This window comes from Silene latifolia, unplaced genomic scaffold (genome assembly GCF_048544455.1).
Source record: "Silene latifolia isolate original U9 population unplaced genomic scaffold, ASM4854445v1 scaffold_298, whole genome shotgun sequence".
NCBI lineage: Eukaryota > Viridiplantae > Streptophyta > Magnoliopsida > Caryophyllales > Caryophyllaceae > Silene > Silene latifolia.
Genome location: NW_027413235.1, coordinates 39,756 through 111,844, shown reverse-complemented (window position 1 = coordinate 111,844; position 72,089 = coordinate 39,756). Strand labels below are relative to the sequence as shown.

Below are 72,089 nucleotides of genomic sequence, written 5' to 3'. Positions count from 1 at the left end.
GATTTGAGTTGTCATTATATGACTGCTATTATGTACCTAGTCTTTCGAAAAACATTATTTCAGTTTCTGCACTTGACAAACTTGGTTTTTCATTTGTAATAGAGAATAATACTTGCATTTTCTCTTTACACGATATGATTTATGGCAAGGCAGTCTCCATGAACGGAATTTATGTTTTAGATCAGACCACCGAAATATTACACGTAATGAATAAAAAGTTAAAGGTTGGTGACAAAGATCAAACGTATCTATGGCACTGCCGTATGGGACACATTAATGAGAAACGCGTAAAACAGCTCATTAAAAATGGAGCTATCTCGGCCTTTGATTTTCAATCATTTGGCACGTGTGAATCATGTCTCATCGGTAAGATGACTCGTATTTCCTTCAAAGGTGTTGGAATGCGCGCTGCTGACCTATTAGGACTCATACACACGGATGTATGTGGACCTATGTCAATCACCGCACGAGAAGGCTATAGGTATTTCATCACTTTCACGGACGATTTAAGTAGATATGGCTATGTCTACTTAATGAAGCACAAAAGTGAATCCTTTGAGAAATTCAAGGAATACCAGAATAGGGTACAGAACCTATTGGGTAGAAAGATTAAAACACTACGTTCAGATCGTGGTGGCGAGTACCTTTCTCACGAGTTTGATCAACACCTAAAGGACTGTGGGATTGCCCTACAGCTAACTCCACCTGGAACACCTCAGCTGAATGGTGTGTCCGAACGGAGAAATCGAACACTACTTGATATGGTTCGATCCATGATGAGTCACACCGTGTTGCCTGACTCATTGTGGGGTTATGCTCTTCTGTCACCGCTTTGCTCTAATACTTAACCGAAGTCCGTCTAAAGTCATTGACAAGACTCCATATGAACTATGGAAGGGAACGGTCCCTAACTTGTCCTTTATACGGGTTTGGGGCTGCGAGGCTTATGTCAAGTGGAGACACGAGGATAAGCTCGGCCCGCGATCGGTCAAGACATACTTTATAGGTTATCCTAAAGGAACACTTGGTCATTACTTTTATTCGCCAACCGAACAACGTGTTTTTGTTGCGGCTAGTGCGACATTCTTAGAGAAGGAATTTCTCGAGAATGCAAAGAGTGATAGAACCTTCGACCTGTCGGAGATTCCAGAACCACATACCGAGCAACCATTGGAGGAACCAATTCCTTCAATCCCGGCTGCGGTGAATATTCCTGAGGAACCTAGGAGGTCGGGCAGAGTCTCTATTCCTCCAGACAGATACATTGGTATGGTCGAGGAACATGACATAGATGACGTTCTACTCTTAACGAGTAGTGAACCCGCAACCTATAAAGGTGCCATGACTAGTTCTGACTCAAAGCTATGGCTTGAGGCCATGCAATCCGAGATGGACTTTATGTATGAGAACAACGTATGGGATCTTGTTGACTTACCTGCTAAGGTTCGTCCCCTTCAATGCAAATGGCTTTACAAGATAAAGCATTCTGTGGAAGGTCAACAAGATATCTATAAAGCACGACTAGTTGCTAAAGGTTTCACCCAAGTGCCAGGTTTACACTACGATGAAATTTTCGCACCCGTAGTCATGCTGCGTTCCATTCGGATTATCTTAGCGATTGCCGCTTTTCATGACTATGAAATTTGGCAAATGGATGTGAAAACCAGCTTCTTAAACGGCTTTTTGGAGGAAGAGTTGTACATGGTACAACCCGAAGGTTTTATCGATCCACAACATCCTAAGAAAGTGTGCAAGCTTAAGCGTTCCATTTATGGACTTAAGCAAGCATCTCGGAGTTGGAATCATCGCTTCGACCAAGTGATTAAAGAAAATGGATTTACTCGATCGGTCGAGGAACCATGTCTTTATATCAAGTCGAGTGGGAGCAAGATTGTCTTCCTAATATTGTATGTCGATGACATACTCCTGATTGGGAATAACATACCTCTCTTAACTTCGGTGAAAGTATGGTTGAAAAACCATTTCCAGATGAAAGATCTGGGTGAGGCGCAAAGAATTCTAGGCATCCGTATCTATCGAGATAGATCACGACGGATGTTATCTCTCGATCGAGTCTTACATAGACAAAGTCCTAGAGAGATTCAGCATGACTAACTCCAAGAAAGGGTTTCTTCCTATGGCTCCGGGGTGCATTTGAGCAAGTCTCGGTCACCGAGACACCGGAAGAGAAAGAGCGCATGACACGGATTCCTTATGCTTCGGCTATAGGATCAATCATGTATGCCATGATATGCACACGTCCGGACGTGGCATATGCATTGAGTATGACAAGTCGATTCCAACAGCATCCAGGTGAATCACATTGGCTGGCTGTCAAGAACATTCTTAAGTACCTACGGAGGACTAAAGATTGGGCATTGACTTATGGAGGCCCTCAAAAGCTATGCGCAACCTAAGTTCGTGAGATGCTAGCTTCCAAACGGATCGAGATGACTCGAAATCTCGATCGGATTCGTTTTTACTCTCAATGGCGCCGCAGATCACCGGAAGAGTTCCAAACAAATCTGTTAAGAGATTCTACGACTGAGTCCGAGTACTATGCCGCGTCTGAAGTTACAAAGGAAGCGATATGGATGCGTCAATTCTTACATGGACTATCTGTAGTGCCTAGTTCGAATGACCCGATCACCATCTATTGCGACAATAGTGGTGCCATCTTCCAAGCTAAGGAGCCAAAGTCTAGCAACAAGTCTAGACATGTACAACGGAAAGCTCATCTAATCCGGGATTACGTGGAGCAAAAGGAAGTAGTGATAGAAAAGATTGCTACAGATGATAACATAGCAGATCCTCTCACTAAACCATTACGACAAGATAAGCATGAAGGGCACGTTAATTCCATGGGAATTAAACGTGTTCCTAAGTTGTAGTACTCTTTTATGGATTAGATTCATTTTTCTTGTACTCTATACGACATCATCGTTTTGATATTTATATATTTTGTTTTTCATGTGGAATTGTACGACAATTTTTGAACACCACAAAGTGAACTGAACGAACATTATATTTTTCAGTCCTTAATTGCCCACATGAGCTGATAACTCTGGCAATTATTTTGTGACGTTGGTTGATGGTGGGTTCAACGAGCCATAAGTCAACCGGTTGACTGACCAATCACAGAGGCGAGTTATACGGATATCTCGCAGGACACAATTGTGACATCGACGTGGAGTCCTAAATGTTTTATAACATTCGGTGCCCGGTCGTGGATAGGACTTCCATGGTGATCCTAAGAGTCGATTCTTTTGACTATCGACTGTCTCTTGAGACTAAGGCAGATTTTGGGTGACTTTGGTTTCTTTCTCACGGTCATCCGTAACAGGGGGCCAAGTAGATTTTTTCTGGGTCATTTCATGCTGTGCTTAGATCGGATGGAGTCGAGTTGAAGGAAATATTCAGCCTTTATCAGGTACTCGATTTTTCTCAGGGCCACTCGAGGAGCTGTAACTGAAATGCATGGCCATGCTCGGATACGGATTCGTTTTATCAGTTAAGTTACTCTCTAATCGGGGAAACCACTCTTGATCCAGATCGATTGTAAAATACGACCTTTGCGGATCCAGATCTGCAAATTGTTTTACATTGAGTGGGATCGATTATGGACACATTTATTCGAAATTTGGGTTGTACTCAACGAAAGTATTCACGACGATTTCCGGATGTGTTTCGGGCTAGAGATGAATATTAATGTAAATATCATCGACCAAGAGTTCTAAAAGTAGAATCGATTAAAAGGTTAATCCACCGAGTTATGTTAATAAAGGGTATTTCGGCACACCGTGCCCTAAGTTGATATGAATTTGGATCTTGGAATCATTTATCTAGTTGGGTAGAGGTCACTAGAAAAATGCATAAAACTTGTTTAAATTATACATTTTTACGAGTATTATTATTAAAACGACTTTTGTTTTACTCCTTATATCTTGTTTTGTAGACCACTTCTTTTCTCATAACAAATGGCAACACCAACCCCTAACGCCACGCCTCTCGCTAATACTTCATGGCTCCGATCCTTCATGGATCGATGTAAACTTGAAAAGAATGGGTCAAATTCCTCCGATTGGGATGCCCAACTCAAATTGGCCGCCCAAGGTGACGACAAGCTTCGTTACCTTACCGAGGCCTCTCCACCCGAACCTACTACTAGGTCGACCGCCGCCACTAGGGAAGCATATGAGGCTTACCAAAAGGAGTCCGCCGCAATGAAAAATGTCTTGATATTTGCGATGGAGGCGGATCTCCAAAGGAGAGCCTTTAAAGTGGGCAATGCTAATGAGATTTACTCCAAACTTGTGACAATGTTTTCACAAACTCCGCGGATCGTCCAATATGAGGCGGCCGCGGCATTCTTTGATCTCGACTTCAAAGAGGGCCAAAAGGTTAGCCCTCATGTGCTCAAACTTATGGAGCTTGTCGAGACCTTGAAAATTCAAAAGGTTGAAATCCCCAAAGAACTCATTGTAGATAGGATTCTACACTCCTTGTCCAAAGTCAAAGCATATGTTCAATTACGGGTGAATTTTAACATGCAAGACAAGGATGTGTCTCTTGAAGAATTGCACAAGTTACTTGTGCAAGCCGAAAGGGACATGGGGTTAAATGTGAACCCACCCAAGGATGTGCTTAACATAAGCACAAAGAGTAAGGGGAAGTTCAAAAAGAATGGGAGGAAGGGTAAAAAGCAAGCTCCCACATTCACCAAAGCTAGGACTTGTGAAGCTAGCACTTCAAAAATCAAGAAGGGTCCTCTTGATAAATGCCATTATTGTAATGGTATGGGACATTGGAAAAGAAATTGTTCCAAATACCTTGGTGATATTAAGGCTGGAAAGATCACTCCAGTAGGTAAATGACTATCCTTTCTTTTATGTTTCTAATTCAACTATGGTATTATGATACAAAGTTGTGATAATGTATCCCCCTTTTTATTGTAAATAGGGCCTCCACCAAGCAAAGACAAGGGAAAGGAAAAGCAAGCATAAGATACCATCAAGAAGCTAGGAATAGCTTTCATGAAGCTTCGCTTTTTTATTGTCTTATTCATGTTTTTGAATTTTAGAACCTTAAGTTTCCGTGTTCGACATGGAAAGGTATTTTGGATAATGGGTTGTATTTTGGATAATGGTGATTTGGTTTGCAACCCAAGTCACCCGTTTTATCATTTTATCCTTTTGTTCTAAAAATTCATGTTTAAATGCTTACTCTTAGAAACATATAACTTAAAGTGATCTAATAGACAAATATAATGACGGGTTTCATTATATGTCCACATGCTTAAGGCTTGTGTATGATCATTTATAAAGCGATTTTGAGTCTATGAACTCTCTTAAAGGAATGTCAATCACCAAGTACACTTACGAAATCTATAACTATTAGTCAATCTATGAGATAGTTCTCCTTATAACTTCACCATCATTATTTGTGTCTCATATGCTATCTTTGAATCTATAGTGTATTTATTCTAAAGATAGAGTGGGAGAAAAATGAGGACACAACACACAAGACAAGATAAATTTGTGTACTTGTGTAAATGAGATCTACGCAAGAGAGAATGATTTGAATGAAGGTATATCTATTCACATAGTATACCCAATAGATGAAGATCTATGGTCTCAAATAAGTTCTATATGACTATAGAGACCAAGTGAAGTAATCATAAGAGCATATTCTTAAGATAACTACACGAGGAGACCAAAAGAAAGTTTTGGAACAAAATGACTAATGTAAAGTCTTAACAAGAGTTTTGACTAAGTTTATGAAAATTTTGACCAATAGTTTCAACCTTGAGATTTACTTAAGAGCCTAAATGAATCAATGTAACATCCTAGTAATAAGCGATATTTATGACTAGATGTTGCAAGGATTGATATACCGATATCTTCAATAGCCAAAGTTTTAAACCACGCAGATGTCATTACTTAACCTCATTATGAAAATGAATTGGTTAAACCTAGGGCTGAGCACAAAAAACCGAACCGCATTTTTAAACCGAAACCGGACCGAAACCCGAATAATGGAGACCGAAAAATTCGGGTTTTTTCCGGTGCGGGGCCCGAACCGAATTTTTAAGCATAAATGAGGTGCGGGTGCGGGTCTAAATAAAATCAAACCGGAGACCGCTTTTAAAACCGGATTGACGTTTTTCTCAAAAATATAATTTCATCTATGAATTAAACACACCTAAGCCAAGACTTAAGCCCAAAACATCAAAACGCTATTTCTTTATGAAGTAATTTTAGATGTGTGACTCTTTAATTGTAGTTTTGAACATCATTTACATGTCTATGACTCTTTGAACTTTAATATGTATGACTTTTTTATGAAATAATTTTAACATTTGACAACCAATGTCTTCAAAAGTCAAATTGGCAGCATGTTTATTGTGCCATTCAAGAGCATTCAACCAAAAACTGGGTTCGAAAACCGGTTCGGGTAACCGGTTTTCAAATCCGGTTTGAAAATTTCACAAAAACCGGTTACCCGGATTAAAAGAGGTGCGGGTGAGGTTTAAGAAATTTAAGGTTTTTAAAACCGGGGACCGAACCGGTTTGCAAAACCGGGCCGGGTAACCGGTTTTGCTCAACCCTAGTTAAACCTCCTTCTAAAAGGGATATTTTGAAGGATGTGTATTAGATATTACTCATATTTAATAAACGACATTGCCACACATCATTGTGACATGAGTGTGTTAGAGATTTAAAATCTCTTTCCATAAGGTTAAAATGAGACCTCTTCGAAATAGGAATTTTGAAAGGATATGATGGGAACATATATGGTTTCATCTTAATAACTTTGCAAAGCAACATACATTCCAAATTTTGAAATATGTTCAATTGAGTAATCAATTTCGAAACATGTGGAATTAAGTGGGAGCATTAGAAATTATCATGTGAAGACATGAAATTTAGTGGGAGTTATCATCCTTTGAATGTTTACAACTCATTACTCATTAGGAATGACGAGCTAATATCTTCTTTCACAAAGAAGTATTTGAGTTTTCAATTCTGGATGAATTTGGACTATGATGAATCCAATTACGACAAGAAATATTGGATTAGTATTAAGAGATACACATCATATCAACATACACATAGGTTATTCATGTAGATGAAAATGGAATTGCCATTAGCAGTCATGGTCGTTCATTGAACCTATGAACGGTTGATCTCATGATTATTAGTAACTAATGTTTCCGCCATTAGGATAATCATGCACATGTCCAATGGTGAATCATATGCATAAGAGCATGATGATTCATTGGTAAGCCATTATAGAAACGTCATGAATTCTCGAGTAGAATCCGATGAGCGATTTCGGTGTTTGACGGAATGCTCTATTGTGTGTCAAGAGGTTACACATATTATAGAAAATCCGAGCACATGCAAGGATTTATGAGAATCCTAAACCTCTTCAAGCTAGAAAGAGAAATAAGAAGTTTTGGAAAGATACATAGTTAGAGAATAAGTTGCTCAAAACTAATTTTTCCTAATATACTAGGATTTGTGAGAAGTGCTAGATCAATTATCTTGACAAATTGTTGCAAGACACTGCAAAACATATACCTAGTGCATTGTGTGTGAATGGAGCACTTGATCAGTACAAGTTATATCATTCACCACAAATTCATTCGTTATGTGATAATCGATAAGGAAGTTCTTTCAAGATAAAGAACCAAAACCAAGGTCAGGAACCTTGATGTGTACTTGGTAAGGTTCATGCTATGAGAGAGAACATGAATGTAAAGGAAAATGCAAGTATAAGAAGTTTGAACACATGGACACATGGCATGTTAAACTTCTATTGCAATCAATAAGTGTTTACACTTACGATATGCATCACAAGGTTGTAATATGGTATTGACTACCCGAGTGTGATGTCGACATTTGTCGTTTGAGTTATTATTAACTCACTTTATACTTTGTTACATCCAAACGGGTTGCGGAGACAATTGAACCCCGTTAAAGTGAACATGGATTAACATTGTATTTGCCCATAGTTACTTACATGAGGTGACGTCTCGAAGTGACTAGAGTGTGATGCGATTGATGGCAAGTTCAAGTGCCATAGAGTCATGTGAGATGACTAGTCGATCACATAGGCAGACTGTTGGGAACATTTTGTCGGGCCTAATGACCGCTTATAGAGTTCTGGCAAATTTATATAACCTGGTCGTGGGGAGAGCTGCTATAGTATTCAAATGAGTCGATTCTTTTGACTAAAGGCTATTCGCCTAAGATGGCACAGTTTCAGATTAACCTTGATTTGTGTTACTACGACCTTCGTAAATGGGGTCAAATGGGCATATTTTGGGTTATGATGGCTGTGGCTAGTTGAAGGGAATGAGTGCGATAGGAATTGTCCACCCCTAGTCAGGGTTATAACAATATCTCAGGGCCACTCGAGGAGTAATGAACTGGAAATGCGTGGCCACGCTCGGAAGGTATCTATAATAGATAAATCCGGTCAATCAGTTATTCTCCAGATCGAGGAAACCACTCTCGATATGATCACTTGCAAGTACGACCTGAAAGACACCTTGCATTGAGTGAGAGATAGTAATAGGACAAGAGAATTGGTGACGCACACTTGTCGAGGACAAGTGGGAGATTGTTGGAATATGTGTCCTCCGACAATAATGCGATCACGATCGTGATCATGATGATCACATGTTTAAGTCTCATTATAAAGAATACAATTGGGAAGTAATATTTTACTGTCAACTGATCAACATATATCGGTAATGATTGGCTGACTAGAGTTTGACATTACTGTCGTGCGACGGTGGTGATCAGTTGATCCCCTAGGTCATACCTATAGGGCAACACTCTTAATTGATCATTTAATTAATCGTATAACGTTACGAGTGAATTAAATTACTTGAAAATTGACGGACGATTTTGGAAGTAAAATTTACGTATCACATTGAAATTTGGTTAAATGAGATACGGTCTGACTAATCGAATTGTAATATTACTCAGATGAAATTATTGTTTAAGGAAACAATTAAATTTGAATGAATTATTATAAATACAATTTATTGTGATTTATAATTGGAGAAATATTTTGGTACAAGTAATTATGAATTACTAAGTCGATTTTTGTATATGACGTATTTTTATTAATACGTTGATTTTTAATATGTTAAAAATACATAACAAATTTATGTTACATATGACATGTGACATATTGACAAATTTGACAAAAATAAAATGGGTTCCATTTTATGGAGGTGCTGAAATAAGGAGGAGGTTTAGGCTAATATTGTGTTTGTTTAAATTAATGGAAAACATAATCATTCACTAATAGCCTAGCCATGCAACCCTAGTTTGCATTGTGAAGACAAACAAAGGCATGCATTGGCTCCCCTACCCTCCTCCTACCCGGTTTTCTTGACAAAGAAAGGCAAGGGTTTTTGCCTTATATTTTTGATAAAACAATACATAATGTTGTTGTTTTTACTACACTTATTCATTCATTCTAACTCATCTAAAATAAGAATTTTAGAAAGATAAAAATAATTTCCTCTTCTCTTCTCTCTAAACCGGTTTTTAGAGACAAAAACCAAATTATTTTTTTTGGGTCAATTTTCTACAAAATTAATATTATCTAGTATTCATAGTATTAATTTTAATTAAGAGTAAGCTTTGGGTATAAATCCTTGGGAGAGATCCTACACTTGGGTCTTTGTTCATCCAAAAGGGAAAGCTCAAGAACAAGAGAGAAAGGTGATCTCTCTTGTGCCCATTTGAACCGAAAATCCAATGTAAGAATGGATGTTTCTTCCTTATTTTGTTTATTTGTTTGCATGCATAAGATCATTAGTTAATTTTATGACAAATTAAATTAAAACATATATGAATATGTAAGTATATAGATCTACTTTTCCTTCACTATGACCAAGTGAGGGAAGCCCTTCACATCACAAAAGCACCCGTAAATGAACCCCTTGACAAGAAAAAAAAGAGTGAATTTTGGAACAACATCATGGGAGTTGTGAGGCACGGGAATTCTAAAAATACATCCCTTCCCCACCCCATTTTGAGAATTGTGAGCCGACACATCAATACCAACTTTTTGGTCATGACCGAGCCTCCCAAGATGAACTACCTACAATTGCAATGCCTTTGGTCCATGACCCCGGAGGGAAAGGGAATACCGGATTGGGCGGACTTATTTGTGAAGGGTTGCCTTGAATTGCAAAAAGAACCAAAGGGAACCATTTTTATTGGGGGCATGATCGAAAAAATTGTGGCCAAAACGGGTGTATCATTTCCGGCCAATGCGTGTCCACTTGAGGGTGACCATCTCATGGACTACAAGTATTTGACGAAAGCAAATATGCTTGAAGTTGTGGACAAGACCGCCCCCTTTGTAATTTGGTGTATGGGTGGCAAGAACCCAAGGCCTTACATGTACTTACCCCGTCCCCCCAACTCACCCTTAGGTTGGGGGAGTGCCCAAGACTTTTACATGCCTCCGGATGACGAGTTTGTGGACCTTTGGGTTGATAGAGCCTATGTAGTTGAACCCGACAATGAGGGAGGTGGAGAGCAACAACAATGGGGGGGAGCTCTAACTTATGGTGACATGCCACATGTTGATGCACCTTTTGATGAACCAATGCCAAATGCTCCTTATGATGAACCTCACTTTACTCCACCTCCAATGCCACAAGCACCACAACAGTACAACAACCCTTCATGGCACCACAATTCAACTACCAAGATTTTCAAACTTGGCAATCGGATGTCACAAACCGTTTAACAAACCTTGAGTCCACCTTCTCCCAAATTCAACTCACGGAGAATGCCCATGCTCGGTGGGGAATCACCGAGAACCGCTACCACCACTACCAAGAGGACATGCAAGAGGTGCGTTATGTCCAAAACGCAACTTTTGATATGGTGGCGGCCATGAATGCCCAACACATGCAAAATTTCCCCACCCAATACCAAGGCTATGGTGAGACTCAAATGAATGAAGCAAGAGCCGAGATGACAAGGTTTAGAAGAAGAAGAAGGGGAGGACCTCCGGGGACAAAGTGAAAAATGAAGTGTGGGGTGGACATGAGTTGGTAACATCATGTATATATTGTAATATATTCATTTTCATGCATCGTATTTCATTTCAAAAAAAAAGGAAAAAGAAAAGAAGAAGAAGAAAAACCCGGACAGGATGAAAAACCCGGATAGGATGAAAACCCGAAAGGGCATCCTAGGCAAAAGTGGGAAAGTGGCCGAGGCCGTAGTGAAAATCCGAAATGGCACTCCGGGCAAAATGAAAAAAAAAAAGAGTGTGAGCCACGAGAGTAGAGATGAGGAAAAGAGCTAAACCGAAAACCCGAAAGGGCGGTTTAGGCAAAATGAGAGAATTAGGAAAAATTTAAAAATTTTGTTGACTCTTTGAAGCCTTGAAATCATGTCACATACATGACTACTTCCATTTGGCGGTGGTGACATAAGTGGTGGAGCTCTAGAAGGCCGGAAGGGTAGGATAAAAGTGTATCAAGGCTAAGTGGGGGGTGTTGGAGGCCGAATCTTTAATTAGCGCTTGATATACTTGGTGAATGAAGTAGTGAGTTGAGTTGTTTGAATGAATGAACTGTGAAGTATTGTTGAGGAATTGTGTTATTGTTGATATTGTTGCCATTTGAGGATTGTGGTAATGTAATCATGGAGGAAATTGAGGTTGCCTAATTGAGATGCTAGGAGATGCTTTGACGACTAGGGTGACCTTGTGTTTGAATAGAGTGGAGTGATAAGGGGGAGAAATAAGGAGAGTTTTTTGTGAGTGTTGAAGAATTGGTGGTGAAGAATAGGTGGACTCGGATCATCTTAGAAAAGGGATGGCATAAGCAGGACGAGTAAGGGAAGAGAGACAAGCTTTGGAGGATTTTGGGTCACTTACTCACTTGTTGGAGTTTTGAAGGAAAGTGACCATGTTTTTTAGAAGAGGGATGATATAAGGAGGGAGTGTGAGCTAAGTGAGGAGAATTAGGAGCATGCCCATACGGTTTCCTTAGCCTCGCGGTGATTAGCTTTACTTTAGTTTGCTCGGGACGAGCAAAGTGCTAAGTGTGGGGTGTTTGATGAGCTCCTATTTCTACATACAATTGGCATCAATTGGAGCTCATTTGGTAGCATTTGGTAACGGTTTTAGGCAATTCTGGCATTATTTGACCAATTCCGAGTGCTTTATCATTTAGCAAGGTTTTCTAGTGAAGGATGAGGTGCCAAGAGACAAGAGAAGCATCAAAGGAAGGATGAAGAACAAGCATTGAAGAAACATCATGAATAAGCCTTCCAAGGATCAAGCAAGCAACGATTGAAAAACGCACTCCAGCAGACAATTCGCACGGTGCGAGTTTCTTGCACCCATTTATCGCACCGTGCGAGTTTTCTGGGTTCTACTCCGTTTTGTATTACGGGCTTTTCCCATGTTAAGTCCACGTTATTAGGTTATGTTAGACTATATATAGTGTGTTTTCCTCTAGGTTAACACATCTTATACTTACTTTAATTAATCAAGTTGTAATTTTGGGAATTATTCATCTTTTTGATTGGGTTTAGATCTACTATGGAGAACTAATCTCCTCATCTTAATCCGGCTCAAAGGTGTAATCTTTGGTTTTAAGACTACTTAATATTTCCTTAATTTTCATTATCATTGTTAATCCTTTGTGTTTATTGTTTGAATTTTGGAAACCTTGTTTAAATTGAGTAATTAAATGTGATTTCCTTGTTGCTTAATTAATCAAATTCCTTAATTTATTGTTGTTGGGATTATTAAGTATGATTTCCTTTTAATCTCATCTTTGCAACACCTTGTTATTATGCTAATGAATGTGATTTCTTCTTGGCTTAATTAGCAAGTAAAGGATTAACTTATAATTAGGCATTAATCGTGGTTTCATTGTGTCTAATTACCCTTATTGAATCTCTAGTGCTTTTATCTTCTTATTAATTTAACCAATGTATGTGATTTCTACTTGGTAGGATTGATAAGTTGGGTTATTTGATTAAGTGTGATTTCCTTGTCATTTGACCATTATTAAGGAGATTTAGGAGAATAATCTCCACAATAAGGTGATAATATTAATTAGAAGGATTGATTGAGTGATTTTATCAACTAAAGTGCCTCACTTTAATGAGTCGGATTAAGTCTCCCTTAAATTTGATAAATTTCCATCTTAAAACTTGATTGCTGGATTACTTGTTGCTCACTCTTGTTTGAATATTGTTTTGTTTTGTTACTTTTGAAAACCAAACCAAAAACCCCCCTTTTTTCCATACTTGTTTGTAGTTTAATTTGTCACAATTGTTCTAGTTGCTCTTTTAAATTCACCTTTGCAAAACCCCCCTTCTCTTGGGTTCGATCCCATTGCTTGCTACTCTACTAGTTTAGAATTAGTATTAATTAGTACGTATTGTGGTATATAAATTGTTAATTTGGCCGTCTTAAATAGCGACGTTTTAGGCGTGCCAAAGGGGCACATAGTAGTGCCATGTGACATCATAACAACAATAAGCTATACACTCCTCGGCTACAAGTTTGATCCCAAAACTACTCTGCACCCTATAACTTAATTATGTCAACCTTCATGAGATAACATTGGCTACAATCATTTCTTGTTGTGCAAATCTTGGAGCTCTTGACTTGGACAGCAATTATTTTTCTACATTTTCAGAGAGGGGCATTTGATAGATGTGTACATAGGTTCCTCGTTGATAGATATGTATGACAAGTGTGGGAGGCTCGATAGGTCTCGTGTTTTCAATTTAAGGTAAATGAACTTTTTGGTAAGGGTTCTATCATGCAAGGGCTTGCGAACCATGGATATGGAATATCTGCTTCAGTAAATATTTGAAACTATGCTAAAGACAAATATTAAGAACTCAAGAAAGATTAGTTGAAAAAAATCAAGAACTTTTGCATTGCCTAATTTATGATTTTCAGATTGATCCTCAGGTAGAACACCACGGATGCATAGTTGATCTATAATGCAAATCTATGTTTCTGGAAGATGCAGCGAAAATTGTTCAAAGTACGGAAACTAAACCAAATTCAGTTATCTGTGATGCATAGTTGCAAGCTTTCTTATAACTTTGTGAAAGCTGAACTCGCTGTTAGCAATCTAAGGCAAACAGGAGCAAGAGGTCAAAAGATTAGGGAACTCAGGTTAGATATGATCTCCTAGATCAAGTCGGATTGAAAATGAAGTCCATCAGTTTGTTGCTGCATGCTGATAAATCTCAATCTGCTTTTACTAAGATTCACATTTCGCTTGATAATTTATTTGGGAGAAGGAGCACAGATGAGAGACACTAGAACAAGGGCGGAATCATAGAGTAAATCCTTTGTACCCTCACTACATTCATTAATACAACCTATTCTCAAAGGTATCGAAAGTCCATCACACTGAAGATAAAAAAAAAAACGGAGAAAGCCAGCACCTACATACCTCTGGTAGATTCCATTTATCAATCGCTGTCAACATGGAAAACAAAATAAAATCGTCATAACACAGGGAAGAAACTGAGAAAAAGACTTGAGATATTCTGATTAAATCTAATTGAAGCCTCCCGGCACGTTAAAGAGCTCAAACAAACAGTACATGCGCATCATATTTTAATCAACTACGCCTTCAGTTATATTTGATGTTTTTAATTCAAAGGACAAAATCAAATTAAATAGTTAATAGGCTCACCTCACAAACTAAGTGTAGGTGTGCCAAAATCTAAGATTGCACCGAAGACATTTTAAACAACGTTTGTAGACGGCGGAGAACCAAGACAAACACACAATGAAAGACCAGACAAGAACAAAAGTGGAAAAAAAAAAAACAGATTATAAGCTAGCAATCCTAAGTAAATAAAATGGTACAACTCAAAAGAGGATCCTAAGAATGCAACAAAGTAAAATTGTCACTCACCACGATAATCTACTGATCCGAATTCAAGAAATTCACTATCAGTATTATAACACTGTTCTTCCCCGTATTTGTCCGTAACAATATTGTCTCTATAAAAAGTAATGCCCTCTTCCTGCATTTGTAAAACATATCACCACGCAGCAAACGGTGGACATAAGTTAGCAAATCTTAACAAAGGATGCCAAGTGTCGCTTGCGAAGAAAAAATGCAACAATAACTCTCACTCAAAACCAGGCTCCAACTATCCTCTAAACAACTGGGCGTGCAAAACAACACATCAGTGTTTAATAAGCTTTAGAGAGACTGGCCTGAACTATTCTGTCTACTTAATCACAGAGGACATGCAACGGGCGAGGACTAATAGTCTGATAACTCATCAGGCACACGTTAAGGAAAACTGCAAATACTCAACCAACATCAAAATAACAGTAGCAGACTAGCAGGCATCAAAACCCGATAATGAGTGTTAAAGATGACTGATTACACATCATCAATAGCCTCAATCCTATAGGATGGAAGTGTTAAGGGCATATCAAAGAGATAAAATCTACGAGGTCGAGCACTATCACTAACCAATAAAATTTACTGTCAGGGAACCTAGACAACAATAAACGGTAGTACAGAAACGTTATTATAAAGGCATAATGGACAATAAATACTGAGCCTCCAAAACTGAGCAAAAGGGTAGAAAAAATCCCAAATACCTCCTCATGGTCAGAATCAGAGTAATCAGAGGAGCCTGCAAAACATAAATAAGCAGAATAAGTTAGGCTAAGGCTATGTGCACAGAGAACACTATCACAGCAAATCCATATCGGAAATGTGAAGGTTAAAAAAAAAAAAAAGAGCTCCAGGTAAAAGATGGTCTGAGGGAGCAGATACAATCAAGATTAGTGACGAAAATTAGCTTAAAAAAATTCCATAGTTAAATTAAACTCAACTTCAAGCTACGACTTGAAACTATCTCAACCAATACCCCATTTTTAAATTAAAATTCCATAGAAGAAAAAATTTCTTTCATCCCAATCATTTTTTTAATTTCGATTAAAATACCTCATAACAAGGTATAAAAAAAAGGTAAATAATTGATACTGAGTGGAGTAATTCATAGGACTGCTGAGTTGAACTTTATTCTCTTTTGTGGATTACAAAAATCAAATGTACACAATTATTACAATAACACATAACGAAGCCAACATTGAACAATGTACTTCTACAAAAATTTCCAAAACAATGTGATTACAACAGGACACTTATAAATCAAATTGTTTGCGTTAAGAATGTGGTAATATTTCAGCATGAGCAGATTGTTTGGTTTTTAATTATGTTATTCTGAATCGGCTGCAATTGTTGGACTAACAATCTGCGTCGCAATTCCATAAGAGAAGACAAGCATATTAACGGAGTTCACCTTTATCGCTCAATAAAGCATCCAACGGGGCATCATTGAGGCGTTGCTTCTCATGTGAAACCGGGTTTTCATCTTCTAAGGCTGCAACAAATTATACAAGACATGGCATGTCAAACAAGCATTTAACTCATCGCGGAAACAAAAAAAATAATGTGAATACTGTAACTAAAAAGAAAAATAATCCACTAAACCCTTATCGCTCAGGGGAGCATCCAACTGTGGATCACCGAGGCGTCGCTTCTTATGTGAAACCGGGTTTTCATCATCTGAGGCTACAATCAATGAATTATACAATAAATGGTATGTCAAATAACTAAACAAGCATTTAACTAACTAATCAAACAAATAAAAACAATGTATGAATTGTACTCTGCAACTTACAAGAGGGATAATCCACTAAACCTGTAGCCGAACCCTTAGCATCAGGTAAACTATTCTCCTCATATTTGGCACTCGCCATAATATTCTTCAACATATACAGAAATAAAAACAATAGTATAAATAAATTAAACTTATTAACGTCGACGAAATGCAAAGAAGCTGTACGTTATCACTATCATGTGCAAATAGCTAATCGCCATGCAATCGGAATAATTCGAATGTGAAACCTTGATTGACGACTTTTACACGAAAAATTTATTGGGAAAACATAAATTTTACGAGATTATACCAAGAAATATGGATCCCCCACACAATTTTATAAGATAAAACACAATAATTATGATATTGACGAAGAAAATAAAAGCCCTAATTATCAAAAAGGGTGAATTTCTAAAAGAGAAACTAGAATAACGTACCCGTATTTGTAAATGTTGTAAGAGTCGTAAGTCGTAACAGAGAAAATCAATTGAAAAGGGCGAAATTAAAACAAACAAATTAATTGCACAAGTACCTTTGGATTGAAGAGGGAGAGTTGATTTTTTATTTCTTTAGAATTATGCACGTGTTATTCTAGTGTTTAAAACTTTGCACGAAATACCAAAATTCTTTAAACCGCAAAGTTTTAAATCTTAATAACACGTGTTTATAAATACAGGAAATGACGATTCTTTTTCAAATAGTTTCATCTTTCTGAAACCAACGATTTGAAAAAAAAAAAACAATTGTTGCATTCGGATCTCATGGATAGAAGTTATTGTATGTCACAGTTTTTTGACAGAACAAACTTTGATTGACCATATATCTCTTTGTCACGAGTTCCAAACTCGACAATCTTTGTTTTTTCAAATCGTAGTTCTCGGAAAGATGACCAATTTGAAAAAAAATAATCCTCATTTTTTAAACTCATCAGGACGAGTTATGGCCACTTAAAGTTTTCCGGTTCAAAAAATTGGGTATTTCGTGCAAAATATCAAAATTTCGGGGGTACGACGTGAATTTTCCGGAAGAATTTTGCGGGCAAAGTAAGTGAGCCCCTTAATGTTAGCCAATTGTAAGATTAAGTCCTACAAATTAGAATTGTAGTAATTAGGTCCCATAAATTTTACCAAGAGTGAAATCAAATCCAATTTTCATTTTGAACATAAATTGTAAATTAAATAATTTTATATCTAAGTTCGTCATAAACCAAAAAATTATTACAATTTTAAAAATTTGTAACTAATTCATAAATATAATTTTTAGAATAAATTTATTAATTTGTTCTAATTTTAATACAAACTATATAATACATTATATATAAAACTTATGTAAAATAAACCGCATAAATTTTTTGTAAATTTATAATAAGCACTATTATGTATTAATAAATTGTGTAAATTAATATAAAATGAATGTATTTATTTTGACTCTTGTGATTTCGGCTGAAAAATAAGAAATTGGGTTAAATTTCACTTTTGGTCAAACTTATAAGCCTGATTATACATTTAAAATTTAAAGGAGTTAATTTCATAATTGATCAAGGAAAGAGAGTTAATCACCATTTTCTAAAGTGCTTGTTACATTTAACATACTAATGTTTGGTACAAAGGTGGGCAAACAGCTTACATGGAAAAGGTTGGTTTTTTTACTTTAGGTTGTCTCATTTATTTGTAAATGGTTTAACCTTGCTCTGTCGTTTATTGAAGTGGTGATTTTCTTCCAAACAAGTTTGAAGATGATATTATTCTAGTAAGGTGGTGTTTTCTGATAAATTTATTAAAGAGTCTATTATTTCCTATGTTCATCTCATGCTCAAATATTTAACTGTTCTCTCTATAATACAACATTGCTTAATTGAGCTAACATTGTTCCCCCACATATACATAGTTACTTACTGATGTGATCTCCCTTTCTTATTCTCATTTGACATTTAAGATGTCATTGTTCATGTTACTGTGAAAATGTATACTACAAAAGGCCTTGTTTCTTGTGCAACTGTTCTGCTAGAAGTCCCTTTATACAGTATCAAGGTTATATATTTATTTGTATAGGAGTCGGAACCCCAAAAAATTGGAATGAATTAATAAGTACAAAATGTCAGTTGGTTCATTTGCCTAAGAAGAAATTCGAGCGAGATTAGTTGTAAGATATTTATCCAAAAGACTAGGCCTTGGTATATTTGGTTTATGTTACTACTCCCTCCGTCTCATTCATTTGTTTACCTTTTCTATTCTTTGTTGTGGATATTTTAATGAAAGGTAAACAAATGATTGGGACGGAGGGAGCAATTTGTATCCTTAAAACAATCAAAAGTATAGATAACTTGTTTGATGGTATATTTTGCTAGTGTGGTATGTGGTATTTTCAATGATTATTTTTCTTCCACATTTTAAATTGTTCAATTAGCTACATGAAACTGAAATTAGTAGAGCATAAGTTGGTAAGCTCTAATGCGTACAACTTTTTTCCATATGAAAGAAGTCAATACTATTTTGTAATGTACATGTTGGAGAATGAACTTGACTAACACTACTACACAACCCTTGTATTTATGACGCTTTTTCAAGCATTTTTTGACGCTTTAAAGCGTCAATATTTTGTTTATTGACGCTTTTAAAAAGCGTCAATATTTGGGGTGTCGTTATTTTTTGACGCTTTTTTTAGTCAACAAATATGACGCTTTTAAGCGTCTTTATGGACTATTGACGCTTTTAATTGTCAACAAAGTTGACCCTTTTAAGCGTCTTCAGTGACTTTTGACGTTTTTTTTTGTCAATAAATTTGACGCTTTTAAACGTCTTAGTGGACTATTGACGCTTTTAATTGTCAACAATTTTGACGCTTGTAAGCGTCTTCATTGATTATTGACTCTTTTATTTGTCGACAAATTTGACACTTTTAAGCGTCTTCAGCGACTATTGATGCTTTGATGTGTCAGTCGATGAGACAAAATTAGGCGTCAACTGTTTATAAATTGACACTTCTTTATATCACGGTATAATTTTGGCTTTTTGATTACCTGATAAAATCATAAAAGTAATTAAATCGCATCACATTGAAAACAGTATCACCATCATTATTAATGCTGAAATTTTGCATTCAAAATACAATTATAGGAATTACAAGTATAATTAGTGTTCAGTCTAAAATACTAGATCCCAAAGGGGCTCTGCAAATTAAATGAGATACAAGTCGACATAAGAAGTTCATCTAGTCCATCTTTCCGTCGGATCCGAAGTTTCCCTCATCTCATGGCTGATCTACTAATGCGTTCGCCAACCTATTAAATGTAGAAAAAATAATTAATATTAACTATTCTTTATCGTCGCAAAACTTGGTGAATCAAAGAAGTTGATAACTGAGAAGTTATAAAAAACAGAAAAATAAATAGAACAAGAAGCTAGTATACTTGTTTATTACTTGCACTACTACAGATACAGCCTATAACAACGGGTAAAAACCGTTGTAAAATAAAAAAGCGGACGTTGTTAAAGCGGCCGTTGTAGAAGGTATTTACAACGGTTTGCTTATTTAGTGAAACCGTTGTCTAAAGTATTCACCACGGTTAAAAGCCGTTGTTGTTGGGTGTTCTCCGTTGTGGAAAGTGTTTCAAAATTTTGGAGGGAATAATATAACAACGGTTGTCTTATGTATAACCGTTGTTGTAACTTTCCCTCCAAAATTGTGAAGTCTTTTGACAACGGGTTTATGGCACATACCCGTTGTTGAAATTTTTTGTAACAACGGTTCTTTGTTTAATACCCGTTGTTGTAATTTTATTACCAAAATTGTGAAGACTTTTAACAACGGTTCTTTGATTAAAACCCGTTGTTGAATATTATGCTTGGGTATTTGTGAATGTCATTCACAACGGTGTTAGTTTTATTAACCGTTGTGAAAGGTATTCACAACATTTTTTTTTAGTAACCGTTTTTATTACTTAACTCCTATTGTTTTGAAAAAATAAATTTGTTTCATGCCATTCAAAACCTCGCATATGTCGCAAAAGACTATATACCAAAGACCAAGATAAATCACAAAATTGGTTCATCAACTCAATAGATTCAATTCAACCACAACAAGAAATGCATCATATATATATATATACTTACAAGGAGTTGAATTTACATGAACTAATCATTCCCTAACTTCAACAAAAAATTTACTAATAAGTTGATCTAAACTCCGAGTATCATGCATTTCTAATATATTCTAAGACGTAGTTGCCCCACATGTCTCTTACCTCGTCTATATCTACACTTGAGTACTCGCTCAATCAGACGGGTTGATTGCATACTGCGGCAAAAACAAAGAGAAGACATTATGGTATATATAGCAGAAAGCAAGACAACATTAGCAACATCATGGTATATATAGCAAAAGAAAGACAACATTAGCTCTAATTTAAAAAAAAGTAATAAACACATGTTTAAATTATTACTAACCTTTTCTAGAATAACGAGATATCTTCGCCTAATAATCTCCAACATGAACCGACAAGCGTAGTATCCACATTGTATGCTATCCGGCAAGTAGGGGCATATTATTACATAAAAAAAACAGACGAGAGAAGGCTCACATCATAATCTTGAACTTTAGGTATTGTATTAGTATTAAACATAGATTTTGCACTTAATGTTATTGTATTTGAGCACGTACCCCTCGTTATCGTAATAAAATCGGGGCCAACATCGAATCTTCCGTGGGTTGATCCAAATTTCGTTTGCTCTTTTCTTCTTAAAGGCCCTTTTTTTTAAAAAATAAAAAAGGAGGCGTAAAACTAATTTTTTTAGGGGCAAAAATATGAAAGAGATTTTTTCTATAAATAAAAAATGAAAATGTTATTATAAATAAATCGATTATAAACTTACATATTAATCAAGTTCTTAAAAGTCTCGCTTGATTGATGATGTAAAGAGTCCAACCAGAAAACTTTATTCCTTGTCGGCATGATGGCCGCTAGCACCCAATGAGTCCTACATCAAGAGACATCATCATTATTAACAAGTACATATATTAGGTATGAAAATGCAATTGTAGGGGAAACGTAATATTAATTTGTTTATTACCCTTTTTCATTATAAGCGCCAAAAATCAGCTTCTTGGTTGTCGCCATTTGCGGAGCAATATAATCTACCCGTTGTTCGAACGAGAAATCCGAATAAATAAAGATAAAACATAGGGGCACAGAACTGTATAGATCGGATGGAATATTCTTCTCCGGGATCACTCTCAATTTCAATATCCTACATTATTACGGTATTAATTCCGGTATTTAAAACACTATCTAGTAGTCAAAATATTAGACTATGAAATTATTTATTAAGAAACTTACTTCATCCAAACAAATATGTGTTGGATATCAATCTGTCTAGGCCACCCATACGGCTAGCACATCCCATGATAGATGTGCTTGGCGCTCAGCCCCTAGAATATCCTCCTCGAGCGGAATAACTATCAATTGCTCGGTGGCTATGCGATGGCCAACCTCCTCATGCAGTCTCTTCATCGTCACCGTTCTTACTTTTTGCATGTAATCCTTCCCTTTATATTGTGTGGAGTTTAAACTCCTAATTTTCAGGTCCGGGAAAGAATGAGTCTTTGATTTTGTGCTACTACCACCAGCCTACACATGTAGTAGATAATTAAAATAATAAAAAATCCAAAGGTAACATATCCTAGTTGGAGTAATAAAAATAAAAGCGTACTTAATTAAATACCTCGTCAACCTGCTCTTCCAATGATGAGGTAGTAGTAGCAGGTAAGACTGGTGGGGACTTAGGCTTATCAGTCTTTTTTGTCCCCTACACAAAATTACCATGCTTTTTATAAATACAGACAAAATATAAATAAAGGGAGCGAGGTTAATTTTTAAAAAATGGAGAAGTTAATTAAATACCTCATCAAGTTGTTGTGAAGTCGAGGTCGTTGGCATGTCTGTGGACTTAGGCTTATCCGCCAAAGCCGTCTTTTTTGTTCCCTACAAAAAAAAAAAATAACATATAAATTTAACATATAAAAACATTCAACAATTAAAAATGTAACATATATATAAAGGTATTTCTTCTAACCCCAATCGCTTCATTCCGAGGCGGCGAGATATCTTCGCCAAGTAAATGTGAGTTTCAGGCCATTGGATGAAACTTCCAAGCGCATCTCCCAGAATGTTAATGTCGTCACGAACTGGGACAGGCAGTTGAAAGTTTTCATGGCCTGGAAAGACTGTAGTTATCTCTACTATTCTATGATTCGGCAAAAGTTTTTCGCCATGAATAACTACAGCTTTCATTTCGCCGCAGATTTGTTTTCTACGAGACCCCGGCCAACACGCACATGTGGCTTTTCGATTCTATTATGGTCAAGAAGAATAACTGGCCTCTTGTTTACGGCCTAAAGAATATACACATACATTATTATATCTTTGCAAAAACGCTTCAAAGATTCAAAAGATTTTGCAAAAACGCTTTCGTCGGGCCGATTTTTGCACAAACTTCAGCATTCATATAAATTTAACTAATTAAACACTTCATGCATACCTTACTGAAAACAGGGAACTGACTTGAAGGGGATGTATGCTGTTTTCCATCAGCCGTCTTCTCAAGTTGCATCTCCTTTTTAGACCCATTATTTACCTAATAAAATTAACCAATTCAATGGCACCATGTCAGAAGTTATAGCATTAGAGCTGGCAGTGAACACACCCCCTGATCTTACCCAAAAAAAAAACAAAAGAAAAATAAGGAAGTATTAGGTACCTGATCGGCTTTAGTTGTTACAACTTCAGAAGCATTATTAGGTACCTGATCTTTCTGAATCTCGTTGACCGATACTTCCTTCTCATGTATTGCCAAGGTAGTAGCGGCCTCTTGACCAATCTGTTGTACCTTATTATTACCCCTTTAGAAATGACATCCTCCATCATCTTCACTTCTTCTTCGAAAGCTTACCTCCAAAGATTCACTTTAGTAGTACGGATGCCATTAATCAAGTCGCTTGCCAAGAATGTAATATGTCAAAGCAATTTTTATCCCAACAATAACATGTGAATTGAACTTAAATGAAAATAATAGAATAAATGTTACCATGTCACCTTCTCGCACTTAGTCTTCCTTTTCTTCTTTATCTCGGGCAGTTTTCCCATAATATTTCGTTACTCCAACCTCAGAACGGGACGCCCCTCAAACGACCTGGATGTTCGGGTCGGCCGATCGCTCTAGCAAGAACGTCATTACGACCACTGGGAGTGAATTTCCCTTCTTCTACCTCTTTCAATACGATATCCTATAATATATTAAATAAACTTCAAATTATATTTGTGACTAAAATAATAAAGTTAGTAATGAACTCGTCTTACTAAAATAATGCTTACTATGTTGGCCAAAACTTCCTCATCATATTTGTCACGCGACGACCGGGATCCTTTAGGCGTGTGCCCTTGTTTATAAGTTACATGCCGATCCACCTCTTTCACTCCCTTTGCCACCTACACATTAACATGGTAACATTTATACACGTAAATGTGTATCAATGCAAGTCCAAGTGTGATTAAAAAAATAAAGTCTCACAGGGGAATAATGCATGCTACTTACGAGGTCCTCTTCTATCTTTCTGTAACCGCCTCGAGAACCATAGAATTTCCCCTTCTTGCATGAAATGTTAGCACGATTTCTTCTGCTAACGGCCTTCAAATAATTATATAAAAGCGCAAGTAGATGAGATAATAAAAAGATTATATAAAGGACTCATTAATTAAAAAAATGATAGGTAAATCGTTAAAAGGCGAGGATATTTAACCTGAAACTTCTCAGTAGTTCTCATCTTTTTGAAAAGATCCCATTCTTCCTGCTTGATGGTGGGACACTTGTTTTCCGGTGGGCTCTTACGCATCTCCCCCCGTTGCCTTGTCCACATACAACCAATCCCTAGCAACGCCACACTTCCACTGCCTGTGGACATCCGCTGCCTTATGCATTAAATACTCATCATGGCTTTTATCGGGTATAATAAAGCCTTCCTTTACACGAGCCAAGTATAACTCCGCCAATTTTGGATTCAAAGTTCTAACATCATCTAAATGGATAGGCACAAACTGTCTTGTGCAAGCACCAATCCAACCGGAGAAAAGACCCGCATTTGGACCAAAGAGGGAAACCCATCTCACTCCATGTTATTTCGAACTACTGCTTAGCGGCTATAGTTGCAAGGACTTTCTTGCACTTCGTAGCACCCCTCTCACCAGGCTTATTATCACCAGGCTCATTATTCTTTTGACTTCTTTTACGTTTTTCACCCATGGTAATCCTAAAACCCAAATATGAATGATATAGGAAATGAACAACTTAACAACGTACATGCAGAGTATTATCTAAAACCCTAAACCCTAATAGGAATGAAAATTTAAAACAACAGATTGAGCTTCTAAAATCCTAAACCCTGATAAGAGGAGTAAAGTAGATGATGCGGGATGATAAAGATAACAAAGAAGACGAAAAACAAACAGATGCATGAAAAAGAAACAAGATGATCGTCTTAAAACCCTAATGACGAAACACAAAATTAAAGTGAACATACCTGTTGATGATGATGATAAAGAGAACGAGCAGGATGATAAGGGAAGGCAACGGAATCTGGCCTTCGGAAATTGGGCGACGGCCGGCGACGAGAATGTAAAAAGCGAGGAAGAGAGAAGAATTAACTTAGGATACCAACGGTTGAACTAATAATAATGTTGTGTGTGTTTGTGTATGGCATGTCAGTATGGGTTTCTATATTAGTTTTTTATTAAGACAAACTATTGACAACGGGTGCTCAAAGAAGAACCGTTGTTATATGTTAATAACAACAGGTCAATAAAAGTAAACCGTTGTCAAAAGTTTATTACAACGGTTAAAATATACCCGTTGTAATATATTTTCACCAAATTTGCGCCAAAATGAAATATGTCAAAAAAAATAATTGACAACGGGTAGAGGTACTACACCCGTTGTTGAAAGTATTAACAACGGGTAATTTAAATATAACCGTTGTTATTGTTGAACCTCTTTTTTTTTTTAAAATTATCAGAATTCCATTACACCAAACTCAGTAATAATACATACCGTAATTAAGCACCATATACTTTGCAACATTATTCAAAGAATTTCAACACCAGAATCCACATCTAATAATAAGATCAAGAAAATAAGACAACACCAAAGATGCATGCATACCGTGTCCTCGATGAACTATCTCAGACCGGGACGTTTCTTGATGTCATAGTTTCTTCGTTAACCCAAATACCTTCACCATGGTCATCACGCATATAGATGCTTTCAGTGTCCTCATGATCAGTGTCAACATCGTCGAAATAAGATACAGTGGTAGACTGATCCATTCCCTCAAAAACGACATCCTGATCATCATCACCATTATCGGATGGACTACTCCTTCTTTTCCTTATAGACAAGACAATGACCACTTCTTATCCATAGGATCGGTGACATAGAACACTTGTTTAGCTTGGGATGCCATTATAAAAGGATCATCCTTATTATTGCCAACCTTACCCAGATTGACCAACGTAAATCCCATCTTATCCTTTCGGACACAATGGATGTTGTTATCAACCCAGTTACATCGAAACAAAGGCATTGTGAAATCAATGTAATCTAGTACCAATATTTCTTGAATAACACCATAATAAAGGCATTTTCCCCAAATAGGCTTTTTATCTTTTGAAGAAGCAAAGTGCATTGCCTCAAATTCAAAACTCACACCACTATTTTGCATTGTGCTCACCTCATCTTGCTCGCGGGTGTAAAAAGTATATCCATTAATGGCAAAACTGTTGTAAAAGGTGACCCTGGCATTTGGACCTAAACCAAGACGTAGTAACCTAGGAGAGATGTCATCACCAGTTTGATCAAGACACCGTCGTAAGACAATATTCCTAAACCACTCTGGAAACGTCTTCGTATGCTCGGTCGCAATCCACTTCTCGGTCTTGTTTTGGTGATCGTATTTGAGCTCATCTTTGTGTTGTTGAATATAAGGTTGCACCTCATCTTCGTTGTTTAGCACATACATGTGTGCTAAATGCAACATTTCACGTGTCACAATTTTTTCAACCCGCCCCTAATACCTTTTCCTATCATCCACTCACTATGACGATTCTTAGGAACGCCAATCAACTCCTTCGGGGAGAGATGAGCGTAACAATATGAAAGAGCTTCGTCTAAAATAGCGCGTTCAAAGAATACAACCTTCCTGACGATACCGATTAGATGTATAGTCCTTGTAGACTTTCATCAATCTTTCGAAAGGATACTGGTATCTCAAGTACACGGCCCAAGGTACAAAATCTCCCTAACCAAGTGAATGGTCAGATGAATCATGATAGTGAAGAAAGAGGGTGGAAAATACATTTCCAACCGACAAAGAGAGGTTACAACGAGGTCCTGCAATGAATCCGCGTCATCGGGATCGATGACTTTCTCGCATATGGACCGGAAGAAGAGACAGAATCTAGTTATAGCATATCTTACCTTTTTCGTGTAAAATGGAACGAATAGCCACCAGTAGTAATTGTTGCATCAAAGTGTGACAATCATGTGACTTTAACCCGGTGAGTTTTAGGTCTTGCATCGACACTAGGCTTTTGATGTTCGACGAATAACCATGTGGCACTTTAATTCCATTCAAGCATGCACAGAACTCTTTTCTCTCATTCCGTGAAAGGGTAAAAGCTGCCAAGTGGTAAAAATGTACGATTACCTCTCTTCTGTGGTGCCAACTCTAGCCTAATACCCATCATTTTCATATCTTCCCTAGTCATGCGTTATCCTTTGTTTTACCAGGAACATTCGAAAGGGTATTGATAATATTATCACGACATTTTTCTCAATGTGCATGAAATCGAGGCAATGCCTCGACCTCCAGTCGCCAATATGGAAGTTTATAAAAAAAAATGGATCTTTTCTTATACCCACGAGTAGACAATTTAGAGCCGCTCTTCTTCTCATAATCTATCTCAATATGCTTTACTTTCTGATAAACTTCATGCCCACTCAAAATTCTAGGAGGTTGACGAAGTTCTTGTCTTCCATTGAATGCTTTCTGCATCTTGCGATAACAATGGTCATGAGACAAGAACCTCCTATTTCCCATATACACATACTTACGAGAAGACTTCAAGTATTCCGACTCGATATCCTCCCCACACAATGGACAAGCCTCTTTCCCATGAACTGTGTGCCCGTAAAGGTCGCCATAAGCTTTGATAGTCGCTTATCGTACACAATAACATCGCTCTCAAATTGAAAGTTTCGTTCTTATATGCATCAAATACTTCTATCCCACAACAATCGCAAATCATCTAGAAGAGGTTCCAAATATACATCTATATCATTTCCAGGTTGTTTAGGGCCGAAAATTAACAACGACAACATCAAATACTTTCTTTTCATGCACACATATGGAGGTAAGTTATAAATAGCCAACACTACTGGCCAAGTACTATGTTGGCTACTCATGTTTCCGTGTGGGTTCATTCCATCAGTGGACTGCGTTAGACGTAAGTTTCTAGGTTCATTGCCGAACTCGGGATACTTAGCGTCGAACGATTTCCATTGCTTACCATCTGCCGGGTGTCTTAGCTTTCCATCATTTATTCTTCCTGTTTCATGCCAAGTTAACATTTTTGCATCATCGGGATTCGCATAAATCCTTATGACTCTTGGTATCAATGGAAAATACCACAACACCTTAGCCGGGATCCCTTCCTTATCTTTATAACGCCACTCCAAACATTTAGGGCAATTGGTTAAGTTTTGATATAATTTCCGATACAATATGCAATCATTTGGACATGCATGTATTTTCTCATATTTCATACCCACTCCTCTTATTAGTTTTTTCGCCTCATATGTCTTAACAGGTAGAACATTACCATCAGGAAGCAACTCCTTTATCAAGGCTAAAAAACTAGTGAAACACGTGTCACTCACCCCATTTGCCCCCTTGATATTATACAACTTCACCACAAAATGACATTTTTGTGAACTTACAACCAAGATACAGAGGTGCATCAGACTCACACAACTTCTCATACATGTTGTTAAGGTCATCCCAATTACTAGTGTCATCACCTACATCTTCAAAAGCAATGGACTCATTATCATTCTCTTCATTATCTATAGACCCAACATTCAACTTCTCTACTTCCAACTCTTCCAACTCAAAAACTCGGCAAACTCAGGATCATCGGTTAGCCTTTCGTGTACCTCAACATCATCTTCTTCCGAGTTATTCTCTTCCTCTAATGATTCCCCATGAAAAATCCAAAGTGTATAGGATCGACTAAATCTCCACTTTTCTAGGTGTATTTTAACGTCCGGAAAAGCCATATAGCTAATATTACCACATCTTTCACAAGGACATGCAATACTAGAAGAACCTTTCAAATTGTTCTAAACGAATTCATAAAATTCAGCTAAACCATCCTTGTAGGTGCGGTCACTCATATTTGCATCAATCATCCAAGTTCGAGTCATTATTCTACATTCGTAATAATAGGCAACTAATTCCGAAAATACAATAATAGGCAAACAAATAAACGAAATTCAGGAAAGCAATTAAGCTAAATTATCAACAAATTAGATAATAACCAAAAAATCCTATATCTAGTTATAAGCGTTGCTAAGAAACATATATATACCTGATTGATATACACGATGAGGGAGAGAAGACGTGACAACAAAGATGATTTAGAGATGAAGACAGAGAGACGATCGGGGAGGAATGGAGGATGATATAGTAGCAAAGATTAGCTTGTGTTTGTGTTTGTAGCGTATAGTAGAATAAAGCAATATGTTGTTCTTAAGATTTTCATAATATTAATAACAACGGTTATTGAGTCTACAACCGTTGTTAAAAAGTATTAAAAACGGGTTCTAATATAACCGTTGTGATTACTTTTCACTAATTTGGCGCCAAACCATTAACAACGGTTAAAATTTAACCGTTGTTATTAGTTTTTTCATTAACAACGGTTGTTTAAGTATGACCCGTTGTTAAAACAAATAACAACGGCTAACAACACATAACCGTTGTAATTAAGTTTGGTAAAATTCGCGGAATAAATTCTACAACGTGTTTTGATGATTTTCTTGAATAAGCGTTGTTAAAGGGCCGTTGTGGTTGCCTGTATTTGTAGTAGTGTTGAAGCAGTGGGCACGAGAAGAAAAAAATGAAGCAATGTTGTAAAAAAAATCGTAGTAGCTCGGTGAGTCCAGCCTACCTCTTAGTGTGCAAAGGGGTTAGCCATACAAACTATCCCCATGAATAATGGATACGTTCAAGACATCCTTAACACACCTGTCAATAAGAATCTTGGATCATCAAAGAGTAAAATCACAAAATTGAAATTACGATTCCCAGACCACCTATTAATTTCTGAAATGTCAATTTAAGGACTTCAAAACTATCCAGCAACAATTAATACAACAAAAATCCCCAAACTTGGAGATTTGTAGTAATGTTACTCCAAACTGAAAATTACCAAGGGTAGTCATCAACAAGGAAGCTTTCAAACATGTTAAAAATAGCCTATTACTCAAGACTTTCAATGATTTATTTGCATGTAGAAATTTCAATTGACCAATGACTCTTTCTAGGGTGTCAAATCTGTAAATACACTGAAAACATACCAACATAATACCTTTGTGGCATTAATAACATCGCCTAGACTTGGCTACCACTCTTAGAATAGTTTTAACTTATACAATTAAATCAAACATTAACGATAGTATGTGATTATGCTACCTTGTAATTGCAAGAACTTCGGTAACATCAGCCAGAAGTAACCTAAAGACAAATCAAACAACGTGATTGATACAAAAATGGAAGAGTCCATTTTGTATTTGCATCAGCGATTCAGTTTGTACAATCCCTTTTTAAGGGTAATTTACCTACAATTGTAAAGAATAATCTAAGCAATCACAAATTAGAAATCAAAGGGAATACTACGGAAATAATAAACTAATATTATTAAGGGTTTTAAACAAACTCAACGAAAAGATATAAAAACTATACAAGGATCTTACCCACGACGCGACGAACTCAACGGCGTAAAGAACACAACGATCCGACAACCCTAGCCTTTGCGATTTGATAGCAACGCGTAGATGAAAGTAACGTAAGTTGCTTTTTCTTTTGAGAGGTTTTAGAAAAGGTAAAAGTGACAAAAGAACTGACGGAAAGCTTTAAATATCAATCACGCGTTACTAACAAAACCCGGCTAAAAAACAACCCGCAGAACCAAGTTACTCGATCGAGTAACCCTTACTCGATCGAGTGACACACCTACTCGATCGAGTACCCATCAGCAGAACACTGTTTCGTAAAACAAACTTACTTACTCGACAGAGTAAGCCCCACTCGATAGAGTACCCAAAAGCATAGAAAACCGTAGTATTACAATAGTGTCATTGTCAATTTGGCACATGATGAGACACTTGTGGATAAAACGCCACTCAATTTTATTGAAGGCCTTTTCTAGATCCAATTTGATAGCAAACCATCCGGATTGCGATTTGGACAATTTCATGGAGTGAAGGATCTCGGAAGCAATGATAAAACTAATGTCGGTGGCTTTTCCAGTGATGGAGCTACCATGTAAAGGGGAGATGATGGATTGCATAAAGGGTTTAAGTCTGCTCACTATGATCTTATGGTAAGAACCTTATACGTGGTGTTACACAAGCTTATTAGTCTAAATTGGCGAATAATTTGCGGGTGAGGAATTTTTTGGTAAATACATAGTCAAATTAATTAGTTTCCCTCCTAAACATTTGAATTTCAATTTGTATATCCTTTTTATGGGTCATTAAGTAATTATGCATTTATAAATTATACCGTAGATAATCAAAATATTAAACTATTTACTAATTACATCAATAATTAATGAATCTAATTTATAACCTAAGAATATAGGATTTCAAAAGACAAGAACACTATATCAATGGATACGATGGTCTTGGATAATCAACTGCATATTAATAAATAATGACAATCAAGCAAAGCTAGATCATCAATCCGTCAAAGGCAATGAACGTTATGTAAAGAAGTTCTGCAAATCAATTTTAGCCATTTATTTTAAAATAGTGGAGTAACATCAATCTGAGTCTAGTAAATTGTCTTCATTATGCATATTATACCTAAAACACAATTACCAGTTTGGCGTCGGGCAACAAAGATACATGTCTATTAAAATTGGTTTGCGTTTCCGATTGTGTTAGACAATATTTACTTGTCAAACTATGGACAACATAAAATTAATTCCGCAATTGATAAGTTATCTTCAACGACTATCGTCTTAATACCAAATGGTTCGAAGTTTGAGATTTGCAACTTGCAAGTTGTTGGTGGCTTGAAGTTCTTAAGATTAGTAATTAGGGATCTAGTTTATTTTTTTATTGAAATTACTTTTCGATCCTTTTTGTTTTGGCGCAAAAATAAAAAAGATAAAATCGTTTTTCATTTAAATTTATTATTTTAATTATGGTGTGATTGAAATCAGTAACACCTATTGTCGTTTTAGTACTTTCCTTAAATGAATGAGGGAGAGATATGAATGAGACAATAATTTTCCAAAAAAATATGTATATAACTATATAAGTATAACATCACCAAATACGTATCTCACTCATTATCATCCATTGTTCAAAACTTCCAATACTTAATATTGAATTATATAGTCGAAGACTTGAAGCTTACACGTGAAAGAGATGATTACCAAAAGTGCGTACGTAGAATAATGAGAAACCATACACTATATTGTTGGTAGTTGCACCCAACATTACGCAGCCTGATAAACTAATGTCTCTAATTTCCTGTTATTATTGACGGCTATGTAATTATTAATTAAGTATGCCATCGTTACTTAGAAACACATGAAGGATACAACAAACAAGTTCCAGTTTAACATTAAATCAACACGATAATAACTAACTTTGAGCCTGTCACCCTCCTAAAAAAGGTGGTGGACTTGTTCTATGTGATTTGCAGGCTATCACATACATTTGGAAATTTATTCAATGTTCACCGCAAAATAACGGTTGTGGGTTCCCTCGTCATTAAAAAAAAATCAGCACCAAAGTCATATATATATAGACCGAGTAACATGCATGCATATATTACTCAAAGGTGTGTCACAATGTCACTAATCTTGCACTCGCCGATACGATTATATTACATTTACACTACTAGTAGAGTTGCACCAAAGTTTACATATACTCCTACAACATACATTGATTATAATACATATATATGATCTGATCTCGAACACTTATTAAATGATTTCCTTAGCATACTCAAGAGCTGCTGCAATCCTCGAACTATCATTCGATGACGACGTATCAACCGTCTGACCCAACAAGCTACTAAGTGATCGAGCCTTAACAACACCAATCTTGGCTCTTTTCTTCATCTTCTCACTATTCCCCAGTGTTTCACTGGACGTGCCTAAAGCCGTGTTCTTAGGCATTGACGTTGTGCGGCCTCGAACGCTCGACATATTTCTTAGCCGTCCCTTACCCAAGTGATGCTCACATAGAGAGTAACCCACCAATGTAGGTTGACAACATCTCCATCCTCGACCATTAACTCGACTACACCTTGAACCTTCCATTATAGTCTTCCCTCTCTTACTACCTTTCTTTCCATTTACTCCATTACTATTGCTCTCATCATAATTACCCTTCACTTCTTCTTCGTCAACGCCAGGTTTTTCGACATTATTCTCGAGTGATTTGGATGTAGCATCGACGACATTGGTCGTTTCAGTTGAGTCGAGACTCCCTCGCCTTTTCTTCAACGGCATTGCTTTATCCTCGTCGCACCACCTCATTTTCTCTAATACGTGAACATAAAATAATGGTGCAATTAAGTACATATTCCATAAATCTTAAATCAATTGTAACATTATTATAGAATTCGCCAATGTCAATTAGTTTAACTGATAAAGTCACCAACGTGTATGTACTAGCGACATCGGATGAACATCTTAATAACTGTATGATAACAATAACATTGGAGCGAGGATAAAATTGTACCTTGATGATGGGAAAGTGGTAAAGGAGCATTAATACAACATGCTACTGCTGCTGCACCCAATGCTGTTATGCTTTTGTTGCTAAAAATCGGAAAATCCCAGAAATCCCACGGCCATACACATTAAAGAACAAAATTAACAAATGTAGCAATTGTGATAGAGAAATTCTTAGATCAACATATATATATATATAGACCCGAGTGCATATTTATATTTATGTACATAGAAAAGAAACACATATAATGATGATGGTGTTGGGGACCATCCATCCACCCCATGCTAACATGCACCTTATGGATACGATAATACAAACGGTAACATTATTTATAAGTATCTTAGAGACTTCTGCCTAAAAACGATTTTAGAGGATTGGACATACCCACGGATGCTACATAAAATATTACAATTTGTTTTTTTTTTTTTCCTTTTGAAACATGATTAAATGGGGATGGATGGCATGGTCTACACTAAAAAAGTTGATAATTAATAAAGACTCGATCATCTTTTACCTCTCATCAATCAATCATATTGTATTGTCATTTTAGCCTAGTTATAAATGTTGAGGTTATTATCCTTTTTGTTTTATCTACTTATTTTCCAAGCTTTTTTTAAAGAATAATGGGATCAAAGTAGGTAACTAGTTTACAACATTGGAGGTAAAGGGAGTTGGAATCTTCCCTTTAGTTCCTCCAATTAAGAATAAATAGTTAGATGATACCATATACGAGGAACTTAAGCAAGTGTTCTTTACCGTTGTTGAAAAAGCAGATAAACAACAATCGGTTGAGTTAGAAGGAGCAACGAAAAAGTCGAAACATATTGAGATGGAAGGATTAACAAAAAAAAAAGTTGATTATCAACGATACGAAATGAGGAATGCTTACCCAGCATCATTGCTCTTGGGCACGCTCTCAACTCCCTTAAATCCCTGTGGAAATCACCAACGAATTATTCAACTAATTAATAAACAGCAAGCTAAGGTACAACTCATGCCACACAAATATAAACCCCTTCTTATATTATTATAAAGTTTTATTTATTTATTACGAAAGCAACCCAAATAAACACTCTCTCCATATATTTAACACTCCGGCCACTTAAATGAATTTCATACATTTATTTGTTTAATTACAAATTCTCACTTTAGACGGACAACAAGTGATATGTCACCACTTGCTTTGTCTTACATATACTTAGACGGATATATCGTCTAAAGTGAGACTAATTGTTGTTTAATATATGTGACATATTTTAATCGTATAAAATTCATTTGGAAGGACGGAGAATAATTTAATAGCCTATATATTTAGGAGAATTTAGTGCTCCCAAAATAATAATATCAGACCGCAAATTAAGTTTGGAAAACCAATTAATCCGGTGTAAATCATTCTACTTATATAATCAAGTACGGAGTAATTAAGTCTTTCAATTTCGACCCTCATATGCGTATAACGATCTTATTTGAGAATTTGTATTCGGAATTTTAAAAAATGGTGGTGGTGCAATTTCTCGACACCCAAGAAATAGTTTACTCACCAAGAACAACAAGAAAATAAAATAAATAAAAGTAAAACTAACACTAAAAGAAAGAAATAAATAAATATGAAAAACAAAGACAATATCGTTAGCTTCTTACCAAACAATCATGATGTTGATCATTACTACTATTTCCATCATCGATCGAACGGCGCAGATCAAAAGTAGTCAAATGATCGGACGGCTGAGAGTTAACATTGGAGGTATGAGTAGTTTGATCTTGAGTAGGTTGCACCAGGCTGACCGATGACCGGCTGAAAAGGTGGGCATCTGTAATGGGTATTGGAGAAAGTAATGAAAGAGGTAAAGGTACCTTTCTTTTCCTAATTCTCATTCTTTTAATTCTTAACTCTTAACCTCTACTATTATTATAATTATTATTATTATTATTATGAAGGGTGCAAAATTAATATCAAATTTTAGCTAGTTTCTGATAAAGAGGGTTTATACATAAACCCAAATATTATGTAAAACGGATCATACCGCTATGAAATCATGGTTCATATTAGCAGAAAAGTAGTTATAAAATAAAACCGTTTTACAATATAAGTAGATGATTTTGTAGGAAAAATTGAGGTTTATCTTTCTAAAAGTACTTATCAAAGTAGTGTTTGTGTTATAATAATGTGAAAGTGGGTATTTTAATTGGATTTCTGTGTCAAACTTTAATTTGTTGCACCAAACAAAGGGAATTGAAGAGGGGGGTGGGAGAAAGAAGAGAAAAAAAAAATGGTGCAATATAAATGGAATGGGTGCAATTGTGTATATGTATGGGTGAGGAGCAAGGCACGTGCGAGAGGGTGAAAAGTTGGGGGGATGGCACGTGTGGGATAGGGGAGAGGGAGTTGACTGGTTATTACCGGTAACAGGTGGAGTGGACGGAATCAGATGTTATAGTAGGAGAGAGGAGTTATGTAATAAGGTGACAGCCTGACAGGAGGGAAGACGTGGACTGCCATTGGAAAATGATGGATTTTCTTTTCTTTTTTTAAGGGAGAAGTGTGTGTATTAGTACTCGAGCCGGCAATTGGGTTATTCGGGTCGGCAACGGATCGGAACAAAGTGAATTAGGTTATATCATGTTTGGGTTTTGTCGGATCGATTACAATTTATGTCGGGTCATTTTTGCGTTAGGTTAGTACCGGGCCAGGTTATCAGCACTATATTTTATATTATTTATTTAATTTTTAATTGGTAATTTTATGTTTAAACAATGTGTACGGTATTTGTAGTTTTAAGTTAAAATAATTAAGATAAATGTCAATTTGGTCCTTTTACATCATTATTAAGTTGGCTCATTATCAGATCATTCATCAGGTTGACTTAATATCTGATCACGGGTCGGGTCGGGTCGATTCAGATCTGGTTCAGGTTGAAAAACAAATAAGGCTCCTATCGGTTATTATCGGGTTGGCCTCGGGTCGGGTTGGTTTCGGTGCACCCAATTTACGGGTTCTATCGGGCCGAGTTTCGACGGGTGAGTCGGGTACCTCGGGTCGGGTCAGCTTTTGCCAGCTCTACTAATTACTAACTTACTAAGGCCTTGTTCAGTTGTTTCTTATTTGTAAATTGTAATCAGATGGGGCTGGTTTTGGTGTACTCGTTGTTCACCTCTTGATAGGAATGGAACAGACTCTTTAACTTGCAGCGATGAGATTATATACTGTAATTAATGATGGATAACCTGCTTTACACCCCAAAAAACAAAGCGCTTGTTTTTTAAAATTCAAAAAATTTAAACTAAAATTTGAACTAAAATTTATTGAAATTGAATTGAATTAAACTATATTGATAATTGGACTAAGTTTATTGGATATCACATGAATTGAATTAAGTGAAAAAAAAAATAAACTAAGAAAATTTAAACTAAATTTAACTGAACTTATAGGATAACTTAAAATACCTAAACTAAATTTACGTATTTTCTAAATTCTGCGCACAAATTCCGCGCAATTGCCTCTAATATTCCATTATTAGTTTATTACCCTTTACCTTGAAAAAAAATTAAAAATACTTCTCCTCTATTCTCTCTCTCTTAAAATCTAACCAATTCGTCAATAATTCGACAATTATGGACCGTAATTCGCACATATCACGTGTAATTTCTCCGTCTTATGAACAATTTTATTAATACCGTTTTCTAGTCGATTTAATTCATGTTTTTTGTACTAAAAAGGGGTCATTGTTACAATTAGGGTTTAACTTGATTTTGAATACAATTAGGGTTGTTGAAGGGGTGGTAGTGGGATCGTCGAACAGGCCGGAGTAGGGTAGTCGGAGGGCGCATTATGGAGGGTGGTCGGAGGGCAGTATGGGTGGTAGGAGTTGGGAACCTGTTGTATGTGTGGGGACTGGGGAGTGGGTTGTAATACTACGGTTTTATGAGTCTTTGGGTACTCTATCGAGTAGGCCTTACTCTGTCGAGTAAGGGTGTGTTGCGTTTTTAAAATAGTTGACATGTTGGGTACTCGATCGAGTAACCTTGATACTCGATCGAGTAAGGAGGCACTCGATCGAGTAGCCGGTTTACGGGGGGATGATTTGTCGGTTTTGTTAATAATGCGATTAAGTTTATAATTACTTCCGCCACTTTTCTTTAAACACTTTTAAAACCTATTTGCTTTCAAAAGAGAAAACAAACTACGTTCTTCGCATCAATCGCATTGTTGGCAAATCCCGGAGCTTGGAAGGTCGGATTTTACCTTTCTTTATACCTTTGTGATCCTTGCGTCGAGGGTAAGATCTACGTACCGTTTTTATAGTATTTCGTTAAAGTTAGTTAAACCCTAATTTGGGGATGTGGGGGTTTTGTTGTATGTATTGATTGGTAGTAATTGTATGATTTCATGTTAGGAGGAGGATTCGTAGAAGAAGCCTTTTGATATCAGCTGTTGAGACCGTCTGATTGTGTTGATTTCCAGGTAGGGTTTCCCTACTCAGTATTAGTCCCATAATGCATTGTTGGTGTTGTGTGATTGTTGATTGTTATCGTATTCGTATTGAGACGGTTGTTGATTGATTGTTGTTTGATGGTTGTGATTGTTTGTCTCTGGTTCTCGAGATGCGTTCTCGGCTGAGTGGAGTCACTTGCGGGAGTGGCTTCACGCCCTAGTTTCGCCCTCCGTGGAACCCGCCACGGGAGGGGATGTGCACATTAATGGGACAAGGTTATCGCTCGGTATGATGAGCGGGGCTTAGGTGGGAACGGTGCGGTCCCCCACGCGTGGGCTGGTCCAGTGGACAGTCGGTGACGGAGATTGATTGGAGTGGGTGTGATTGTGTGTGTGACCGTTTGAGTTGTTTGTTTACTGTGTTGCTGGTTTATATAAATTGTGTGATTAGTACTGACCCCGTTTAAATGTTTTAAAAACTGTGGTGATCCATTCGGGGGTGGTGAGCAGTTATTGAGCAGGTATGATATGAAGCGTATGGGATAGCCGGGATGAGTCATCACGTGGCAGTAGAAGTCTTCCGCTGTGTCAGACGATGTTTTATAGCCTTGATAGTTTTAGCGAGAGACCGTCCGAGAATCTTGTATTTCTTTTTATCGCTTTTTGGAGTTGGTATGTAATCACTTTAAACATTATATACTTTTAAGTATGTTTCGTTATTGTCTTATGATTATCATTGCCTCGGGGAACCGAGATGGTAGCACTTCCATGCCTTAAGTGGTCCTGGTAAGGCACTTGGAGTATGGGGGTGTTACAAAATGGTATCAGAGCGACGATCCTGAAACCTATAACCAATGAATCCAATGAACATATGGAGTCAATTAAAATGAACCCGGGGTAGAAGTTGTAGGAGCTAATGCAAAGACTTGGGAGACGTCCTAATGTCGCGAACTCGCCCTACAATTTTGAACCGGTCACTATGGGATATGAGTCGGGATCGCTATGTGTTTACCTTGTGCATTGTGTACCTATGTAGTGATGTGTGGCATGAATCAGTGGATGTATGTATGTGGAGAATGGGGAATGTGTAGAAAAGATGGTGATGATGTGATTTCGTAAGTTATTGATTGAAAGCATGATAGTTGTTTTTACGATATGGCATTATAGATATACGGAAAGAAAATTTGTTTGATTTGAGTTATACATAGAGTTATGTATACATATATGTTGTTGGTAGTGTTGTACGAGTTTATATAGCTGAAAGTTTGAGTAAGAGCATGAATAATTGGTGGAAAAAGATGATAATTGTTGCATGATAATATGATATTTTTTTTATAAAACATGTTGTATGATGGAAGAGATTTTATAAGGTTGTTATGCTAGTAACATGTGAATATGATACTTGATGTCGTATAATTGTGATTTTGTTTACGTAAAGTTATATAATAAAAACATGTGGGTAATATGTGATTGGTAAGTTGAATGATATATGTGCATCGAGTTATTTGTTGCTTGGCTTTTGAAGTTAGTAACATGTGGTTAGAGATACTAGTTTTATGAGCATCGAGTTGTTTTTGTTTACCATGTTGTCGTTTAAGTTGTTGGGAAGTAAAATCAAGTAGTTGTGTTTTCGATTATAGGGAGGTTGTCTTTAAACTGTTATACCTTGAGATGCATAAATGATTTTAATGTGATTCCAATTGGAGGTGATAGCTTGTTCTTTTACGATTCTAACGATAGGTTACACGCCCAAAACGACCAAGAAATGAATGAGTTATGACCGTTTAACGAAAACTTGGACAATGTTGAGAATTGCGTGAGGTACTCGATCGAGTAGCCTTGGTACTCGATCGAGTAGGCGGCACTCGATCGAGTACGTTAGTTACTCGATCGAGTAGCCCTGGTGATTTGTTTTACGTGCTTTTGACCTTCACCTACTCGATCGAGTAAGTCCTTTTACTCGATCGAGTGGCCTGTACTCGATCTAGTGACCCCTATTTTGGGTCATATGCTTATCTTTTGACTTCGTTGCATATTATGTTTAATTCAAAGGTGTTATTTTGCTTCTTTATGCATTGTTTTACATGTATGTTGGTCTTGACGCGTAAGTTACCCAATCTTGTGGTGTAGTGAGTGGCACCTGTGGTGAGTATGAATTCGGTGGGAGGACATGAGTTATATGTGGTTGCGATAGATAGTGGAAAAAGAAAAGGAAGATCGTTATGGCTAAATTGAGGCATAGAACGTGTTTTCTAAGATGAGATGAGTGATATGAGTGTGTGTTGAGTAATGTAAAAGTGAGTGAATATGGGCAAGGGATGATGTGAGTCTAAGGAACGTGAGAATGAAAGGATTATTGAGAGTAAGGATGTGGATAGTGGCAACTTGAGAGGTGTAAAGAATTATGGAGGGAGATGGTTAGGAGTCATGTGGGTTAAGAATATACATAATGAAAGTTCGTTTTAAAGGGGTTGAGAAGAGTGGTATATAGTGAACTGTGTGGAGACATGTCGCGAGGTGGATTTGTAGTCAGTGAGTGAGTTTGGGAGATTTGGTTTATTAAGAGGTGAAACTATTGTGGGATTTCCTTGGGCAATTAACGGTATGAAAGGAATTTTGATTTCTAGAAATGTACAAAGGAGATGCAATGGTTGAACAGTGAACGTTGACTTTATGGACAGATTAGAGGCAAGTGTGAGTGATAGCATAATAAGAGAAGATCCATGGTAGGAAAGAGTGAGATGATATCGATATGAAATAATGGAATTTGAGTTTTGGAATGATGAGAAGGTAATTGGAGCACTAAAGAGTTAGGTAGAAGTAATAAGGAGTTGAGTTATTAAATGGTATTGTTGAGTATAAAGAGAAAAGAAGGATAAAAGTAAGTTGAGAAAAATGTTCACCGGAGTTATGTGACATAAAATTAAGGAATCGTCGAGATGTATGATACTATCAAGAGTAAGTAAGTTAATGGTTATACAGAAGTTTCGGGACAACATGATTAATCATGAGTTTCGAGGAATTAAGGGAGTAAGAAGTTGGTGGAGTATTTGGACGATACGAGAATTTTGGTGGAGAGTTAGATGATGATACAATTAAGGATAGTATTGGGAAGAATGTTGAGGTAATTTTGTTGATGGATTCGATGTTCGTTATTTGGGATGTTAACCAAAGATAGGAAAGAAATCGTGATGTTTAGAGACGAGTGTAAGAGGTTTGATGTCCGGACAATGGTAGTGTTATGGTTTGTGACTAGTGGTTAAGGGTGATGGTATATTAGAAAGGTAGCAATTCTATTGAGGTTGATTTTGTAGAGGCCGGATAGATATGTATGGTTGTAAGGAAGTATAAGATGTGGTTAGATGAGGCGGGTGCTAATAGTTGAATAGTAATGGTATGGTTATACTTGGCATGAGGTGATGGTTATGCGAATGGGAGAACATGTTATGAGGGGCATATGAGTTAAGCTCGGGCGACAGGTAACCTTTATCGAGTGGTAACTTACGTGATCAGGACTGACCAGTTGGATGTGATTATGGGTCTACGATGTGTATAAATGTTTGTGTGAGGTTCTGACCTCACGGGAAGTGGTATGGTGTGATAGTTATAAAACTGTTATTTGAATGCTTTGTAATATATGTTGGACACGGTAATTTAATTGAATGATATTCAAAGAGGTAATAATTTGATTGATCTGGCATGACTGGTTATACTTGTATGTATTCATGATATATGTTATTCCGTGATGTGGTAAGGGGATGATATTCATGAGGTTATTATCTGTTTAATTCATATAATATGTTGCTTTGTGATTTAGTAAAGTGGATTTGAGTAAGTTTTTCTTGTCCGAGAAGTTATGTTGAGTCAGTGCTTATGGGATTGTGTACGTTGTTATGACTATCGATGTGGTTGTGGTGCCTCGGGTGGTGATCCGGGCACGGTATTTAGTGTTGTGATGCGGGTATTTTCACACTGCAGGTGTGGCTGTTGGTGGCGGTGTTGCGATACCGTCACCGGTTGTGGTGGAGTAGGCGGGATGATTATGATGCGAGTTTTCGAAAGTACACACCAGTTAAACATAGATCGTTGGCTAATGATCAGTGGCTCATTCAGGGCCCTTCTGGGTCTGTTACCTTTTTACCTGAGGGGTTATATGATCATAGTCCCTGTCTTATGGAGCTGTGGCATACCTATCCCAGGCAGAAGTCTCGTTTTATGTACTTCAATATGTGGGGCAAAGATGATCAGTTTTTGAGTATTGTCCAGCAGGTTTGGGGGTACATCAATCACTGGGTGTTTGAGTTATCAAGTTGCAAAAAAGTTGAAGCTTCTGAAAGGTCCTCTTAAGAAATTGAATAGAGAAGGTTATGGGGACATTGTCAACTCTACTCAGGTGGCTAAATTGTTTTTGGAGGATATCCAGGGGAGACTTCACCAGGACCCCACAAACATTATGCTTATGGCTGAGGAGAGGATTGCCTCTAAATCTTATCAGGATTTGGAAACTGCAAAGATCTCATACCTTGCTCAGAAAGCAAAGGCTCTCTGGTTAAATAATGCTGATGAGAACACGCATTATTTCCATAACCATCAAGGCCAGAAGAGCTATGAATAAAGTACTCAGTATCCAAGATGCTAATGGTCAGATGTGTGTTGAAGCTGATACCATTGAGCATGCTTTTTTGGAGTATTATGAGAAGTTATTGGGTACTTCTGAGGTTGTGGTTAAAGTGTGTGCTGGAGTAGTTAAACAGGGCAAGCTGGTTACCCCTGATCAGGCTGCTGCTATGTGTAGAACTATTACCAAGGAGGAGATCAAGGTAGCTTTGTTGTCCATTCCTAGTGATAAAGCTCCAGGCCCTGATGGGTCACTACAAAAATAATGCGGGAAACTGACGGAATTTCTGACGGAATTTTCAAACCGTCAGATAATTCGGGAAACTGACGGATTAGTGACGGAATTTCCGTCAGTATTGGATTACTGACGGAAATCCCGTCTCGAATTGCCATCACGAGTTCTTACCGGCGCGTTAAAAAAGCAACAACGCGCCAATACATCCTGACGGAATTTCCGTCGACTCACAGATATTCGACGGAAATCCCGTCAAATGTCAATTATTGAGAAAAATTCCGACGGAATTTCCGTCGAAAATTTGTTAACATATCCCTGCGTCTTTCCTCATTTCCTATCATTATTTTCCCAAATCACTTAACATTACCCAAACCCTAACCCCCAAAATCGACCCTCACTACCACTGACCACCTCACCTCCGGCCACTCTCCGGCTCCCTTCTCTTACTCCGACTACCATGCGGCCTTGCCGGATCTCCCATCTCTCTTTCTTTGGTGAGTATACATTCTTTCATTTCTTTCCCTTTTTATTTATTTATTACATTTTTTCTCTTCTAGTATTTGTTCATCTGCTAATTTGATTTCAATATGAAAATGAGACTCCTAATTTGAGGAATTTCAGGTTATTTGGTCATTTTCTTATAGAATAATTACTCTTTGTGTTTTCAACAATTGGGTTTACTTAAAGTTACAATTTTGACTGCAATTTGTGATGTATAATAGTAAATTAATTCCTAAATTTTCAAAAGCAGTGATTTGGGAGATTATTCTAATGCTTATTTCACATGGGTTTGCATTATTATACTGCTTATGCGTTTGTTAATAACACAATTCTTGTTTAAGTCGGTAATATCCGTCTTAAACTTAAAATGGGTCAAATATGGTACATAGGACAAAAGGAGGTTGCCTAGGGATGCTAACTAAAGGTTTGTCCTATATATGTAAATGTGAGCATATTTGACTTGTTTCATCTTAAGACGGATACTGCCACCTTAAGAGAGATTTATGAATGAAGCATTGTTTATTTGATTTGTTTTCTGTATTCTTGGCTTGCTATTGGCAGAGGCGAGGCCGGGATTTTTTATTTGGTGTAGCGAAATTAGTGTACTACTCCCGTACTCGGACATGACTATTTGAAAACAAGTTTTATCTGTTGACTACATTAGCGTTTTAGAAAGTAAACGTCAAGGTTAACAACAAAGAATAACTTTAAAAGCAATAGCCATGGTTTATCTGAGTCCCATCTCATTCTTGAATTTTGTAGGCATTGCTTTTACACTACTCATTAGACTAGTTTTTTCCACTTCTTCAGCATTTTTGAGAATTAGGAACGTTGAAATTCTTGAAAAGCACAGGTCAAGGAAATATTTCTTGAATTGAATGTAACAAAGTAGAGAACTTGGGAAATAGGATTAAAAGAGAGAGATAATAACATAAATAATCAATAAATGGCTAATTAATGGTGTAGCAAAAATTTTAATTTCTCAAGATTTTTTTGTATTTTGGTGTAGCAAGTGCTACACCAATTGGCTTGTTGATGATGGTGTTGATGTCCGGTGGCACCACTGGACTAGGAACAGGTTGATTGTGCCTAAACATGCATTCTTTATATGGCTGGTAGCTCATAAGAGAATACTCACCCAGGATAGGTTAATGAAGATGATGATTGCTGCAAGAAATAGGTGTTTGTTATGTGACACAGAGGAAGAGAATATTGAACACTTATTCTTTCAGTGCTCTTATAGTCAGAGGTGTCTGAGGTTGTTGGAGGAATGGCTGCAAGTCAAGATTCCTTTGAATGGAATTATTGACTGTGGATTAGGCTCAGGAACGTTCACTTTTGAAGAAACAAGTGGTGGCCATGAGCACATCTTATGTATCTCATTTGGTATGTAAGGAATAGATGCAGGTTACTGTATGGGCTTCCTTTCCCTGTTGTTTTGATAAAACAGGTGAAGGAGTGCTTGTTAATGAATTTGAGAGGTAGAAATCTTGTTATAGGAACTAATGTAACTAGAGAGTGGTTAACAAGTGTGTGTCCAAATTGTATTTAACTAGAGAGGTTGATAATCTCTAGTTAGCTCTTGTATGATGAGATTTTATTAATATATACACTTACTTTCCCCAAAAAAAAAAAAGTGCTACACCAATAGTATAGGTGGCCTCACCCCTGGCTATTGGACTGTCACGAACAAATTATTGTATGCCTATTATTTTTAACATTTTAATGACTGCTAATGTGATGTTCAGTTATTGTAGTTTATCAGTTTTGAGTAGTCCACATTTGACCAGACGAGACGAGTCGTAAATTCACCCATTAGTTTACTCGTGTGATGCGTAGTGTGACAAGGTTTTCTTGTTCTAAGAGGTTGGTTGAGTGTGGATACTCTTGATAGTCTTTTTGTTGTATCAAAGAAATTGATTTCTGTTCGTTGCATAAAGAGACTTCCGTATATGTTTCAATGGAAGAGATAGTAAGACTTGGATAATCAAGGAGTCGATGCACAAGAAATTTTCTCAAGTCATAAATCATAATGTTCGTGTGGTCTTACAAAGATGATAACTTGTTTGCATACTTTGTCTCCATTATGTGCATGCTATAATGTGAGATTCGGTCTTGCGTAAGACCGTCTTAACTTAAGACGTCTCACAACCTCTTTTCATTTCCACCTTTATTATAATGAGAGCCGTCAAGTTAAGACGGTCTTAAATAAGATTTGGTGATAATGTGAAAACCTTTCTTAATGTGAGCACTTCAAGCTAACTATAAGTTTGGTTCAATTATTTTCCCCTCCATCCCATTTATAAATTGTCACCATTTGACTTTGTTGGTCAAGTGGCGTCAACTTTGATAACTAATTTCTCAATTTACATGTTGGATATAATGAAAAAAATGTCGTGTTAATTGATGTATTAGTGATGGAGTAATGGATTATATATGCCTGTCCAATATTATTTTTCACTCGATTTTCAACTGTCATTCTTACAGGAAAGGAAGAAGAAAGCACAGGAGAATGTACACTCGACTAATGCTTCATCTGAGGTAAAAGAAGAAGAGAAGCTGGAAGAAGTCATCGTAAAATACAAAACTTTTTAATGTCTGGTAAAAATTGCTAATTTTGAGTTCAGTTAGTAGCATTTCACTTTCTTATTGATATTGTAAATACTACACTTTCTAATGTCTCGCAATCTGCAAACTGCAGGTTGCTGCCAGTTTCGCTTCGAATAGTTCAGTAATGAATGAATTGAAACAGTGGAACAAACTATGTGGAGAAGGCGGGTGAAGGAAGAAACAACAGCTAATCTACGCCTTTAAAGAAGTGGAGAAAGTGAGGAAAGGATGAGAAGAAGCCAAGTCAGCCATTTATATTATGAATACGTTTCAGTTGAGCAGCTCAAAATTTTGTAACTACTTTTTAATAGGGAACATATTCTTTCTCAGCTAGACTAGTTACTAGGATTGAAGGAATCAAAAGGCTTTTCTTTTCTTAACATTCAGTTTTGTTTTGTAATTGATTTATAAATGAGAATTAACTTTTAAAAAAAATATATATTTTTTTTTAAAAAAGTCAACTTTTCTGACGGAATTTCCGTCAGAAATATTGACTTTTCTGACGGAATTTTCGTCAGAAAAGTCGACTTTTTGTTGACTTTCTATGCCATGTATGACGGATAGACCGTCAGTAATGGGTAGTCGTGACGGAAAATCCGTCAGAAACACGCTTGACTGATATGACGGATTACCCGTCAGTTTTCTGTCAATAAATCAATTTCCTGACGGAAAATCCGTCAGGAATCCGTTTTTTGTGACGAATCGTAGTGACGTCCATTCCTGACGGAAAAACCGTCAGGAACCCGTGTTTCTGACGGATAAAGGTCGTTATTGACGGATTTTGGCCGTCAGTTTCGCGCATTTATTTTGTAGTGGGTTCTCGTCTGGTTTCTTCAAAGATGCATTTAATGTTGTAGGTGATGAGGTGTGTGGTGCAGTCCAGGAGTTCTTCAGGACTGGTAAGCTGCTAAAACAGTTTAGTGCCACTATCCTTATTACTTTAATCCCTAAAAAAGATTGTCCTGCCTCTGTGACTGATTATAGACCAATTGCTTGCTGCAATGTGATTTACAAGTGTATTACTAAGATCATTTGTAATAGAATTGCTAGCACCCTTGCTGAACTTATGAGTCTTAATCAGAGTGCTTTCCTACAAGGGAGGGATATCATAGATAATATCATGATTTGTCAAGACCTTGTGAGACTCTATAACAGGAAGACATGTTCTCCTAGGGTCCTGATGAAAGTTGACCTCAGGAAAGCATATGATTCTATTGAATGGGAATTTGTTGAAGGAATGTTGACTGCTTTGGAATTTCCTATGACTATGATAAATAGGATCATGCAATGCCTCACATCCCCTTACTATTCTCTAGCTCTTAATGGGAACCAATTTGGATTTTTCAAAGGAAGGAGGGGGCTCAGGCAAGGAGATCCTATGTCTCCTCTCCTATTTACCCTCTGTCTTGAGTATTTCACCAGGATTCTCAGTGTGGTTACTCAAAGACCAGAGTTTAGGTTTCATCCTATGTGCAGGAAGTTGGGGTTGAGTCATCTGGCTTTTGCAGATGATCTTCTCTTGTTTTGCAGAGGTGACCTTGCCTCTGTGAGAGTCCTCATGAGAGCTTTCCTTTCCTTTTCTGAGGCCTCTGGCCTTCGTATGAATCAAGACAAGTCTGAGATGTATCTTCATGGTATTACACCTATGGCTACTGAAGCAATTCTGCAGCTGTCTGGTTTTAAGCTTGGTCAGTTCCCCTTTAGATACCTTGGCATTCCCATATCTTATAAGAGACTCACTAATGCTGAATGTAGTCTTTTGGTGGATAAAATTGTGGCAAGGATAAGAAGTTGGGGGGCAAAAAAACTGAGCTATGCAGGAAGACTAGTCTTGGTAAGGTCAGTATTGTCACAACTTCACAGCTACTGGTCTATGATCTTTCTATTACCTAAGGGTGTTCTCAGTAGAGTGGATGCAGTCTACAGGAACTATTTGTGGTCTGGCACTGATGACTTCCATAAGGTACCAAGAATTGCTTGGGATACCTGCTGCCTGCCTTGTGATAAGGGTGGGCTTGGTATTAAACACAGTCTTCTCTGGAACCTGGCAGTACAGAGCAAGTATACCTGGTGGATTTCTCAGAAGAAGGACACTCTGTGGGTGAAATGGGTGCATCACCTTTATATAAAACAATCAAACTGGTGGGATTACAAGGCTACTACTAATTCTAGTTGGACTTAGAGACAAGTTTGTAGAGTTAAGGAGATTTTACAGTCTGGTTTTTTCACTAATGGCTGGCTATCTAAGGATTATGTCTTGAGTGAGGTTTATGACTGGCTGCTCAGGGATCATGTGCAGGTCAGTTGGATGCCTTATGTATGGAATAGGCTTTGTTTACCAAAAGTCTGTTTCATTAATTGGGTTTATGTGCATCAAAAACTGTTGACTAAGGATAGACTTCTGCGGTTTGGGATCATTAGTGATGGGGTTTGTGATCTGTGTGGTGCACAACAGGAGACTCAGCAGCATCTTTTTTGTTATTGTGTCTACAGTCAGAAGTGTTTACTGGTACTTCAGCAGTGGTTAGGGTATGCCTGTCACAGAGAGCTTATTATCTGGCTCATTAACTGGAGATGCAGGTCTTTGCTATAAAAGAAAGTCGTCATGGCTGCTTTTGCAACACTGATTTATCTCATTTGGTTCAATACGAACACTGCTCGGGTTGAGGGAGTGGTGCATCATCCTCAGGCGATTTTGAGGAAGATTCAGAGTGTTTTAAAAGGGAAGCTAGGCTCTATAGAAACTTGTAAGAGTCATAGGAAAGCTTTGTGTTGGCTGCAAAAGTTAGATTTAGTCTAATTTCTTTTGAGTATTGTATGATGAGAATGTGCTTGGTGTAATGTTCCTAATTATTAATACAAATTTACATTTCACAAAAAAAAAAAAAAACATAGATCGTTGTTTTGTTTGATGTTGCTTCCTGTGAGTTTCAGTTTGTACAGATAGACAGTTGTTTTGCTTATTGATGTTTCTTACCAATTAAGTTTTGGAATGAGGGTAGAGTACGATATGAAAGAGAGTTGTATATGTTTTCGTTGTTGTCATGATATAGTGACATTCGGTTGATGGGACATAGTTGTCAGAAGTTGTTACAGTAATTTTGATCTTGTTCTAGATAAGGCTTTAGTAGACATGGTAATGGCAAGTGATTCGTAAAACATGTGTGGTAATGATCTGAAAGACGCAGGTGGTTCATAATCCTTTGTTGAGACAGTGAGTGTAGGGTGTTTGGAGGAATTAGTGTCATGTTAAGTTATGTATGAGTTTTGCGGTAATGAAGGAAAGAACTTGAGGATCTAGTGTGAGTGTATGTAACGAGTGTGGATCGTGAGTTATGCTTTTGGGAGATAGGTGCTTTACATAGAGAGGTATGTTGTTTTTTGAATAATGGAGAGTTAGTATGGTGATTTTGCTACGAGTTTTCTGGTATAGGTTAGGTGGTGTGCCGAATGAGTTGAGGTATGAGAAATGTTTAAGTAAGAGAGCCTTGGATATATGCATGGTGAGTGTTTAGATTATAGGTGGTTATCTTTGACATGCGGTGGTGATGAGGATTATGAGACGATATAGCTAGGATTTAGTATTAGTGAGTTACGAAGACGTAACATTTATCTTAAGAGGAGTAGGATGCGATAAAAGAGATTTTGATGGTTGTACATATGGTAGTATATTTGGAAGTAGAGTGTTGGTGTAGGATAAAGGACGGATATTTGTTTTGATTGATTTTATTAAAGGTCATGGCCGTGCTTGTAGTAGCTAGTGTTGACAGTTGGATGATGAGGTTATGAGTGTGAGTAAACTTCGAGGACGAAGTTCCTTTTAAGGGTGGTAGAATGTAACATTCCGTTTGATGTCTATGAGTGTCTTGATATTGGATTTGGTAGTGGATGATATATTACGGAGCTAGCAGCGTTCGTGGATGGTAGTTAGTAGTGTATGGAGTTAGTGTCGGGAGAGTTTATGATGTAGTTGATACGACATCGTGAGCGATGTGTGGAGGTAGGAACAGTTGGTGAAGTTGGTGTTAAGAGTTCATGGTTTCATGTTTTATAAGTTGGGGTTTTGTTTTGAGTTCTTAGTAGCTTTGTTGCGTCTTGACCGAGTTAGTATGTTTGTTTTTATGTACGGTTTGAACTTCGGGGACGAAGTTCTTTTTAAGGAGGGAAGACTGTAATACTACGGTTTTATGAGTCTCTGGGTACTCTATCGAGTAGGCCTTACTCTGTCGAGTAAGGGTGTGTTGCGTTTTTAAAATAGTTTCTGACCTGTTGGGTACTCGATCGAGTAACCTTGATACTCGATTGAGTAAGGGGGCACTCGATCGAGTACCTCAGCTACTCGACCGAGTAGCCGGTTTAAGGGGGGATGATTTGTCGGTTTTGTTAATAATGCGATTAAGTATATAATTACTTCCGCCACTTTTCTTTAAACATTTTTAAAACCTAGTTGCTTTCAAAAGAGAAAACAAACTACGTTCTTCGCATCAATCGCATTGTTGGCAAATCTCGGAGCTTGGAAGGTCGGATTTTACCTTTATTTATACCTTTGTGATCCTTCTGTCGAGGGTAAGATCTACGTACCGTTTTTATAGTATTTCATTAAAGTTAGTTAAACCCTAATTTGGGATGTGGGGGTTTTGTTGTATGTATTGATTGGTAGTAATTGTATGATTGCATGTTAGGAGGAGGATTCGTAGAAGAAGCCTTTTGATATCAGCTGTTGAGACCGTCTGATTGTGTTGCTTTCCAGGTAGGGTTTCCCTACTCAGTATTAGTCCCATAATGCATTGTTGGTGTTGTGTGATTGTTGATTGTTATCGTATTCGTATTGAGACGGTTGTTGATTGATTGTTGTTTGATGGTTGTGATTGTTTGTCTCTGGTTCTCGAGATGCGTTCTCGGCTGAGTGGAGTCACTTGCGGGAGTGGCTTCACGCCCTAGTTTCGCCCTCCGTGGAACCCGCCACGGGAGGGGATGTGCACATTAATGGGACAAGGTTATCGCTCGGTATGATGAGCGGGGCTTAGGTGGGAACGGCTGCGGTCCCCCATCGGCGTGGTGGTCCAGGTGGACGATCGATGACGGAGATTGATTGGAGTGGGTGTGATTGTGTGTGTGACCGTTTGAGCTGTTTGTTTATTGTGTTCTTTGGTTTATATAAATTGTGTGATTAATCGACCCGTTTAAATGTTTTAAAAACTGTGGGTGATCCATTCGGGGTGGTGAGCGATTATTGAGCGGTATGATATGAAGCGTATGGGATAGCCGGGATGAGTCATCACGTGGCAGTAGAAGTCTTCCGCTGTGTCAGACGATGTTTTATAGCCTTGATAGTTTTAGCAGTAGACCGTCTGAGAATCTTGTATTTCTTTTTATCAGTTTTGGAGTTGGTATGTAATCACTTTAAACATTATATACTTTTAAGTATGTTTTGATATTGTCTTATGATTATCATTGCCTCGGGGAACCGAGATGTTAGCACTTCCATGCCTTAAGTGGTCCTGGTAAGGCACTTGGAGTATGGGGGTGTTACAGGGTGGTCGGCGAGATGGAGGGTGGATGGAACGGGTGTAGGGGCGGGGAGGGTCGGCGCAGGAGTGGGGGCGGTGATGGGTGGACGGTGGTGGCAGGGAGTGGGTGTGAGGGTTGTTGGGTGTTGAGTGTTGGGTGGAACTGGGTTACGTAATACCTCTTGTTTTTTGGGGTTTTGATTTCTTCTTTGGTAGAAGAGAGAAATTAGGGTGAGAAATGAGAGGGGTAAGTTTGTAATAAGTCGAAAAAATCCGCGGGATTGAATAAAATTGTACGCGGGATTTAGCATTTCCTTAAATTTATACCATCAAGAATGAATTGAAGTTAAGTACTCCCTGCAATTCACTCTTTTCTTTCTTTATTTTTTTTTTTGCACAAGAATAAGAGAATGAATTTTGATCACACATATATAACCCCACATGAAATTAAATATGGACCACACATAGCTTCAAAAATGGAAATAAGAAAGAAAGCATGAATAAACCCTATAAAGATAGAGGGAAGAAAATAGTGAATATGAGGAGTATAAAAGAATATGACCTTAGTAAAGGCTGGCCTTAATGCCACTCACGAAATTGTTTACGTCATACATGTGAATTTGAGAGACAATTATTTTAACAAAAATCCGCAGAAATTATTCTACAATAATCAGTTTTCTCAGAACAACCCCAACATCAATATGTAATTAACACCCTCATCTACCAAATAGCTTTACCAAGGCTTACCTTAGAAAATAGAAGCATTTCAATCTCGTTTGTTCGAGGTAGTTCATATCAAATAGACAGTAAAAGAACAAATTAAATAACTTTATTAACTTCTTTAAAAAATACAGATTTCAACGCGATACTACTCCAACTACCTAACATCGGGAGAGTAAAAACTGATCAAACTAATCATCATCCTGAATAAGTGAACTAAGCGGTGACTCGCTCCCTCCAAGAATCCCAGCCAAAGCTCAGCAATCAACAATACCTGATAAGACTATATGCTCACCATTTGCCAGCAATATCAAATGGATCACCGCAGACACATAACAGAAAGAAAACACCACACGACACCACACAAGGTCAGTGACAGTTATACAACTAAGCACAAGTACAACGACACAATCACATATAACTCATACGAACAGACCAATACAAGTCCATCAACTTTGATCTCCAGAGTAACCACTGGCTCTCATCTTAACGAGGCCCTGCCAGGTTACCCATCGCAACAGTTAACCCACCCCTGCCGATGTCAAACCGTAGCGCAGTCATCAAATCCCCGTTTATCGCAACGAGCGAACCCAAGCTCATTAATGTGCACATCCCCTTAAGACGGGAGTCACAAGAGGCAAAACAAGGGGGTGAAACCATCTCTCGACATGGCTCACAAAATCCAAACCAACAACCCCGATAATCATAATCACAATAATCAATCACAATAATCACATAGACAAAATCCTTCTCACAACCAATCAAACAACTGTACTGAGTAGGGAAACCCTACCTTTTTGCAATCCAAGCACACATAAGTAATCGCAAAAGCAATCCTCCATGAAATTGTCACCTACAAATAATAATCATATACAATTACTATTACCCCTCAATAATCAATCTAGTATGCCCAATTACCAATTCCCCCAATTTTCCCCAAATTAAGGTTAAGACAAATATAAAATGAATAAAGACTAAATGCTAGTACTTATAATCCGATTGACACAAGAACTACGAAATCCGATGACCGAAAGTTAGATCCTTGATTGGTTTATGATTAGAATGATTAAGGAGAGTATTTATGTTTTCGAAAATGTTTATAAAATTTTAATGACGACTGAAACGAGTATTATATACTCCTTAATCATTCTAATCAAAACCGCTCAAAAACACGACTTCAGTCGGGCACTCGTCGAGTGCACCAACGTACTCGACCGAGTACTACACTAACTCAAAGAGAGTGCCCCCATGTGAGAAGCCCGACCAAAACACTCAATGAAGCACACGGTCGAGCACTCGGATGACCGTAAATGAGTAGTATTACGCTTCCCTCCTTAAAAACGAACTTTGTCATCGAAGTTCACACTGCACGTCGCATAACATAAACACCCTTCCTCCACCCTCGACACTTAGTCAAGAAATAACATCAACCTCGACAACTAGTCCAACCAATTCAACACCAACGCTAAAGTACCAAAATCATCACGACGTATACCACACCACCTCGCTACCATACCTTTTACTAACAATCCACAACCCATACAATTCTTCGTGCAAGAATAATTACCAAAATGAAATGTTATATTCTACCACCCTTAAAATGAACTTCGTAAAGCCATGGCTCTTAAAAATTTGAATAGGCTTTCGGAAGCGAAGTTTTCTTTAGAGAAGGCAGGTGTGATAGAACCTTCTAACAGTGATATTATACGGGAACTCGGGGAAGTTATGAAGTCTTTGTTAGTTAATCATAATGGTTAGCGGGTTAAGATAGAACCTCTTGATACAAATGAGGTTCGAGCAGGGAATAAGTGCATTTCTTCAACTCCAGAGGCTTTTGTGCAAAGTAAGAGTAAGAAGGTTGTTGAGGATTTGTCTGAGACTGCCAGTTTTTTTGTCGTCACAGCTCCGTCCAAGTGATAATGATACACCATTAGTAGATAGAATGTATCTCTGTACTAACAGCGATGTCAGAACACATGCCTCTTCCGATACTGACATGAATGTCGATCGTACTTCATGCTCCAATCAAATTCATGGTGATCACTTTCTCAATTTTAACAAGAAATGTGGAGGCCATTCCCACCTCAAGATTGATGCAAGTTCTTATCAAAAACTTCTTCAAGGCAAAAAAATTCAAGTTCAGCAGCATAAGTTTCTTACCACGATGACAGTTCGTGTTCACAAACCGCTTTCGCATATGGAAGCCCTGACGGGAACTTCCCATGAATACTTTTTAAGGGAAGCAGTAGTTCCCACTTGTAATCCTCTTTCTAGTCCCGCTTCTAGTACCTTGCCTGTCTTTGACTTTGTGTCTACAGGAAGGGCTGAGTTGGCTGAAGAGGACAACATATTTCAAATTGATAAGAAAAAGCGAATATCTCTGGACTCATCTCTTATTAGCAATATTTCTACAGAACAGTTTTGGTTTGGGGCAGTTAGAGAGTATAAGTTGCGTAGCCGCAGGAAGGATCAGGTTACGGTCGAAGGGCGTAGGTTATCGCTAATTTGAAGACCACCTCTTTGGTTTATATGGAGCATTTTGATTTTGTTTGCAGGTACACGAAGACAGTGGAAATGATCAAGAGGAATAAAAGAAAAGATGCTGGTCTGATCAATTTTGATGCCCAATATCATCCTCCGTTCAAGAAACGATGGTTGTCATCGTCCGTTGGGTACAATTCTAAGTATAGCCTGGGTAGTTGGATGCAAAGTAGTTTTGGGGTTTCCGATGCCCCTCGGTTTGTATTTTAGCTAGTTTATGTAGTCGAATACTTTGTAATCTCGTTTTATTTTATTTATATCAGTTTATCGTTGTCAAAAAAAAAAAGAACTTCGTCCTTGCAGTTTGCTCACACTCGTAACCGTCACGTCCCTAGCCTTCATTACCCAAAACCGTCAGTGCCATCTCAATCATACATACTCCATAACTTTAATCATTTCTAAATAATCAGGGATATAAGCATCACCAAATAATTAATACTACGACACCACCAATGTTTTTTTAACGACATCAACACTCAAGTCCGTCTTTGATTCTACAACTAAGACACATCATGCTTCATACTTCACAATACCTCAATAACACAACTAGTAACCAACCGCAAAATATATCATAAAATGTCTATCGTCATGAGTGACCTCGTAAGCTTCTTAATACAATTATTGCATCTTCGAAACCCAACCACTACTAAATCCTTAACTATTTACTTTCATAATCACCATCCCATTTCACTGATAAATGATTATTGCTTTAACATCAACACTGATAACTACTCTTATTTCCAATTCTCTCCAACAATTTATACCTCAATTCATCCTCTCACTACGTAACATATATGACATGATCCTCAACATAATCCATTAAATTAACTCTTCGACACCACCGAACAACAATATTCTCTACTACGCATCCACATATCCCAACCACAAAACACACGGCCCAAAACTCTCACACACCAGCGAGATCCGCAAAAAATTATTTTATCTCTACCAAACTCGTCCACACGTTAATGTCATCCCCAAAACTCCATCCTTACAGCGCCAACAAATGGTTGTGCATAGCTTACAGCTTCTATTTCAACACGACACAACACTCCGCTAACCGCTTGACACTACTAAGTCAATAAGTGATTCAACCAATCAAGCTCTAAAGTACTTCAACAACCATACCTCATTAATAAGATATCTATGAAAATACGACGACAAAACAACCGAATATGAAATTATCATCTACAATATAGTCTACTATCTCGTCAACGAGTCGAAAATTAAAGAAACAACAGTATTAAAACACGACATCAAATCATATACCAATAACAGAATGAACAAAAGATTCTAAAATTCGTTTCTCAACGATTTCGTCTCCTCCACCACAACCGATTATGGCATCGCAACACCGCCACCAACAGTCGCACCGCAACGCGAACGTACTTGTTTCGCAACACGAAGCACCATGCTTGGATCACAACCCGGAACACAACAACCACTTTGTTATTCATTGCATCTCTAATTCACATATCTACCACCAACAAACTGACGTGACCACATAACCAATACTTAAATCACTACCAAATGGCTCTATTTCAATAGCTTATGCCCCCCTCGCAACACTAAATATCTTCCCCACTTATACATAATCAACCTCTTTAGAACGATTGCCTTTTCATTTAATGACATCACAAGGCTCCAGAAATGGCAACACCACGACACATTCATCATTCATATCCGTACTCTCTCACAATCACCTTTACATGTACCAAGCCCCTTATCTATCCTCAGTTACCATCACCAAATAAGGAATTACATTTGATAAACCCCGGATAGTCTTAATATACATTCCATTCGCCTTTAACAATCACAAGCCACCAAGCACTTACAACCATACCTTATGCCGTTACAAAATATATCACCGAAAGTCATTAACACCTCACTTGATTCTCCTCCTAGCTTACCACCAAATTTCTCATATCATGCCATTACTTTCTCAAATTCTCATTCCTTTAGTTCTTCAAAACTCACGACCATTATGTCGTCTCGCATATCTTATAAAACATTTATCTCTCGTCCTTGTTATAGTACCTCACCCACCATATTCCCTTATATTCATGTCCCAAAACTTCGGTCAACATACACTCAACTTACTTCCATCCTTCTTTTCCTATTACGCTCGATAACACCAGTTAAAACTCAGGTCTTTACTCCTATTACCTAACTCCTCGGTAATTCAGTTATCTTCTCAATGCTTCCAAAACTCAAATCCCATTTGTTCGTATCCATAACTTCTCATTCACTCTTAACAATAAATCTCTCCAATATCCTACCTACTCTCGCTTACCACTTGGAGTCCAAACAATAAATGATTACTCTTTAATTAATTACACCTTGTTTTAACATTCCCGGAAATCAAAATGTACTCCATACCGTTACTTTCCCAAAGAATCACACAACTAGGTTCGTCTCTTAGCAATCCAAATTCTCAAACATGATAGATATATACAAATTCACATGGCGACATAAATCGATCTAAGTTCACTGACACCATTCCTTTCCCTTAGCAATTTTATTCCACCCCATTAATCCCCACTTATCACAAATTACATCCACTCATATATCTTTCCAATCCTCTATATTTACACTCCTTAAATTTACATTATCACATGACCATATCTAATCATCACCACCTTCCTCAAGCTTACGCCCCCATACCTCACAAATCTTGCTTTTTGATTCAATAATCTCATCAACTTCACTTCTATCTATCACACTCACATATGATGCTCACAAACCATAATAATCGTAGAATGTTGCCCCCCACATTATAAGATCCATCTAACTCATGCAATAAAACAAATACATAAGTAAAACAATGCATTAGGAATCAAAAGTGCAACACCCCCATACACCAAGGTGCCTTACCAAGACCAGCTTAACAAGGTGTTACCATCTCGAATGTCTGAGGTAAATTTTATATCAAATAGACCATCAAAGAACATATATTAGAAGATATAGAAACTGTTTAACCAAATTACAACTCAAAGCTAAACCAAAACTATTACAAATCCAAAACAACCAAAGGAACTAAGGTTTAAGTGACAGCGGAAGCTAGCTAGATGAACGGTGATGACACGACCCGATCCATGACCCGCGAGCTTGTAGATACCGCATTTCTACACCTCCCGCCAACCACCCAGTTATGATTGGGCCGCATGTTTGATACGCGGAACGATTTATGACAGTCCATAAGTTCATCGTCAAGTGATAGCTCAAACACTCGAGTCAACCCTGGGTCATCATCTATGCACCGATACGGTTGTTTTGACAGTAATTAGAGTTCATTTGCAGTCCGGGTCAAAAACCGCTTCATTTTCTAAAAACCATTTAAATGTCGAGTCGGAATATTCCGGAATGTTCTAGAATTCTCGAGATATTTATTCCTAATTAAAATTAATATTTTAAGTAAATATCTTCCGTAAAATTGTGTTTTATGGAATAAGGAAGTGTAGTTCTACCGAAATTCCATAATAAAACGCGGAAATCTTTCTTGCCAAGGAGGAAATATCTGGGGAAATGACGCAGCAACTGTTGTGCCTCTTCGAAGGATCGCAGTGGTTACTGCGCCTCTTCTCCAGTCCTCTTTTCGCATTTTTCAGAATATTTCCGAGATTTTTTCCGTATCCGTGTCAATCTAAACTCTTCCGTATGTTTAGTATATATAGAGGCCTTCGGCCTCCATATTTGGTACGCGAGTGTTCCGCCCCTTCTTTCTCTCTCTTTGCATTCTAGACTACGCTATTGCCTTTCGACGCCTACGTGCTTGATCAATCGACCACGTAAGCTCAGATCATTCTGAGTCCCAACCACGTTGCATAGACGACCAATTTGACCAACTCCACCTTTAATCAACCTAATCAACCTATTAAATCCTCTAACGAGGGCACTTTTCACGCATATTCGAATCGAGCAATAACTAAACGATAACTTTAGTCAATCTCGTTTCGTCAAACATGTAAGTCTGAGGGTGTAAAATCCCATTTATATTATTGTAGTTTTATTTTGTATCAATTAATATAAATTTATATCAAGAGCACGTTCAAAAACTGATTTAAATTCCACCTTTTAAAACCGTATTTATAAAACAGCAGAGCTCAGACGTCGAGAAAAAATGCAGCAGCAGCTGCGCCTTCAGGAAGGATCGCAGCCTCGCTGTGCCTCTTCCAGAGGTTGCTTGCTGCTCCTGATCTTCTTCTTCTTCCTCGACTTCCTGCAAAATTTCCTCTTTTCTTATTCCTTCATTCCTTCGTTCTCTTTGTTATTTCGGTATATAAATCGTATTTTAACAAATCTCTTTTTAATTACAATGCTTAATTCATCCTTAATCCCGAGTACTTCAATACTTACGGGTTTTCGGCGTTGTAATTCAAATTGATTTTTCGGGGTTTCGACTTGTTCATGTCGAGGTTCTGGAGTCCCAATTTGATACATAAGTTTTCTTCCGAATCTCATTTGTCTAGTTTCGTCTTAACCTAACCTCAAGTTTCCCTGTTTTTGTATTTCCAACACGAGTTCATCGCATAATCATGTAAATCGCTGTAATTTCTCATTTTAATTCGTTTTACGACTTGCCTAGATACATATAATCGGTTGAAGCACTTCAATTCGAGTATAATATCAATAATCCATAATCCATCTTAAATCTACCGACGAACAATAACAGTGTTGCGATTCTGACTTCACAGCCAGAACCCAACTCGAGAACAGACGCATAGAGTGTTGCGCCTCTTCCAGAGGACGCAACAGATGTTGTGCCTGTTCCGGGTTGGTTTCTGCCCCTGAACTCTTTCTCGATTTTACGTAGCTCCTAGTTATGGTTTAAATCAACTATTATTTGTATTATCACCTCTAATATGACGTATTTTCATATTTTAATTCTAATTTTATTTTCTTTTATTTTCTTCTTCGAAATCCTGTTTTTGAGCGTGCTTTTGGCATAGATCAAGTAAAGCTTGTAATTTTGATAATTGTAATTCATTTATCGTTATTATTATGTATGATTTAATTATATCGCAGTCACATGTATTGAATCTAACATTTACTTCGACTAAATTATTTGCTAAAAATACGTGTTAACCGACATAGTCTAATTTCACATGCTAGGATTAATCCATTTCTGTTGCATTGCATGCATTACATCGACGGCATATCAAGTATGAACGATTTCTCTAATCATTATCAGAGGCTGCTATCGAGGCGGGCGGGATTAGGTGTTCGAATTAAAGAACTTCCTAATACGTACCCTCACCCCTTACTCCAACTATCTCTAGACATCCGTGTAACACCCCCATTTACTCAGGAGCCTTTAGCTAGACATTCCCAAGTAAATAGAACTGTTACCATCCCGGTTTTCCGAGGAAGTGAATAATAAAGTCCAACTCACCAAAGTACTTTAAATTAAAACTTTAACGATTACAAGTTTATTACAAATTAATCAACTAAAACTTAATATAAATTAATTACAACTCGCAGCGGAAATAAATAAAGTGATAAAACATTCTATGTGGTCTAGACTTCTAGGTAGGTTGTCCAAGTCCTCACGCATTCCCATAAGCTCCCAACTCAGCTAATCTTTAGTACCTGTCAAATCTGCTCCCCATAAAACGGTTCACCGCAGGTGTTCACGAATACACTGTCAACCGCGAGGTTGAGTAGGAATAAATACTAACAACAAAAACATACGATAAATAATCCAATTTCCTTTTTCATTGCACACCCCCTGACAACGTGCTCCTTCCTTTTACTTACTCGTTACACTAATCATCCCGCCAATCCCTGGCCGGGGCAGCCTCAACCCGAAGGTGAGTAAACACACACTACATTACCAAAAGGTAATGTCTGCCTCAACATATAGTTGATTAAATATCCACCAGATGGCCTGCAGACCAATCTGAGGCCTGCCTCGAGTAAACACGATAAAATATCGTCTGCCAGAATAAATCTGAAATACGTCACCCGAAGGCTCTTACCATGACGTCTGCCAATATAACCGCAATAATAACCTACATCACCACGAAGGGATATCTGCCAGTATTAAACTGAATAACCATTGCAATAACAATAATTCCATCATAACTAATCCAACCAACATATACAATATAATTCTCCTTTCCAACAATTTCAATGATATCAACCAACACAATTCTCATATGATCAATTCACTTTAATATAAATCATCCAACAAACATTATCGAGTAAAAGTTGAGTATGATTTATCCCTACCTCATCAGCAAGTCCAATTAATGCAAAGCAAGTCCAAGTAATTAGGAAAGCGAATCCAATAAGCAATGCTTCTCAACAAACCCGTCACCTTGAGGCGATAAATTGATTTTGCTAAATTCCCTTTCCGTCTTTAGGTCTCCCTCCTCTCTTTAATCAATTATTTTCAGATTCTTATGAAGAATAAAGTCTATTGTTGTAGGTTGTCTTCTATTTATATAGGTAGGTTAGGCTTATATGGAAATCAATTAGGAAATATAAAATATAAAATATATTATTATTATTATTATTATTATTATTATTATTATTATTATTATTATTATTATTATTATTATTATTATTATTATTATTATTATTATTATTATTATTATTATTATTATTATTATTATTATTATTATTATTATTATTATTATTATTATTATTATTATTATTATTATTATTATTATTATTATTATTATTATTATTATTATTATTATTATTATTATTATTATTATTATTATTATTATTATTATTATTATTATTATTATTATTATTATTATTATTATTATTATTATTAGTAATTATTCAATCCCGACAATTACTCTACTAATTTACGCAACATGCATAGTCGACCCAAGCCCTATAGCACATGACCCAACTCCAATCCCGTCTTTCTTTATTATTTTATTTATTTAATTAACGTCTCATAACAAATATTATTATTATAAATACAATTACTATTATTACTATTATTATTACTATTGTTAGTTATTATCGTATTACTATTATTATTATTATTATAACATGATAATCATTCACTATTACCATATAAATTATCGTATATTATTATTACCCAATTACCATTCCGATCCATTACTCTATTATTCTATTATTTTATTATATCATTCCGTCTTATTCACAATTATTAATTATAACCGTCATAATCAATTATTCGAATTACGTAAATTAGTTATATAAACTTCACTAAACTACGGGTATTACAGCTTACCCCCCTTAAAATGAACTTCGTCCCAAGTTAAGCCACAACTATCACAACAACATTTATAAACATCAACACAACTTAACCTCATTCCAACTTATGATCATTGCAAACTTAATCAATTTACTTAATTATTACCAAACCATATCGTATTTATCAAAAGATGCCTCAACAATAATTCAAAATATTTGTAGTATTACATTCCTTCCCCCTAAAAATAAACTTCGTCCTCGAAGTTCGGGATATCAACAACGGAAATATTTAAACCACTTATTATAACACCACAAGAACATGCAATACACCTTGAACATAACATCGATTAATGGGTAAATAGATAACAACAATATGTGAATTACTTTGGTAACAAACCCACATTGTATAGTATATTCGAACTAACATTATTTAAATTTACTACCTGCGCGTTTACTTCTTACTAACAACATCTAATCTTAAACTTGCGTGCAATATATAAATAGGCTTTGGGCAACACATTCTGCATATCACTAGACATGTTATTCTACTTCACAAAATTTACAGCATCAAAATGCCAAGATAAAAGAAATAAGAACAATTCTTTAGAAATTTTAGCACAATATAGATTTTCAAAGATAAGGAAAACATGTTACAAATTCCAAAAATCATAGATAAATAATAACGTAATTACTTCTTGAGAACTTATACTTTATACAGAGAGTTAGTAAACCATGAGAAAAAGAATAAATTCAAAAACTCATAAGGTCAATTTATAATGCATTTTACAGATTATTTGGTCGAAACAGAAATTTTACAACAACTTGTTAGAAACTTAGGGCAATTTGTAAAAATCACTATTAATTTTCAAAAATTTAAATTGCAACGTGGCTTATCAATTTAGAAATATACACGAGTCTATTAAACAGTGGAGTTGGAATTTTACCAAATCATTACGTAGTTTTTAAATTATAATTTTTACAAAAACATGGCGCGAAAACATCACTGTACAGGAATATTTCGACTACTGTCCACTAAAATATTTATTTCTCCTAACCCGTATATTATTTGAACATGAGACCAATGGAATATGAAAGTTAACTCACAAAACTATCACACATAAAAATATCGAAAAAAAACTTTAAATAGACAGTAAATGGCAGCCACAACAATCAAGGCTAAAAATCTTGTGAAATCAACCAAAATCTCATTCTTCCCAATTCCACACAATAATTAATACTTCACATGCTTAATCATATTCACACCTTCCAAATACATGCCAACATACTTCCTCATATCAACATACTTATAACAATGCTTAAAATAAATCATATCACACCCTTCACCGAAAAACCAAAGTTACGCCCACGTAATCGCAAGCATTAATGAAACAACATTCAAACAAGGCAACAAAACTTTCAAAACAAAATAACCAATGTTCCTTTTAAATTACCCCAACTCTCAAGTATTCTCTCAAGGTTCCCGGTTCAAAACTGAGAGGGCCATGGTACGAATTAAGGCGCGCTTCTTAACCGCACTAAGAGGGGCTCCTAACAGTTTCTACCCGGGGTTCATTTTATTTAGACAGATCCTAAGTTCATTATTAATCATTGGTTAGGCCTGAGAATCGTTTTGCTCTGATACCACTTTGTAACACCCCCATTTACTCAGGAGCCTTTAGCTAAACATTCCCAAGTAAATAGAACTGTTACCATCCCGGTTTTCCGAGGTAGTGAATAATAAAGTCCAACTCACCAAAGTACTTTAAATTAAAACTTTAATGATTACAAGTTTATTACAAATTAATCAACTAAAACTTAATATAAATTAATTACAACTCGCAGCGGAAATAAATAAAGTGATAAAACATTCTATGTGGTCTAGACTTCTAGGTAGGTTGTCCAAGTCCTCACGCATTCCCGTAAGCTCCCAAGTCAGCTAATCTTTAGTACCTGTCAAATCTGCTCCCCATAAAACGGTTCACCGCAGTGTTCACGAATACACCACAACCGCGAGGTTGAGTAGGAATAAATACTAACAACAAAAACATACGATAAATAATCCAATTTCCTTTTTCATTGCACAACCCCCTGACAACGTGCTCCTTCCTTTTACTTACTCGTTACACTAATCATCCCGCCAATCCCTGGCCGGGGCAGCCTCAACCCGAAGGTGAGTAAACACACACTACATTACCAAAAGGTAATGTCTGCCTCAACATATAGTTGATTAAATATCCACGGATGGCCGCGTGACCAATCTGGGCCTGCCTAGAGTAAACACGATAAAATATCGTCTGCCAGAATAAATCTGAAATACGTCACCCGAAGGCTCTTACCATGACGTCTGTCAATATAACCGCAATAATAATCTACATCACCACGAAGGGATGTCTGCCAATATTAAACTGAATAACCAATGCAATAACAGTAATTCCATCATAACTAATCCAACCAACATATACAATATAATTCTCCCTTCCAACAATTTCAATGATATCAACCAACACAATTCTCATATGATCAATTCACTTTAATCTAAATCATCCAACAAACATCATCGAGTAAAAGTTGAGTAGGATTTATCGCTACCTCATCAGCAAGTCCAATTAATGCAAAGCAAGTCCAAGTAATTAGGAAAGCGAATCCAATAAGCAATGCTTCTCAACAAACCCGTCACCTTGAGGCGATAAATTGATTTTGCTAAATTCCCTTTCCGTCTTTAGGTCTCCCTCCTCTCTTTAATCAATTATTTTCAGATTCTTATGAAGAATAAAGTCTATTGTTGTAGGTTGTCTTCTATTTATATAGGTAGGTTAAGCTTATATGGAAATCAATTAGGAAATATAAAATATATTATTATTATTATTATTAGTAATTATTCGATCCCGACAATTACTCTACTAATTTACGCAACATGCATAGTCGACCCAAGCCCTATAGCACATGACCCAACTCCAATCCCGTCTTTCTTTATTATTTTATTTATTTAATTAACGTCTCATAACAAATATTATTATTATAAATACAATTACTATTATTATTATTATTACTATTGTTATTGTTATTATCGTATTACTATTATTATTATAACATAATAATCATTCACTATTACCATATAAATTATCGTATATTATTATTACCCAATTACCATGCCGATTCATTACTCTATTATTCTATTATTTTATTATATCATTCCGTCTTATATCATTCCGTCTTATTACCCAATTACCTACCGTTGGAATCGTAAGAGAACACGTTATCACCTCCAATTGGAATCACATCAATATCATTTATTCATCTCAAGTTATAACAGTTTTAAGACAACCCTTCTATAGACGGACATTATAACAACTTGATTTTTCCTTCCAATCAACATAAATATCAACAATGCAAACAATAGCAATCCAATGATCCTAAAACCAGTATCCTAGGTGAGCTTTTACCATACCAACATTTAAATTAAACACGGCATTCAATATACATGGCAAAAGCCGCCTTACTACACATTCGATTCTTTCAGAACTCGTGTAACCACTTTTACCAATTCATGCTCATACTTCCCCTATCAAATAATACTCGTCACGTATCGCACATTTGAAGCACATATTAAACATATCACAATTGATACTATTCACCATATACATCAACATACTCATACAAACCACATCGTTCATTAAAATCATCACATTATTCCATATATCCACATCTATACACATTTGACTACCACAATTACACATCGTTCACATTACGCATTACATAGCATCCATTTAATTCCACTTCATTAATTCCCCCGTAGTTACCGGTTTGAGATCGTAAGGGCCATAGTGCGATTTTGGGAAGTCTCCTAAATCTTTGTGGTTGCGCTCCTAACAATCTCTACCAGGGTTCATTTTATTAGACACCCTACGTTCATTCAATTCATTGGTTTTAGTTTCCAAAATCGTCGCTCTGCTACCACTTTGTAACACCTCCATCTACCAAAGAGCCTTACCAAGGCCTACCTTAGCAAATGGAAGCATTACCATCTCGGTTGTCCGAGGTACTTCATATCAAATAGAAAATAAAAGAACAAATTAAATAACTTTATTAACTTCCTTATAAAATACTGATTTCAACCAGATACAACTCCATCTACTTAACAGCGGAAGAGTACAAACTGATCAAACTAAATGTCATCTTAACTAGCTGAACTCAGTGGTGACTCGCTCCCTCTAAGGATCCCAGCCAAAGCTCAGCAATCAACACAACCTGATAAGACTATCTGCTCACCATTTTCCACAATATCAAATGGATCACCGCAGACACATAACAGAGGGGAAAACACCACACGACACCACACAAGATCAGTGACAGTTATATAACTAAGCACAAGTACAACGATACAATCACATATAACTCATACGAACAAACCAATACAAATCCATCAACTACAATATCCATAGTAACCAATGGCTCTTCTCATCACAACGAGGCCCTTCCAGGTTACCCATCGCAACATGTAACCCACCCCTGCCGATGTCAAACCGCAGCGTGGTCATCAAATCCCCATTCATCACAACGAGCGAACCCAAGCTCATTAATGTGCACATCCCCCTTGTGACGGGAGTCACAAGAGGCGAAACAAGGGGGTGAAACCATCTCTCGACATGGCTCACAAAATCCAAACCAACAACCCCGATAATCATAATCACAATAATCACATAGACAAAATCCTTCTCACAACCAATCAAACAACTGTACCGAGTAAGGAAACCCTACCTTTTCGCAATTCAAGCACACATATGTAATCACAAAAGCAATCCTCCATGAAACCGTCACCAATAAATAATAATCACATACAATTACTACTACCCTTCAATAATCAATCTAGTATGCCCAATTGCCAATTCCCACAATTTACCCCAAATTAGGGTAATGAAAAATATAAAATGAATAAAGACTAAAAGCTAATACTTTTAATCTGATTGATACAAGAACTATGAAATCCGATGATAGAAGGCTAGATCCTTGCTTGGTTAATGATTAGAGAGATTAAGGAGAGTATTTAGGTTTGTGAAAATGTTTATAAAATGTTAATGACGACTGAAACGAGTATTATATACTCCCTAATCATTCTAATCAAAACCTCTCAAAAACACGACTTCAGGTTGGGCACTTGTGGACATGGCCCACATACAGGTCCGGTTCGATCTGTGGACATACAACGGTCTTTTTGAAAGCCACGCTCGGCGGCGTAAAAAATGCTTTCGACCGGATCGTTTTAGATCGGTCGGTTTCGTCTCGGTAAGGGTCTCGAAACGATTAGAGATGTTCGGAGTCGCCACCAAGCATTTCTGGGATGCCTAGAACCCGTTTGAATTCCACTTTATACCTCGGTCAAATCGAAGCACAAAGCAGCGTTTGACATAGGTACTAAAGATAAGGAAATCGTCCCTCTTTAGCATCCTATCTCTAGAATGACTCTCGTACGTCCTGGATAAGGTCGTCCACTATCCAAAGTTTCTGAGTAAGAGGTGAAGGTACGTATTGGGAAGCCCTTTAATCAGACACCGAATCCCGCCCGCGTTTAGCGGCCTCTACTGATCGATCTTGGTTGGTTGAATGCAAAAGTTGATAAAACGGTTTAAATGCATGAATGCGCATCCAATGATTTAAACCTAACATGTGAGAGCTTTTAAGTCGGTTGATTTAATCCAAGTATCAAGTATAAGATGTCGAGTCGGATTAAAGGTTGATTTGCATGCAAGACGGAAATTAAACATGCATTTACCGTATTAGGTTTAGGGTGCATAACATGATCCATTTGTCTTAGTAAGGCATTTTGCAAATATGGTTTGAATAGTCGTCTGATCCGTCCTATATCCGGGTTAACCGGAGTCGGGATCGTCCTAGACCAATGCTGGAAGGGAACATGCCCTGTACCAGACGACTATATGAGGCGCGAGCCAGCCGGCGGTGTAAGGGGCCTCCCTCTTGTTTTGAAAATGAGAAATGGAGAGCCTGTTTAGGCGCGGCTTAGCCCACGGTTTATGTGCCGTGTTCTAACCTTTTAGAAAACGTTATAAAACGTGTTGAAAATGCGTATTTGAACCCGGTTTGATTTGAAGGGGTCGTCTAGACCCCATTTGTTGATTTGAAGAACTAGACTCGAATAATCATCATTATTTGATAATATTCGGTGTCGGGTTCGATTTGACAAACTTGACATGAATAGTTTTGAAAAATGATTATGGACTAATTGTTTTAAGTCCATTTGAATGTTATTAGTCGGTACTCATCATCGTACCCGGGTTAAAATCCGGCATGGTATGTAGAACCAAGGATGATTTTGTATTGGTGATTAATATGTTTGTTTGAAAATGTAAAGAAATGAAATAAAAGGCTTTAAAATACCTTCTAAATGTCATTAACCAAATAGTATCACCGAAACACGGATTTAACCGTCATGGTATGAGGAACCAAGGGTGAAAAATGTTTTATGGTTAAAACATGTGAAATAAAACAACAAAAGGTTCGAAAATACTTGAAATGGTGAAAACCGATTACAAATATAAAAAATGGATTAAGGGAAATAACGAGAACAAACACGGTTGATTTCTGGTCTGAATACCCCATTTAGGCGCGAGCTAGTTGGCGACCTAAGGGGCTTCTGCCTCAGACCAAAAATCAGTTTTGGCTCGTTTATTCCATGTTTTGGTTCATGTTATGCATGTTTTAGCATGTTAGACTCATGAAACAAATGAAAACATAATAAAAGAGGATTTTTACACCCTCATACTTACATGTTTGGTTATGGCGAGTGACCGACGTAAGTGTAATAACTCGTTTGATCGGAAAAAACTCGGTTTAAAACCGTTTTGGTAAGTAAAAAAGTGTTTTAAAAGTTTAGTGATGGTGTAGTGGTCGAAGTAGTCGGTCAAGTGATTTAATGCACGATGACGGTACCAAACAATGTGTAAGGCTCGTGTTTACGATCGGTAGGTCGTAAATACGCATCGGATTGTGACTTAAGAAGTCGAGTCGAGAATTTTAAGGGATAAAAGAGGGGGGCGGACACTCGCGTAACTCTCATATGGGTGGCATTTGAGGGGTATTTAAAGGAGAATGAGTGGTTGTGTGAGTTTTGAGCGACGTGGCCACTGTGGTCTCAAAGAGGCGCGAGCCACGTCGCGGGTCTTCGAGCTGTGTTGTCACTTTCACAACAAACGCAATCATGATTTGTTCTATCCTAGGTTTTGTAGTCACATGTTTGGTACTTAACCAACATGAATCCGGGAAAACTTAAGGTAGAAGGTTTGAAATGTTTGGTTTTTTGTGGTTGACTTGGTTTGACTCGTTGTTGGAGTCGGGATTTGAATTTTTGAGTCGGTTTTGGTCCGGCGTCGGTTTTGACTCTAGTTAGTGTCATTGCGACCCCGTCGTCATGCATTAAACACTCCAGGTATTTTTGAAATGTTTTATTTTCGAAATCGTTTTATGTTTTCCGACGTAAAGTTGTACACAAACTGTCGATCAAACGCCGCGATTTCAAAACATGTTGTAGTCCGATAATCATCGGGTGTTTGTTGGAGTCTCGGCAGATCTGGGTATCTCTGAGCCCCACTTTGACTGAGGCTTGGACAGGGCGAAAGTCAAAGTAGAGCCCCTAGGTCAATCGAAGATTACAACCTGGAGACCCGAGCAACGTCGAGGCGGCTCGAAAGGATTCGGGCTAAGGACTTGCCGTTGGGAAGGGCGACGCCAAGGCTACTCGATTGTACGAGCCAAGGACCTGGCGTCGGGAACAATTTAGAGTCTGTTGACTGTCCGTGCGGGTCGTTTAAAGTCCGTTAGACTACGTACAAAGGCTCGCCAACCATAGGAAGGAGTCATATCTGAGGCATCTTCGGATATGTCCTTGCACGTTTGCGGACAAAGGCTCGCCAGCGGTGGTAAGGAAATGTACCCGAGGCATCTTCGGGATGTGTCCTTGAAAGGTTGCGGACAAAGGCTCGCCAGCCAATGATAAGGAAATGTACCCGAGGCATCTTCGGGATGTGTCCTTGAATGCTTGCGGACAAAAGCTCGCCAGCCATGGTAAGGAAATGTACCCGAGGCATCTTCGGGATGTGTCCTTGAATGCTTGCGGACAAAGGCTCGCTAGCCATGGTAAGGAAATGTACCCGAGTCATCTTCGGGATGTGTCCTTGAAAGGTTGCGGACAAAGGCTCGCCAACCAATGATAAGGAAATGTACCCGAGGCATCTTCGGGATGTGTCCTTGAATGCTTGCGGACAAAGGCTCGCCAGCCATGGTAAGGAAATGTACCCGAGGCATCTTCGGGATCTGTCCTTGAATGTTTGCGGACAAAGGCTCGCCAGCCAAAGGCACGGTCGGTTAATGGACCATGGGAGTAGCCGCGTCGAATGGGCTTGTTTTGAAAGTAGCGAGCTCGTGATGTCGCTGGGGAAATAGTGAGTATGGATTCTCACTATCACTGTTTTTGGAATGAGCGGGTTCCGCGAGGAAGCCCCCTGTTGGTATTTGAAAGAATAGTGAATTTGGCATTTTCACCATTCGTCGCTCTTCTTTGAGCTGGAAGTGGCGGTTTTGATCGCCGTTTGTTTTAATTTTGAAGGAAAATAGCAAATTTTAAATCTGCTATTGCGTTTGAAATGACGGTTTATATTTCGCCGTTGACATTTGAAAGAAATAGTGAATTTAGAATCTTCACTATTGATTGAAGTGACGGTTTATGTGCCGCCGTTGACATTTGATGGAAATAGTGAATTTGGAATCTTCACTATTGATTGAAGTGACGGTTTATATGCCGCCGTTGACATTTGAAAGAAATAGTGAATTTGGAATCTTCACTATTGATTGAAGTGACGGTTTATGTGCCGCCGTTTAAAATTTGGAGAAATAGCGGTTTTTTGAATTTTCGCCATTATTTTTGAAATTTTGAAGGAAAATGGTGAATTTTGATTTCACCATTATTTTTGAAATTGGCGGTTTTGATCGCCGTTTGCTTGAAATTTTTTGATAATAGCGAATTTAAATTTTCACTATTTGATTGGAGTGACGGTTTATGTGCCGTCGTTTGAAGCTTTCGAAAATAGTGAATTTGAATTTTCACTATTTGTTTTTGAGAAAAATGACGACCTCTAATATCGTCAAATGAAAGTTTGAAGTTTGTCACGGGAAATTGGGCTAAAGCCCAAAATCCGCTGAAAGAGCAAGGGGGAGGCCTGCTTTAGGCGCGAGCCACCTGGCGAACCAAAGGGGCTTCCCTATTTTTGTAAAAGACGCGAGTTCAGGCTGCATCTCATTCATCATTCCGCCTTCTTCATTTTCGACATAAAACCTGCGAAAATCGCCATTGAAGGACCTTCTTGCTTGTTCGAGTTCTTGCCTTCATCAACAATGTCATCTCAAGGTAAGTATTTCCTCTTGAATTCATTCAAATTTGTTGATCTTTAGCTTGATTGAATTAGGGCGAATTTTGCCCTAAAAAATCGAATTGGGCGTTTTTGATTGAGCCCATTTCGAGTGAAATTGATGCTTGCATTAGGTTAGAAACCTGTTTAGGAGTATAGGGGTACTTTTAGTTTGCATTTTGGTCCCCGTTCCCGCTCCCTATGCTCGAAAAACGTGAGTGAGGCGAGAAACCGTCTCATTTCACAATGCCAAGTTTATTTGCTTGGGTAGTGGGTCCCACTAGGTTGCATTGTAGTTGGGAAAACCCGTATTTGCCATTTAAGGACCTTCGTTGGATGCTTGTGGGCAAAATTGGATTTTTGCCTTTTGCGACGGTCTTACGTCTGACCAAATAAGCGCCTGTTTGGGCTTGAATTGAGTCAGTTTGTCTTGAATTGGACCTTATTGGTAATTTAGGTCACCTTGAGGCGTGATAAAATCACATTTGCCTTTCTGCGGTCGTTTTGAAATTTTGACCGG

At 37.4% G+C, this 72,089-nt stretch overlaps 2 protein-coding genes and 1 long non-coding RNA gene across 3 annotated transcripts in view; 1 reads left to right on the top strand and 2 right to left on the bottom strand.

The window, feature by feature from the left end:
* LOC141639202 (uncharacterized) overlaps positions 1 to 17,254 on the bottom strand; it is a 56,675-nt gene extending 39,421 nt beyond the window's left edge. Inside the window, exons 1-7 of the mRNA XM_074448383.1 lie at positions 17,162 to 17,254; positions 16,746 to 16,830; positions 16,556 to 16,636; positions 16,365 to 16,445; positions 15,658 to 15,692; positions 14,954 to 15,065; positions 14,483 to 14,508 (exon numbers count right to left, since the gene is read on the bottom strand). Coding sequence (XP_074304484.1) covers positions 14,483 to 14,508; positions 14,954 to 15,065; positions 15,658 to 15,692; positions 16,365 to 16,445; positions 16,556 to 16,636; positions 16,746 to 16,824 — 414 coding nt within the window. The 5' untranslated portion in view covers positions 16,825 to 16,830; positions 17,162 to 17,254. The remainder of the gene's footprint in view (positions 1 to 14,482; positions 14,509 to 14,953; positions 15,066 to 15,657; positions 15,693 to 16,364; positions 16,446 to 16,555; positions 16,637 to 16,745; positions 16,831 to 17,161) is intronic.
* A 15,616-nt stretch (positions 17,255 to 32,870) lies between these two features.
* LOC141639204 (uncharacterized) lies at positions 32,871 to 36,088 on the bottom strand. Its single transcript, XM_074448384.1, has 4 exons — positions 35,450 to 36,088; positions 34,698 to 34,741; positions 33,815 to 33,894; positions 32,871 to 33,614 (listed from the first exon to the last, which is right to left on the bottom strand). The coding sequence occupies exons 1-4, from the start codon at positions 35,681 to 35,683 to the stop codon at positions 33,052 to 33,054; spliced, it is 921 nt and encodes a 306-aa protein (XP_074304485.1). The 5' UTR covers positions 35,684 to 36,088; the 3' UTR covers positions 32,871 to 33,051.
* Positions 36,089 to 43,401: 7,313 nt separating this feature from the next.
* Positions 43,402 to 46,628, top strand: LOC141639203 (uncharacterized). The gene is made up of 3 exons (XR_012542406.1): positions 43,402 to 43,586; positions 46,081 to 46,194; positions 46,295 to 46,628. It is a non-coding gene; the product is annotated as an uncharacterized LOC141639203 (long non-coding RNA).
* Positions 46,629 to 72,089: the final 25,461 nt, after the last annotated feature.

Excerpts from the sequence above, each read along its gene's own strand:
- LOC141639204 (XM_074448384.1), bottom strand. The coding sequence starts at position 35,683 with ATGAGAATTAGGAAAAGAAAGGTACCTTTACCTCTTTCATTACTTTCT. Across the intron at positions 34,742-35,449 it reads ATCAACATCATGATTGTTTG|GGATTTAAGGGAGTTGAGAG; the intron begins GTAAGAAGCTAA and ends TGATTTCCACAG. Across the intron at positions 33,615-33,814 it reads ACCACTTTCCCATCATCAAG|AGAAAATGAGGTGGTGCGAC; the intron begins GTACAATTTTAT and ends TTCACGTATTAG.